Here is a 72,089-nt window from a genome sequence, read left to right as displayed (position 1 = left end):
ATGATGGAGAAGAGTCAGAACCTGTGAGAGTTTTATTTCTGTGTTCCCATTGTGAAGATTTCTCTTCACTTCCTGACCATTGTCATTGGGACAGGAAGTGAGGAACATCCTCTTCAGCAGGAGGTAATAAAACTATGACAGTGTTTTTGAAGACAAACTTTAGAAGGCAAGCCTCCTTTTTATTTATTTTTTTTATTTATTTTTTTAGGCTCACTAGAGCGTGGAAGAGTTAAAGAGTAACTCCACTTTTGTTGAGAAAAAACATTTCCTCTGGGTGATCTATGTACATTGCAGAGATTTTAACAAACATTGTTGCAGTGGCGGCTGGTGCTAAATGTTTTTAGGGGGGCGGAACCCACCCCCAGATCTACACTCACTCCTCCACGGTCGTGGTGCCGTGCAGTGGCGGCTAATGAAGTTTTAGGATGGGGGGTACCAGACCCCCCCTTCCATTTTGACCCCTCTCACTTGGTGAAAATGGTCGTGGATTCAATGAAATAGTGGGCGTGAATCTAAGGTGGTGTGGTTAGCGTCTGAGATGAACGAGTAACGGATGGAGGGAGAGGGAGGGACAGTAGGCCCAGATCCTACACAACAATATAAATATGTGTATTCTAGAAAGTTTAACTATCAGCAGATAAAGATACTCCAAACACTTGGTGTTAGCACTTCAATCATCCCGGCACCATGGTTGTTATGGTGTCAGGATGATTGAAGCGCATTATTTCTATTATTACATTGTAGTATAAAATGAAATCATTCAACTCACCATAATGCAGAATCAGTGGGAGCCCTGAGCATGTCACATGCCATGGCGCCTGCCACCAGATGCCATCCAGTGTCTCCAGCGGAGTAGGTCCTTACATCAGGTGCCCCCAGCGGAGTCCATCCTTACATCAGGTGCCCCCAGCGGAGTCCCTCCTTACATCAGGTGCCCCCAGCGGAGTCCCTCCTTACATCAGGTGCCCCCAGCGGAGTCCCTCCTTACATCAGGTGCCCCCAGCAGAGTCCCTTCTTACATCAGGTGCCCCCAGCGGAGCACCTCCTCACATCTGTGTCCCCAGCGGAGCACCTCCTCAGATCTGTGTCCCCAGGGGAGCCCCTCCATACATCTGTGTCCCCAGCGGAGCAGTAGGGACCTCCTCACATCTGTGTCCCCGGCAGCATAGCACTCCTTCAAGCCGCATCTGTAGCTAGTTCCTGGCTTTCTCCATGTGTTCAGTTCCACTGAACACAAGGGGATTAGTCCTCATGGCGGCCATCTTTTTGTAGCTAGCCGGAAGTGACTTTGTTCACACTGGGAACAAAGCACCTGGCTGGGCACTGGGCGGATTCTGTTTGGCGCAATGGACTGTGCCACAAAGCAGCTCCAAACCCCGTCAATGAAGCGCCATGGTTTTTCTGGTTACTGCTGGGGGGCGGCGCTCGGGTGCCCCCTATGGATGGGCCCCCACTGGTGCCGTGGCTTCCTCTGCTTCTCCTCCTGGCCAACTCAATACGCCTCCTGTCCTGATTGGCCCAGGAGGAGAAGCCTGAAGAAAATAGCGAATATTGATTCGTTGTGTCACAAGTGGGTGGGTTTGGGGTGTAGTGCTCTGTTCCCCACATCCAACCTTTTTTAGTATAGTTACATACTGTAGTAGGTAAGGTTGAAAAAAGACACAAGTCCACCAAGTCCAACCTATTTTTAAGCCAATTAGAGCCTCCAGCTCTAATCATGTGGCTCGGAAAAAAAATCAGTCTGGCTCCCCGCATGAAAAATTGAGGAGTGGCACCCCTGCACCCCTTATGGCCCGGCCGCTCCATGTTATACGGTTGGCAAGTAGTTAAAGATATAATTGTTTGTGGCTTTTGAGTAATTTTCCAGCAAAAAGTGCAGTGTAAGAATGTGGTTTGAGTTCCAGAAAAAAAAAACAATGCGATAAGAAAAAGTTAGATAATTGTTTTTTGATACTGGCTTATAACATTATTGAACAATATGTTCCGTGTAACTCCGTCAGCCTGAGATGAAAGTCTGGATAAGAAACAAAAGCGCTATTTTTCAAAAAACAATTAGGTGCCATATGGCAACTAGGAGGCTGGCATGTGTTTAGTATGGGGGAAAAACTGAGCAGACAAAAGGAAAAGCGCTCAGAGCTGTAAAATTATAACCTCTCCTTTCATATTTGTCGCATTGTGTACACAACCATGCCAAGGTGTCCTGTAATGTAACAAGTTCTAACTAACGAAAGAAGAAAAAAATGGGATTAGAGTTTTATATATATATATACATACACATACAGCGGGTAAAATAAATATTGAGCACTTCACCATTTTTCTAGTTAAATATATTTTTAATGGTGATATTGACATGACATTTTCACCACATGTCGGTAACAACCAATCCACACATACAAAGAAACCAAAACAAATAAGTTCAGATGTTACGTTATGTGTAATAAAATGGAATGACACAGGGATAAAGTATTGAACACATGAAGAAAGGGAGGTGCAAAAAGACATGGCAAGCCAAGACACCAACTGAAATTTATCAGTAATTAGAAAGCAGTCCTGCCCCTTGTCAGTGCAAATTAATATCAGCTGATTCAGTCTCAACTGATTACCAAGGTGTCACACAAGAAACATTTTATGATGGGCAAAAGCAAAGAGCTCTTTCAAGACCTACACAACCTTATTGTTGCAAAACATACTGATGGCATTGGTTACAGAAGAATTTCCAAAACTTCTGAATGTTCCAGTGAGCACTGTTGGGGCCATAATCCAGAAGTACAAAGGACATAATTTCACCATAAACCAGCTCTGACCAGGTGCTTCTCACATGATTTCTGACAGAGGAGTAAAAATAATTATCAGAAGAGTTGTCCAAGAGCCAAGAACCACTTGTGGAGAGCTTCAGAAAGACCTGGAATTAGCAGGTACAATTGTTTCAAAGAAAACAATAAGTAATCCACTCAGCCGCCATGGCCTGTATGCACGCTCACCACGCAACACTCCATTACTGAAAAAAAAAGCTTGTTTAAAGTTTTCTGCACAACATTTAGACATGCCTGTGAAATATGGGGAGAATATAGTCTGGTCAGATGAGACCAAAATAGAACCCTTTGGATGCCATAAGACACATCATATTTGGAGGTCACATGGCACATCACCCCAAAAACACCCCATACCAACAATGAAGTTTTTAGGTGGGAACATCATGGTGGGTGGGGCTGTTTCAGCATATGGTACTGGCAAACTTCATTTCATTGAAGAAAGGATGAATGGAAAAATGTACCAAAACATGATTAATAAACATCTGCTGCCATCTACCAGGATGATGAAGATGAAACGATGGTGGGCATTTCAGTGAGACAATGATCCCAACACACAAAGCCAAGGAAACTTTCAATTCGTTTCAAAGAAAGAAAATAAAGCTACCAAAATGGCCCAGCCAATCCCCTGACTTGAATCCAACAGAAAATCTGTGGAAAGAGCTAAAGATCAGAGTTCCTAGAAGAGGCCCACAGAACATTCAATATTTGTGTGGAAGAATGAGTCAAGATCACAACTGAGCATGTGACTAGTTTCTCCGTACAGGAGGTGTCTTGAAGATGTCATTACTAGGGATGAGCCGAACACCCCCCCGGTTCGGTTCGCAGCAGAACATGCGAACAGGCAAAAACTTTGTTCAAACACACCGTTAAAGTCTATGGGACACGAACTTCAAACACGAAAAATCAAAAGTGCTAATTTTAAGGGTTAATATGCAAGTTATTGTCATAAAATGTGTTTGAAGACCTGGGTCCTGCCCCAGGGGACATGTATCAATGCAAAAAAGAGTTTTAAAAACTGACATTTTTTCAGGAGCAGTGATTTTAATAATGCTTAAAGTGAATCAATAAAAGTGAAATATTCCTTTAAATTTCGTACCTGGGGGGTGTCTATAGTATGCCTGTGTAGCGGATGATATTTGGGACCAAATGTCATACGCATTGTAAATTTAGTTTTGGCCTCAGAACAATAAAGGTTCTGAGGGTTAATTATGTAGGTAGGCCTAACACCAGTCTGACCGGGCTGTGTTTGAAAGTTTTGCCTGGTCATGTGAGCGGTGAGGTGCACATGACAGACCAGAACCAGGTCTGGTTGGATCCTTAGGTATCAGCCTTCTCTGAGCCAATCAGAGGGAGTGCCCGGGGCCCACTAAGGAGTCTGGGAAGGAGTACTTAAGGGGGTGTGGGTCACGTGTTCAGGTTTCTGAGGTGTTTGTGAAACCTGTGTGGTCTGGTCTGTGTTCCAGGACCGGGGTAGCCCCGTGAGGGGTCCCGGTCACGGGTGTTGGACACCCCGCAGCATGTTCCTGTCAGTGGCCCCTGATAGACCCGTCTGGTCTGGGGTAGGGATCCGTCTGTTCCCAAGTCTCGGAACCGGCTGGTCTGAGGCGCAGTAACTGAGGGAAGAAGTGTCCGGGTGTGCTCTCGGCTTGGAGGGACACCGCAGCTCGTGGAAGTGACCGGGGGAGGACTCTTCGGAGGAGGGCCGGCAAGTGACATCCTGAGAAGTGCCTGGTTACTGAGTTGGGAAGGACATTGACGAATTCACACTTTTCCAGTACCATTGAGGAAGCGGGAAACGTTTCAGGTACGCTGGAAAAAGGTTCCTGTTCCCCCTTAGTTGATTGTTCAAGTTTAAGTCAACGTGCTGACTGCCATGATCTCTGGCTAGAGATTTGTTCAGCTTTGAAATGCGCCCAGCTGCGAGTGGCTACTCTCTGGGTGGAAATAGAGACTTTGTTAGACCTGCAGTTCAAGGTGCCTGAGTTCTTCACCCGTGCCCTCTGTTCCCTAAAGAGACTGTGTTATTTGGAAGTTCTACTGCAAAATAAACCTTTTTAAAAGGACTTCATCTGTGTCAGTGTACAAGTCGTTGGGTATCAACCCTGGGAACCCCTAGACGTGGAGGAACAGGCCAAGAGAAGGTAACTGGTAAGCACATCAAGTCAAGGCTGCCCTGCAACGGGTTATGGCCGCTACACCTGTAAAGTGGCGCATTTTTTCCATGTTTAGAACAGTCCCTGCACAAAATGACATTTCTAAAGGAAAAAAAGTAATTTAAAACTACTAGCGGCTATAATGAATTGTCGGGTCCCGGTAATACAGATAAAAGTAATTGAAAAAAACGGCCCTTTGGATTTGGTATGAATATTAAGGGGAACAATTTTTTTTTAGAATGCCGTAGGGGTTACCCTCAAAATCTATACCAATCCATACCAACCATCCACTGGATCCCATCCCTACCAGATTTCCACGATCCCCCGCTGTCAGACACCAAAATACTGCTTCACCGGCCCGGGGATTTTAAATCCCCGCAGCTTACTCTCCTCTCCTTGCAGTGCTGACAGTACAAGCTAAATAGCTCAGCTCAGCTAAATAGGAGCCCAAGCCGCAGCGGCAGATGTCTGCAGTTGGATCGGGAGCTGGTGGAACCCGTCATGCAGGTAGGTTTCTCTCATGGCTCCTGTGAAACCGCATATAATTCAGGCAGGAATCGCATTGCATTTCTGTTCAAATCGCATGCAATTCTTTGCACCCATTCATTTTGTATGGATGTGAAAATACTCAGTATATGTGCATCCCCACTAAAGACTGTTCAAAGAGGTATCACCTAGTGAAATGTGTCCTCCTGTTACACGTGAGATGTGGTGGCTGCATTTGTTTTCTTTTTTTCAGGTGTTTTCCCCTCTGTTTTCACCTGGGGATCTGCCCAGTAATACTCCTCCTGTAGTAAAAGTATCTTCATTCTGGATGAAGTAACACTGTTTTCTGGTAAGCATGCTTGCTTTACTCTTGGTGGTAAATCACTGAATGGAATTGGAATTCACTGAGTGATTGCTTATAGATACTCACCTACTGTCACTTATTTGGGAGAGGTACTATGGTGACCACTATAATATAGATTAAGAAATTAGGTAAATCAGACAACGATAGGTGAAGCAAGGCACCACATCCCAAATAATTAGAAAAAAACTTGGAAAATGGAACAGGGGACTTTAAAGGTGCCTGAAAAGATGAACAACTATTTCATGTATAATATAAAATGACACATTTTATTGGATACATTTGTTAAAAAAGATATAACAATCTTCCTGATAAAATAATGCGATCAGACTAAAAAATAGTAAATATGGTATATCTACTGTACAAAAACATATTTCTTGACATGTTTCGGTAAAAAATAGCTTCTTCAGAAGAATTGGAATTGTCTGTGTACAGCGTATTCACTGCAACATAAAAACAAGGCCGTCTTTAAGGCAGGGCAAAAGGGGCAGCTGCCCTGGGCCCAGTCATTGTTGTGGGGCCCAAAGCATCTGCCTCATACTTGCCAACTATCCCAGTTTACATTCCCTTGTCCCTTGAGGTTTTAGTCCTGTGGTTGTGTACAGACGACTCACCTGCAGACCCTGTGTTTACATGTAAATAACCAGCATTCATATGTAAATAGCAGTGACATGCATATATAAATAGCTGAGGCCAATGGCATTGATATGTAAATAAGGCAGCATTCATATGTATATCATGCCCCCTGCAGTGAGGAGATGATGTGCTGTAACCTACGGCAACCAGTGAGCAGTATTACTGTACAGTAATCTCTAGCAGCCAATCAACAAGCCAAAATCATGTGCTGTAACCTCTAGCAACTAATCAGTGAGCCTTAAGGAGTGCTGTAACCTCTAGCAACCAGTCAGTAAGCAGTAATGATATGTTGTAACCTCTGGCAATCAATCACAATCGCTGCCTGATCTGATACAGTAAACTGATTTTGAGTCTAGCTGCTATTTATTGTATGTCTCAGAGAAGGTGGAGAGTGAAATTGCATGGGGGGGGGGGGGCCCTAAGCAAATTTTTGCCCAGGGCCCAATCAATATTAAAGACGGGCCTGCATAAAAAGATACGTAAGAGAAAATACAATATTACAAAATAATCAATACAAAAGATGTCCTGATTCAATCATCTTAAAACAAGAACAAAATTGTACAGGATCAACTAGAACTGCTCTTACCCAAAATGAATTTCAGGTCAGTAAGCGAACACACCAGAGCCTCCGGACCACCATATATTGAGGACACACTGATATCCTCAATATTTTACAGTTTTATATTATACACAAAATAGTTTTTCATCTTTTCAGGCACCTTTAATGTCCACTGTTCCATTTTCCAAGTTTTTCCCATTATATAGATCTTCAAGTTTCAAGAGTTAAGATTTTTGGACTTTTTTGTCAAAATGTCTTCATTTTGGCACTTTTTATCACTACCTTAAATGATATGACTGTTCTTACCTTTATCTATTTATATAGCAATTTTTACTTTGTTTATTTACTTTGTTTATATATTAAGGTTATAAAGAACAATAGCTAAAGTATAAAGTTGTAAAAAAAACAAAAAAAAAACAATGTTTATACTAAACAACAGGAGCTCGGCAGGGATTATGATTTTCAGTTGAGTAACAAAATGATAAAGATAGATGAAATTTAGCAAACAGGTTATTACGACAAGTATCGGTGCTGGAATAAAAATGATATCTCTTAACAGGTGTTACACTTTCCTTTTTTTATGTGTGTGAGGCTACATTCTTATTTTCCTTTTTATTTCTCCGTGCTCCCCAGCAGGATTAGATTACGGGTCTGTGATCAGGCCATGCAGACAGCTCTTGTCTTTTAGAAAAATCAATTTATTTTTTTTCATACCGGCTGCCAAGCTTGCTGTAGGTTTAATTCTACCAGTCCTGAAAATTACAGTCTACTCTTCTACTGGCAGGTCAAAGCAGAGCTGGAATTCCACATTTTAAGTGAGATGACAGCTGAAGAGCACTTTGGAATCACATTATCTAAAAGTACAGGATTCTTCTGCAATTATTATTCTGTATTAGAAAGGCTGCTTGGCCTTGTTTTTTTTTCTTTTTATAGATTTCCATTGAAGTTTTATACAAGTAGTTACTAAGAAATTCTAAAACGTTGCGTGCCAAGAGGTGATAATGAGACTGCTATCAGTGCTACACTGTATTTACATTTCCAACTGGACAGACGTATGGAACTACACAAATCAATGTGGGAATTCACCAATTTCCAAGTGGAAAGTATCCAATGAAGAAAATTGAGAGAGAAACAGAGTTAAAAAGATTGTAAAGGATTGTTTTTATTTCCTATAAAAATAATAAACATGTTATATTGATGTAGCAATGTGGACTACAATTGTAAAGCATGGCGATTCCCCGTCATTTCTATGTACTGTATTGTCTCTCTAGTGCCCAGCATCACTAACTGACATCATATCTGTGAGCCAACCCAAAGGGATTGTGGGATTAGTAGCTTCTACAGAATGGCAATTACTCTGTATGACTATGCACCCAGCCTTCATATCCCAGGGGTCCTTGCTATTATCAGGGAGAATGCTGGGAAGAGCATAAAAGAAACCATAGACGTACGTTACAGTATCTTCCTCCTGGGCCTGGTGTGTGACAGACCTCTCTGTTCCAAGAGGGTGAGGTTGCGGCCTACCATGCGGTGTACAAGATTCCAACCCGCCCCAGAAGAGCCCCATCCCTGCTTGCTGATCATCAAGCATCTATCCAGCATCACCCTGATAGTCCAACAACCACACTTTGTGCTGTTCATTGGATGATCGTCGTGAGTGGAACCACTACAAGGATGTCTCTCCAGTAATCGCTGTTCAGAAGGCATTCAATTGGCCTGGTCATTGGTGAGAGGGAAATTGCCCACCTTTACAAACTTTCCTTTGTTGCTTCACTGGGACACTGTGCACAGACAGCTTTACCCTGGGGAAACACTTTACTGCATCTCTATTTGAACATTGTGTGTATATATATATATATATATATATATATATATATATATATATATATATATATACACCTGTCACATCAACCTTACCAAGAAATACCATTGCCTTGTTTCTGCACCTTATTGGATATAGTTAACGAGCTCCAACTGCTAGCGAAGACCATCTGGCCTGCAACTGGGACATTACTGTCTTTACTACTTAAACGGTTCTTGTTCAATTGATCTCTCATTAGGATTAAAGTTGTATAGGCCAGCCTGGGTTTCCCCTTTAGAAGTCTTGCCAGAAATAATGCCTTAATTCTTGCTTATCCTTTCAGGTCATGTTCAAGTGTTATGTCATTGTACATACGTGTATATAAGTGTAGAGGAATTCTTCTTCTGATCTATTACCTCCTTGTGCAGCAACATCTTCCTTAAGTTATTCAGTAAAGGTTAATAGAATATAAACCCATTGAGTGGACTGACTTATTACTTTAAGGTGGTGCAAAGATGTCTGAACCCAGAGTGTCAGGTGGGTTGGAACGTTCCCAGGGTCATGAAGGTGCAGATAAGCCGGTAAATCCAAGCAGTCTCCAAGGGGGCAGTGCTACACTTCCTCTGTTGCAGTGGATTTGCGCAGAGCAGCCCGGATCCTCCTCTACTCAAGTCCCTCTTCTGTGCTCCTGACCTCTCCCTCCTGTTCAGTGTCCCCACAGCAAGCAACTTGCTATGGGGAACCCTAGCCGGGTTACAGCTCCCTGTGTCCATGCAGACACGGAGCCCCGGCCAGGCTCCACCCCCTCCCTCTCCTGATTGGCTAGCTGACTTTGACAGCAGGAGCCAATGGCACCGCTGTTGTGTCTTAGCCAATCAGGAAGGAGAATCTCAGACTTCTGAAACATTCATGGACATCGTTGGACAGAGAGGGGCCTTAGGTAAGTGTTGTGGGGAGGTGAGGGGAGCTGCAGCACACAGAAGGCTTTTTATCTTAATGCATAGAATGCATTAAGATAAAAAACCTTCTACCTTTACAACCCCTACTGAGTTTTTAGGTCTCCTAAGGCTGTTCAGGATGGAATTAATTCATTGATGAATTATATGCCACCTTTTTAGCACTAATGATGCATATATATTCCTGTTTAGTAAAAAGGTTATTTTCAAGAGACCTTCTAGATGGTTCTTGGTATCTGAATGCACTAATTATCTATGACATAAAGGTACAAACTTGTCGCCAGAACTTATGGATGGAGTTATAGGAACAAAGAAAGTGGGTCATGTTTGGTCAAAGGGGGAAACGTTTTAGGCAGAGTCAGCCAATTAGGGGTTGGAAATTTTAAAGGATAATTTTGAGTTGGATTTACTTCCATGTTTCTGCTTTCCATAGGCCAAGCCATCCTTTCTTTGTGTGTGGTCCCATATTTCCACATTTTGTTAGGTCCAGAAGTTTGGCCCACCCTTTTAAGGTCCTTAGGCTGTGTAAATGTCCTTGGGATAAATTCTCTTTAAGTAATATACCAATCAGGGTTTTTTTTTTTTTTTGTTTTGTTTTTTAAGGTTCCATCAAGAACCATTGCAAAGAAGGTTGATAGACGAAAAGAGTGTCATAGACGAGCTTTGAGTAGATGAGCTGTTTTATTTGTTTGTAGCGAATAATGTGTATGCCTTGGATACCATTCTGTCCCTATGGCGAAACGCAAAGGAGTAAGTTTCTCTATGTGGTCTGCCAAGTCCTAAATGGAGTCTTGAATGGTAAATGTCATCATGGAGGAGTGGAAGAGGACTCCAGTGGCAACCTGTGAAGCTCTGGTGAACTCAGCTTTGCACATCTAGAGAGTGACATTTTTGCCCATTCTTCTTTGCAAAATAGCTCAAGCTCTGTCAGACTGGATAGAGAGCGACTGTGAACAGCAAATTTCAAGTCTTGCCACAGATTCTTAATTGGATTTAGGTCTGAACTTTGACTGGGCCATTCTAAAGCCTCTAACACATGGTTCAATTGTTGCCAGGGAATTGTCTGTAGACAGACTGTTGTCCTAAAATCTTACCGTTAGTATCTTCCTTTTGACAATTGTTGTCCAATTTTTGGCCAACAAATGTTGGATGACAGGCTAGTAAATTTTTGTCAGACAATGGCTTGATGTCTAATTTTCGTATGGTCAGTACACAAATCCCTCACACAAAAGTTGAAAGTACAAACACGCGTGCTCGGAATCAATGCTCACCAAAAACGATATTAGAAGGGGCCCAAAGGGTGGCTCTAAAGAGCTGAAATTCCTCGTAGTACGTCACTACGTTCGTGTTTGTGGCACGACAATTGTGTACCATTAGTATGCAAGACAAGAGATCCTGACACACACTCCTTTGGCAAAAATCTGATGTTCGGTTGGGCAACAATCATACCATGTATATGAAGCTTAACACATGAAAATGCTTTTATCAAAACCATTCCATTGTAGCTCTGGCTGTATGTTTAGGGTCATTGTCTTCCTGGAAGGTGAACCTCCACCCCAGTCGCAAGTCTTTTGCAGACTCTAATGCCGCCTACACCCGACCGGACTTTCCGGCAGACTAGGTCCGACGGAATCAGTCCGACGGACATTCCGATCGTGTGTGGGATAATCCGATGATTTTTCTTTTAAAAAATCCAATGGACCTAGAAATAGAACATGTTTCAAATCTTTCCGATGGACTCAATTCCTATCAGGAAAACCGTCCGTCTGTATGCTGGTCCGACGGACCAAAAACGACGCAAGGGAAGATATTGGCTACTGGCTATTGAACTTCCTTTTCTAGTCCTGTCTTACATCATCACGTTCAAAACGAACGGACTTTCGGCCGGACTTAGTCCATTCGTGTGTGGGCAAGTCCGTTCATTTGGAAGCCCTTTGGAACTCCACCGAAAGTCCATCGGGAAGACCAACCCTCTGACCTTTTCTGCCGGAAAGGCCAGTCGTGTGTGTGCAGCATAACAGGTTGTCTTCTAAGATTGCCCTGTATTTAGCTCCATCCATCTTCTCATCAACTCTGACCAGCTTTCCTGTCCACGTTGAAGAAAATCATCCCCACAACATGATGATGCCACCATCATGCTTCACGGTGGGGCTGTTGTGCTCAGGATACTGTGCAGTATTAGTTTTCCGCCACACGTAGCGATTTGCTTTTAGGCCAAAAAAGTTCAATTGCGGTCTCATCTGACCAGAGCACCTTCTTTCACGTGTTTGCTGTGTCCCTCACATGGCTTCTCGCAAACTGCAAATGGCTCTTCTTATGGCTTTCTTTCTACATTGGTTTTCTTCTTGCTACTCTTCCATAAAGGTCAGATTTGTGGAGAGCACGACTAATAGTTGTCCTGTGGACAGATTCTCCCACCTGAGCTGTGGATCTCTGCAGCTCCTCCAGAGTTACCATGGACCTCTTGCATGCTTCTCTGTTAAATGCTCTCCTTGCCCGGCCTGTCAGTTTAGGTGGACGGCCATGTCTTGGTAGGTTTGCAGTTGCGCCATACTCTTTCCATTTTCGGATGATGGATTGAACAGAGCTCCATGAGGTGTTCAAAGCTTGGGATTTTTTTTTATTCCCTAACCCTGCTTTAAACTTCTTCACAGGTTTATCCCTGACCTGTCTGGTGTGTTCCTTGGCCTTCATGATGCTGTTTATTTACTAAGGTTCTCTAACAAATCCATGAAGGTTTCCCAGAACAGTTATATTTATACAGAAATTAAATTATACACAGGTGGACTCTATTTACTAATTAGGGAACTTCTGAAGGAAAATTGGTTCCACTAGATTTTAATCAAGGGTATCAGAGTAAAGGGGGCTGAATACAAATGCACGCCATACTTTTCAGATGTTTCTTAAACATTTTGAAGACCATTTATCATTTTTCTTCCACTTCACAATTATGAGCCACTTTTTGTTGGCCTATCACATAAAATCCCAATAAAATACATTTACATTTTTGTTTGTAACATGACAAAAGGTGAAAAAATTCAAGGGCAATGAATACTTTTTCAAGGTGCTGTAGCTGAACAAATACCTAAATGAATGGGGTTGTTGACATGAGAAATACTGCATGTTAATGTAGATGTGGTAACGCAAAACAGAATCTACAAATATATAGAGACCCTTAGGGCCGGTTCACACAGCGAGGCGCGGCGAGGCGTCTCCGACTTGCCTCGCCGCGACCTGCGGGGACCTCAGCGCCGACTTGCAGAGGACTTCTGTATAGAAGTCAATGCAAGTCGCCCCCGAAGTCGCCCAGAAGTAGTACAGGAACCTTTTTTCTGAGTCGGAGCGACTCGAGTCGCTCCTCTCAGAACGGTTCCATTGTACAGAACGGGGGCGACTTGCGGGAGCGAGGCGAGGCGAGCCGTGTCGCCTCGCATCGCCTCGCTGTGTGAACCGGCCCTTAAGGAAAGCTGCATATTTAAACAAAAATTGCAAACAACTTTTGAAATTACATAAACAGATGAACCACTCAACCATTTTCATCAGAAGTGATACCACTAAGATTTCATTTCTTGTTCAATTTAGTGTTTACGCAAAATATTCTCCTCTAAGGTCAACCTTGCAAAATGCAAAAAAAAAAAATTGTTTTTGTGTTCAGATTTCTGAAATGAATTTTTATTCTTTTTTTCTGCTACACAAGTAGAAAGCCTTGAACCCTTTTTCTGAGCTAAAACAAAAAACAAATAAGAACTAGAAGGAGAAGTATGGGTCACTAATGCACTTTTGCTGCAATAGGCTGGGCCATCTGTGTTATACCCAGCCTTGGGTTAAGTGATGAAGCTTTTAAATATTTTACAATAGCAGTAACTCAGGAGTGAACGGTAAATTACATGTCTCCTGATAAAGTGATTTGATCCCGGTATAATGAAAAGGTCTAGGTAAACCTTAGAGTGTATATCATCATTAATGGCTTGTTGGGGAATTGTGTTCAGGATATATAGCTCTGCCATAAGAGCATGTTCAACCCAATAAATTCAGCGCTGATAGGATCTTTGATAACTTCATGCATGCTGGCATGTATAGGAGTACAGGGGAGGGTGTCTTCTTTAACCTCTTGCCGACCGCCTCACGTAATATACGTCGGCAGATGGGCTCGTACAGGCAAACTAATGTACCTGCATGTTGCCCTTTAAGAGGCGGCCTGTGGGCTCGCGCACACTCCATGAGTTGGGTCGCGGGTCCCACGGACTCGATCGCTATAGGGATACCCATGATCGTCTCACGGGGAGGAAGACACTAGCCTCTCCCCATTCTGCCTAGTGACAGTGTCACTGATCTCTGCTCCCTGTGATCGGGAGCAGAGATCAGTGATGTGTTACACGTAGCCACGCCCCCCCAGTTAGAATCACTCCCCAGGACATACTTAACCTTAACTTGACTTAAATACTTAAAGGGGTTGTAAAGGTTTGTTTTTTATTTTCTAAATAGGTTCCTTTAAGCTAGTGCATTGTTGGTTCACTTACCTTTTCCTTCGATTTCCCTTCTAAATGTTTTTTTTCTTTGTCTGAATTTCTCACTTCCTGTTCCTCCTCAGTAAGCTGTTCAGTAAGCTGTTCTGGCTGACTAACCACGGCTCAGATGATGGTGAGAAGTTTACTGAGGAGAAACAGGAAGTGAGATATTCAGACAAAGAAAAAAAACATTTAGAAGGGAAATCGAAGGAAAAGGTAAGTGAACATACAATGCACTAGCTTAGAGGCACCTATGTAGAAAATAAAAAACAAACCTTTACAACCCCTTTAATAATGTCGCAGTCATGATAAAAATCGCTGAGCTCCGTCATTACTAGTAAAAAAAAAAATTATTAATAAAAATGCCATAAAACTATCCCCTATTTTGTAAACGCTCTAACTTTTGCGTAAACCAATCATACGCTTATTGCGCTTTTTTTTTTTTTACCAAAAATATGTAGAAGAGTACGTATCGGCCTAAACTGAGGGGAAAAAAAAGGTATTTTTATATATTTTTGGGGGATATTTATTATAGCAAAATTTTAAAAACTTGTTTTTTTCAAAATTATTCTTTTTAATATTATACATAACTTATATAGTGCCAACAGTTTGTACAGCACTGTGCACAATAAATGGAGACAGAAAAGTAACAATGTATTTTGATACAAGTGGATTAGGAGGGCCCTGCTTATTGAGCTTGCAATCTAATAAGGAGGAGGAAGTAGTACAAAAGGTAATAGCTTTGGGGGATGAACTGTTGGAGATGGTTCAAGTACAATGGTTTAGATGGAGGAAGAGTAGATAAGTAGCATTATCTAAATTGCCAATGGTGGACAGGGAAAGAAATAACCCAACAGATTAGGGTAGAGAATTCCAGAGGATGGGAGAGGCTCTGGAGAAGTCCAGGAGGTCCGCATGGGAGGAGGTGACAAGGGAGCTAGAGAGCAGGAGGTCTTGGGAGGAGCAAAGTGCATGATTTGGGTGATACTTTGAGTATGTTAGTGATGTAGCTGGGGGTAGAGTTAAATTTGCCCCTGTCTACAAAGCTTGCTCTTTGGGGTGGGTTGGGAGCGCTGTATTTAGAGCTCCCAAAATGCCCTGCCCATTGGAATAAAGGGGTATTGCTTTCAAAGCACCTGTTAAACTATTTAAAAGCGCTGAAAAATTTGAGTTTTTAACCCTTTTTTGGGTTAAAAGCACCCAGCTAGTGGCTGAAAAGCAGTGCATAAGCGCCTCTTAAACAGTGCTGCAGTGCCGCTAAAACGCGCTGTAGCACTAACGGTTGGTGCTTTCTGTGTGAAAGCAGTCTTATAGTTGGACTGCGATATTGCGGCTGACAAATAGAACGCCTGACACTTTTGACACTTTTTTTGGGAACCAGTGACATTATTATAGCGATCAGTGCACTGTCACTGTATTAATGACACTGACTAGAAAGAGGTTAACATCAGGCGTGATCAAAGGCTTAACTGTGTGCCTAGCTAGTGTTTTTGTACAGTGTGTGTGTGTGTGTGTGTGTGTGTGTGCCAAACCAATAAATGTGAATGCTAAAAATATTATTCAAATAATTTAAATTGTTACAAAATTGATATATTTTCTTTTTAATAGAAATATAACAGCGTGCTTATATATAACCCCTAAAGAAGGAAATATAGTGCTACACATTTATTCACATATACAGTTGTAAAAAAAAGAATGCAGAAGTACTGTGACTATGGTGCCATACTAAAAACACAGTGATTTACCCCAAAGTGAATTATTCTGGCACCTCTGAACTGCCACCCCAGGGGCACAAGCAGGGCTGGACTTACCATTGGGCTTGACTGGGCTGAAGCCCATGGTCCCAATAGGGGGCCCCGCCGAGATACATAGCCGAGTGTGCTCGGCTCCACTCACAGTCACGCCCAGTCCCGCCCTATGATGGACATAACACAGGGACTGGGTGTGACTGTGAGCCGAGGCGAGTACTCGCGGCTCCGCTCGGGACTGAGAGGACCCGGGAGCCGCCAAGATACACAGGACTCTGTATCTCGGCTGCTCCATTTTTAAACTTCAAGGCTACAAATGACAAGGCTAATGACACTGGACAAGGCTGCAGATGGACACTGATAAGGCTGCATTGATGGGCATTTAAATGTAAGAAGTTTTTTTTAAAACTTCTCTCCTAAAAAAATGTTTCCTTAAAATTCCCTCCTAAACTTGGGGTGCGTGTCATACACCGATAAATACAGTAATATATAGAACGTAGGGCCCGAAAATGACTCAAGCCCAGGGGCCCCCACCACCCTAAGTCCTGCCCTGGGCACAAGCACTACAGTCTTTTCTCTGCTTGGCCAGGCGAATGCAGCGCCATTCCTACCAGAAAGGCATCTGTACTTAGGTAGAGCTCTGCCTTCAACTGGGGACAAGCCTTGTAAACCCCCACCATACCCACATTGTTACATCAGGAACTACCAACCCATGAGCAAGGTACCTTGTGGTGTGGCAGGCAGTAAACACACAAAGGCCAGGTTAGGCAATAAAGTTATTTTGCCCAAAGGTTCAATACATCTTATGTGTTGAACCGGAGCCACTTACAAACTGTGACAGCGGTCTGAAGACTTGAAGATGCAGACAACGTCTGCAGTTAGGAGAGGAGTGTGGCCCAGTCCGTCCACACCCAAAAGGGAGGCTTCCTGAAGTGAGGTAGACGTTGTCCCTACACTGTCTCTACTCTTCTGGAACCTTTCCTATCCTCTAAGCACTGTCCCTGTCAGGCGGGGAACCTGCCCCTACACTAGCAACTTGCATAAGGGGGCGTCAAACCTGGGAGCCTGTGACCGCAGGAACTTATAGGGTGGGGGTCAGCAAGCTGTAGATAATGATCTACCAGTAGATTGCAGACAAGTGACTGGTGGATCTCGGTCTGGACTTGCTGACCCACCATTCCAGAGCATCAGAGTGCAATGCAGAGGGACTGCTTGCAAAGTTGGAGCTGTAGTAGGGAGCGAGAGGCACATAAGCTGATGCCTCCTCCTCGACTCCTGTCCCATACCGAGTGATACCAACTATACTCCATCTCTTATGCCAGCTAGTGATCTCCAGAATGGTGCCAGCAGCAGGAAAGAAGAGATCTTCAGGTCAGTGTAAAGCAATACACTGGGTATAATAGTATAGAACTGCTTTCACACTGATGCACTGCGGTTTACCCACACAGCGGGTGCAGTGCAGTGTACCTGCAGCTTTCCTGTGGGTTTGCTGCTCTTAGCCATAGACTTCTATTATATCCTCATGTTTTTCCACTCCCAACTTTACATATGAATGAGCCCTAAGTGTGCCACTGTTGAATGCAACTAAGGGCTCATTCACAAGTGCAGCAGGCCCTGCTGCTCCTCTATGTGATCCAAGTGTGTGTTGACAGGTGGTAAGGAGAAAAATTATTTTATGATTGCGGACAAATCAACTTCATATTAGCACCACATCCCTTAATTAGTAAGATGCGAGAAAGAGGATTGGGATTTTTAAGGTGCAGAATGATTTGAAATAGTATCAACTATAATGTATAAGACATTTTTTATTATATAGAACAAAAATAAAAAATTGTTAAAACATAACAATTGGCAAGTACAGATCAACAGGCTTTTATGGATACAGCATTATAAGATGGAGTTCCCAACATGTTTCACCCATATATATAGAGGCTTCTTCGGGGGATGCTGTCCAATTAGAAGAACAAGCCTTCTATTGAAGAAACACATATATACCGTATTTATCGGCATATAACACGTGTTGGAGTATAACCTGCACCCCAAGTTTAGGAGGGAATTTTAAGGAAAAAACTTTTAAAAGAGAAGTTTAAGGAAAAAAAAATACATTTAAATGCCCATCAATGCAGCCATATCAGTTTCCAGTGCAGCCTTGTCCCCATGCAGCCTTGCCTCAATGCAACCTTGTCCCAGTGCAACTTTGTCCCAGTGCAGCCTTTCCCCCAGTGTCCATCGTTTGGACGATTTAAAATTGGCGCAGCCGAGACTCGCCGGAGCGGAGCGAACGCCGCCAAGATTGTAGCTCGGCTCCACTCACAGTCACGCCCAGTCTCGCCCTATGATGGACATAACACAGGTCCAATGGTGGAACTGGGCATGACTGTGAGCGGAGCCGAGAAGAGCCGAGTACACTCGGCTATGTGTATCTCTGCGGCGATCGATCCGTTCCACTCACAGTCAGTGGAGATCGGCGGGGGATCATGGGGATCGACGTATAACACACACTCACGATTCTCCCCTGATTTTAAGGGGAGAAAAGTGCGTGTTATACGCCGATAAATACAGTATATATATATATATATATTACATCAACAGTTTTTTATATTTTAATTTCAATATATACATATGCATGTCTGTTAACAGGGCAACGCTACTTACCTAGGTCTCTTGAAAAATAAATCAATTCACTACAAGGTCACAGATGTCTATCTGCGATATGTTGCTTCCTTACCACCTGAATAAAAACCATGGTTGCCATGCAATACACACACTTTTGACATGGTAATGCGGCAATTAGAGGTTTTAAATTGGGTCTGAGGAGGCGACACAGGGCAACACTGTGCCCGGTGATCTTTGACTTCTTCCTTGTTGTTCAGGTAGATCTCCAACTCTTTAAGGTTGCCTACCCTGAACCAAGCTCCTCACGACTTTCTTCCCCTTCTGTATTGCTGCATCTGTCGAGTGCCACCTGCAGTGGAGAGTGCAGACTGCACCTGCCTACAAACCAGTTTGCCAAATTGGCAAAGGGAAATGGTGTTGTGTCCCAAGAAAATATTAGGAACAAATATTGCACCTGATCTTAGCCAACAGACAGAGAAGCTTGGCAGGATGTACAGCCTAAGGGCCGGTTCACACTGCGGGCGACTGCGATCCGACTTCAGGTCGGTCTAGGTCGCCCCAAGTCGCCTCCAGGTCGCGCTGCATTAAAACCAATGATAGTCAATGGAGCTGTCTTAATATACGCTACTGCAGTAGCTCCGACTTTTAAAAAAGGTTCCTGTACTACTTGGAAACGACTTCTAGGCGACTTGTACCCATTCATGTCAATGTAAGTCGCCTCTCCTGTTCATCTGTAGGCTACTTGCAAGCTACTTGACAGGAAGTCACCCAGCCCCCACTGCAGGCAGCCCCTCCTTTCCATACACATTAGTTTCGTTTTCCTCCTTATCTTCAACTCACACAGACCATCTTCAACTCACAAAGACCAAGAGCTCAGTCCTGCAAAATGTCTGCTATGAACAGGAGAGAACCAGTGGACAATGAGTCCCTCATACGCCTTGTTAGGGAGAGAAGGTGTCTGTACGCAAAGACAGACAAAGCGTACCAGCTAATACAAAAAAGAGAGAGTGCCTGGCTGGAAATCTGCAGACTCTCTTTCGAAGACTGGGATGTCTTGACACAGGCCGACTGCTCTGCAAAAAGTAAGTTTATATGTCTTTTCTCCTTCACTATGCATGATTCTTGTAGTTCAATTTAGGTCTTGTAGGTCTTCTTTTGCACAGGGAATCGGTGCATAAATGCCCCCTTTCACAACAGTCCTTGGTTCCTCCCCCTAGATCCCCCTGCCATCAAAAATATCACACCAGAGCAACAAAAGCTCCAATTACATGAACATTAGATGAATTGACTGTTCTAATAGTGTCTGAACTGTATTCCCCACGTTTTTGCTTCAAAAAAGCATTGTTTCAATACCAACTTGATGTGCCACGTGACGTGCCACGGCTGCCACGTGACCTGCCACGGCTGCCACGGGACGTGCCACGGGACCTTCCACGGGAAGTGCCACGGGTGCCACGGGAAGTGCCACGGGACGTGCCACGGGTGCCACGTGACGTGCCACGGGACGTGCCACGGGTGCCACGTGACGTGCCACGGGTGCCACGGGACGTGCCACGGGTGCCACGGAACGTGCCACGGGTGTCACGGGACCTGCCACGGGTGTCACGGGACCTGCCACGGGTGCCACGGGACCTGCCACGGGTGACACGGGACGTGCCACGGGTGCCACGGGACGTGCCACGGGTGACACGGGACCTGCCATGGGTGTCACGGGACCTGCCACGGGTGCCACGGGACGTGCCACGGGTGCCACGGAACGTGCCACTGGTGTCACGGGACCTGCCACGGGTGCCACGGGACCTGCCACGGGTGCCACGGCACGTGCCACGGGTGTCACGGGACCTGCCACGGGTGCCACGGGACCTGCCACGGGTGCCACGGGACGTGCCACGGGACCTGCCACGGGTGCCACGGGACCTGCCACGGGTGCCACGGGACGTGCCACGGGTGCCACGGAACGTGCCACTGGTGTCACGGGACCTGCCACGGGTGCCACGGGACGTGCCACGGGTGCCACGGGTGCCACGGGACCTGCCACGGGTGCCACGGGACCTGCCACGGGTGCCACGGGACGTGCCACGGGTGCCACGGAACGTGCCACTGGTGTCACGGGACCTGCCACGGGTGCCACGGGACGTGCCATGGGTGTCACGGGACCTGCCACGGGTGACACGGGACCTGCCACGGGTGCCACGGTTGACACGGTAAGTGCCACGGTTGACACGGTAAGTGCCACGGGTGCCACGTGACGTGCCACGGGTGACACGTGACGTGCCACGGTGCCACGGGACGTGCCACGGGTGACACGGGACGTGCCATGGGTGTCACGGGACCTGCCACGGGTGCCACGGGACCTGCCACGGGTGCCACGGGTGACACGGGAAGTGCCACGGGTGCCACGGGACGTGCCACGGGTGCCACGTGACGTGCCACGGGTGACACGTGACGTGCCACGGGTGCCACGGGACGTGCCACGGGTGACACGGGACGTGCCACGGGTGTCACGGGACGTGCCACGGGTGCCACGGAACGTGCCACTGGTGTCACGGGACGTGCCACGGGTGCCACGGGACGTGCCACGGGTGCCACGGGACCTGCCACGGGACGTGCCACGGGACCTGCCACATGTAACATTTTACATGGCGCTCATTACAGGTCACATGGCACTTGGGGTTCATAATGGTGCCTATTAACTCTAGGGCAAGATTACGGAGCAACATTGGGAAGTCTATCACTGATGTGTAGCACTATGATAATTTTATTACTATAATGATTGAACAATATAACCACATCAAAAGTAATTTCAACCTAATTTTAACATATTCAATTTATTGAACATATAATAACAAATAACAAAAAACATATCAGACAACTTTAATTACAAAACAATAATCCATATCAGCACATGTTAACAACCGTACTCAAAAATTCCCAAAAAGATACTTGATATGAAATCAAAACATTTGTGTAAAAATATTTATGAATTTGATTAGGAAATGGCGTCCATCTGCCACGGCAATTCACCATCCGGTGAATTGAAATAGGATCTAAATTGATCGCGCACTGTGGCACCATCAGTGGATCCCCTTGTAGCACTGATGCGTGCACTTTCCATGTCGTGTTGTAGAGAATCCTCAAAACAATATCCGTCCCTGACTCTGACAAAATTGTGGAGCACGCATGCTGCTTTTACAGCAGTTATAGCATTTTCAATGTTTAAGCTTATTGTAGTATGTAGAAAGCGCCATTTATTGGCTAGAATTCCAAAACTACACTCAACCACCCTTCTTGCCCTTGTTAACCGGTAGTTGAAAATCCTTTTAGGAGTGGACAGGTTCCTACTAGAGTAAGGCCTCATCATGTGTTCACCCAATGCAAAGGCCTCATCCGCAACAAACACATAGGGTAGCGCAGGTTCAGCTGTGCCAGGAAGGGGGCAATTTTCAGGAATACCAAGGAGATTCTCCCGTAGTCTTTCACCAAAGGATGAATTTCCAAAAATCCTTGCATCACAGCTACCTCCATAGGATCCAATGTCTACATATGTGAAACAGTAGTTGGAATCTGTAATGGCGAGCAGTACAAAGGAGCAATATTTTTTATAGTTAAAGTACATACTCCCGCTACCCACAGGCTTTTGTACACGTATATGCTTCCCATCGATAGCTCCAATGCAATTGGGAAAATTGCACCTACTCCAAAATTTATTTGCTATATCACGCCATGTTTCAGGTGTCGGCCTCTTCATCACCATGGTGTTAAGCACGTCCCATAAAACTTTGCAGGTGTCTCGGATGATATAGCTGATAGTCGACTTGCCAGCCATGAACTCATAATGTAGACTTACAATTGAATGACCTGTTGCAAGGTATCTGAAAAACAAAAGAATTGATTATGTTCCTGTTTATGTTTTGCAGTGACCATCTTACAAACCAGGTGGAAGGGGCTCCGCGATTGCTACAATCGCTATTTAAAAAAAATATTGAACCAACGAAGTGGTTCCGGGGGGAAAAGAGTAGCACCCTATATCCATGCGGAGGAGATGGAGTTCCTGAGGCCGTTCATGGATCTTAGAGCGTAAGATAATATCTTTCATATTAGGACAGTGATACTATACAGTTGGATAAGGTTATAATAATTGTATTCTATCTTTCATGCAGAACACAATCCAGTATGCCGCACCCGGAACAGCCAGGTACATCGGCCCAATGTGCTGCGGCGGCCAATGCTCCCAGCGGAGAGGAAGGGGCACCTTCTCCATCACTAATACAGAGTCCTGCCCAAAACTCTATGGAAACAATTGAGGATTCCCAGGCGGCCAATCTCAGCATGGCTGAGGTCGAGGAACCCGAGGCCAGACAGGAACCAGACCGTCCCGCTCTCCATGGAAGATCGGGAAGACCAATTAGATTGCAAAACAACTTGGAACGTTTTGCGTCACTAATGGAGAGGATGAATACCAAGTTAAGTGACATGGAGAGTGCGGAAAGCGGATTTGGTATTATGGTGGCAGCAATGCTCAAAAAAATCCCGCAGGAGCGCCAGGCATATGTTAAGAAAAACATTATAGATATGCTTGAGGCAAATATAGCCCACCAGCCTGCCACCAGTGCCCCCTCTCCAGTGTTTGCCCCACCACCACCCCCATCAGTACCCTTCCCTAACTATTATAATCCCCCGCCACCCAGAACCCACCCCTACTATTCCCCTCGTTATAGGCCATATGGTGATGAGTATGGCAACAACACACAAAGCACAAATCCCCCCATGCCCTATCCATTTCCTACCCCTGCAATGGCCACCCGTGAAAGTGTCCAACCCACACCTTCCCCCATTCCTTCCACTGAAGGTGACAATTTTGTCCCATCGTACCAGAATTTATAGTTTTTCTAATTGATGTCTTGATTTTTCATACAATATGTGCTGATGTTATTTCTTTAAAAGTTACTGTTTGTTGATGTTTTTTACAAAAATTATGTTAATATTAAAAAAAGTTTATGTTTTGCTAATGTGTGGTATGTTTGAGTATATTACATTTAATTACATGCTATGTTTTTTTAGGTCAAAAATAATTACCTAGGTGGCTGCAGCATTGGAGCAAAGCTTCATCTGCTGCTCCTTCACACAAAAAATAATAATCAAACATCATCAATGGGTCTCTTCTATCCCCTCCAAGATGTGAGAGCTGCTGACACTCAGCAGCTATCCTGCTCTGCTCCTCCACGCTAATTGTAGCGCTGAGCTGTGAGGATGCAAAGTGTATTGCGCACCAGAAAGACAGTTTACCTTAATGTAATAATTAGTCTTTCAATGGATGAGATACTCTTCCTGTATGTTGTGTTCTGTCGCTCAAGATGGATGTCAACCAGACCAAGCAATTCATCAAAACTGCAACAAACCAAAAAAATTTTGTTAATCATCTATGTTAGAAAATAATAAATATAAACCACTGGTATCTACACACACACACACACACACACACATTATCGCATCAACAATATGCCAAATATAAATCATCCGATTGAAGGGATTTAGCTAGGGTGAGGTGACGTAGCAAGTCATGTGTTAAGTAGACAATACACAAAGTGTGGAATGTGTGACACCTGTGACAGGTAATGTCGAAGGGGAAAACTACTCTATTTTACTCTTGAAAAATGCTTTTGCAACATGACTTTAAGGCCACATATTTGTGAACAATTACTGATAGCAAACACACTACTTCTGGTTTGTCATGTCCCATCTGTGCCAAGTCATGTGACACCCGTGGCACTTCCCGTGTCACCCGTGGCACGTCCCGTGGCACCCGTGGCACGTCCCGTGGCACCCGTGGCACTTCCCGTGTCACCCGTGGCACGTCCCGTGGCACCCGTGGCACGTCCCGTGGCACCCGTGGCACTTCCCGTGGCACGTCCCGTGGCACCCGTGGCAGGTCCCGTGGCACCCGTGGCACGTCCCGTGTCACCCGTGGCACGTCCCGTGGCACCCGTGGCACGTCACGTGGCACCCGTGGCACGTCCCGTGGCACCCGTGGCACTTCCCGTGGCACCCGTGGCACGTCCCGTGTCACCCGTGGCACGTCCCGTGGCACCCGTGGCACGTCCCGTGTCACCCGTGGCACGTCACGTGGCACCCGTGGCACTTCCCGTGTCACCCGTGGCACGTCCCGTGTCACCCGTGGCACCCGTGGCAGGTCCTGTGTCACCCGTGGCAGGTCCTGTGTCACCCGTGGCAGGTCCCGTGGCACCCGTGGCACGTCCCGTGGCACCCGTGGCAGGTCCCGTGGCACCCGTGCCACTTCCCGTGGCACCCGTGGCAGGTCTCGTGGCACGTCTTGTGCCAAGCGCGGCACGTCGCGTGGCATGTGACATGGCACATGTGGCAAGGGACGTGGCAGGTCGACAATCCACAACTTGTGGCAAGTGACGTGGAAAGTGGACAATGACATACAGCATATGTACTTGCCTTGTGATCGACATCCGTGTATACTTGAAAAACTTGTCATCAAACCTACGCAAGTTCTCATACATAGCCCAGAACTGCCCTCTGTTATGTCGATTGGCAATGATTGGATGGATCCAGTAGCGACGTCTTCTTCCCATCCTCCTCCTCCGCTTCATTTCTTCTTCTTCCTCTTCCATCAGTACTGCCAAACCAGCTGTTAGGACAGCTGACATAAGGTAACGCACAGAGAGCATTTTGGACACAGAACAACTGTCAAAAACAGGAACAAGGAAGAAGACAGGAACAGGAATGATGTCGCAAGGGGTGAAAGCTCACTTGTACAGTTCCCTGTCCTGGAGGCGACTTGTAAGTCGCCCCAAGTCGCGCTGTTAAGTCGGATACAAGTCGGATCCGACTTGGCTTCCCAAGTAGTGTCGCCTCGTGTCGCCCCCTGTGTGAACCGGCCCTAAGAGTCCATTCACACAGGGGCAACAGGACTTCCAGCGAGACTTTGGGAGGCAACTTGGACACGACTTGAGGATGAATCACAGCACAACTTGAGGACACTTACAAGGCAACTTGAAGTTGCTTCCAGGACAGGGATCTTTGCCAGTGGCCAATCACATAATAATCAGCTCTGTGGGAGGGAGGGGTTTGCCTAGAAAACTATTTTTACTTCCTGGAAAGTTGCTTCAGTTAAGACAGGGGATCCGACTTGGAGGAAACTTCCATTGAAATCAATGAGTACAAGTTGCCTAGAAGTCGGATTGAAGTAGTACAGGAACCTTTTCTGAAGTCGGAGCGACTCCACTAGTGTACATTAAGACGGCTCTCATTCAATTGATTTTATCATGTTGCGCGACTTGAGGCAACTTGGGATGACTTCAAGTCGGATCCAAAGTTGCCCCTGTGTGAATGGACTCTTACTGAATATTAACATATTGTACATCCCAGGGAGGGAAGGTTGTATATTTATAGTAAGTATTATAATGAGATACTAGCAGATGCTCTACCCTGATTGGTTCACTTTAATTGCAATTTGTTTTTAATCTGGTGAGTGACCCCCTTTAATTTTAGTGGAAGGCAAGTACAATGAAAAGTGAAAGAAGTAATAAGTTGACATCCCGGCAGTAAAGTAGCTTTTCAAGAATTACAATGTCATTAGCAAACATGGTTTTGTCGTTGTCTCTGATAGCCTCCAGACGTCTGTTTTCTCATAATGCGAATGGCGCTGAGAAACCGCAGTCGTTTAATTTTAAACGGATTTATTTCTAGACAAGATCATGTCTTCAGGAAATTCTCTGTATTTACTGACAATATCTTTACAAAATCATAGCAGAGCCAAGACTCACATTTACTCTTCTGCGTGTTCCTCAATCAATATATAATGTACAGTACAGGCAACGATTGCCAAATGCCTAACTATGTGACATGTTGAGGGTTTATATAATGAATTGGCCCTGGAGATTGTTAAAAGGGAATTGTTTTGTGAATTCAAATTATGGTACACTGCCAATGCAGGAATGATATGTTCTGTTTAAAGCCACTGTATCTTTGCCGAGTTTGGTGCAGACTCCTGGTAAATGAACCAATGGCATATTTTCGCTTTTGTTTTAAAGCCAAACCCCAGGCAGACATAAAATACATACATTAATGCAGTTCTGTATTCATTAATACACTATTTTACCAAAAATTACCAAAACCCTAATATACACTATATTACCAAATGTACTGGGATGCTGACGTTTACACGCACATGAACTTTAATGGCAGTCCAGTCTTAGTCCGTAGGGTCCAGTATTGAGTTGGCCCACCCTTTGCAGCTATAACAGCTTCAACTCTTCTGTGAAGGCCGTCCACAAGGTTTAGGAGTGTGTCTATGGGAATGTTCGACCATTCTTCCAAAAGCACATTTGTGAGGTCAAGCACTGATGTTGGATAAGAAGGCCTGGCACGCAGTCTCTGCTCTAATTCATCGAAAGGTGTTTTATTGGTTTGAGGTCAGGATTCTGTCTAGGCCAGTCAAGTTCCTCCACCCCAAACACGCTCATCCATGTCTTTATAGACCTTGCTTTGTGCTCTGGTCCAAATCATTTGGTGGAGGGGCGAGGGGTTATGGTGTGGGGTTGTTTTTCAGGGGTTGGGCTGGGCCCCTTAGTCCCAATTAAGGGAGCTCTTAAGGCATCAGCATACCAAGGCATTTTGGACAATTTTGTGTTCCCAACTTTGCGGGAACAGTTTGGGGATGGTCCCTTCCTGTTCCAACATGACTGCACACCAGTGCATAAAGCGAGTTTGGAGTGGAGGAACTTGACTGGCGTGCACTGGCGAGTCCTGACCTCAACCTGACCGGGTGCGAGGAGGGGGACCTGTGTAAATTCACCTTACAGAGTATTCTGTAAAGGTAAACTTACCCTTTAAGAGAATTTTGAAATGTATGAAAAATTTGAATTTAGAAGAAATATGTGGAACATTTGAACATTTTTATTTACTTTATTTACATTTCTTCACCTTTATCCCATGATGTGTTTATTGTATTTGTTCACTGGCCTGTCTTTTTAGTTTACAAAATTTAATCAGTTTGTTTGATAGATGTATGATAAAACACTTTTGGTCAGTGATTTATTTATTTTTTTTACACTTTGGTACAGTTTTCCTTTGATAAAAAAAAGGAGACATCCGTTACCATTTAACACCAAATGAAAGGCCAATTTGTCCTAAAAAAAATAAAATGCATAATCCACCTAGATATACTTGAATATATGGATATATTTGAGATTTAAGTATTTGTACAGTTTTACTAACACATGTAAAAGTTGCAAAATTGTGTCTGGGTGTTAAAGTTTGTTTTACCCTCCACAGTGCACATTTTTTAAATTGTATTTATTTATTTTTGTATAACTTTTTGTTAATATTACTATAGGTTTTATTACATTGTCTAAACTGTAGAGTTTTATACACACACTGTCCACTTTATTAGGTGCACCTTTGCTAGAACCGGGTTGGACACCCTTTGGGTCTGGCATTTTAAGGGGAACTCCACACCAAAATTTCAAAATAAATTGGCGTGGGGTCCCCCCCATAATCCATACAGGACCTTATCCAAGCAAGCAGCCTGGTAGGCCAGAAAAGGGGGAGACGAGCGAGTGCTGCCCCTCCTGAACCATACCAGGCCGCTTGCCCTCAACATGGGGAGGGTGCTTTTGTGGGGCCTCATCCCCAGAACCCTGGCCCTGGGGGTCTGTGGGTGGGGGGCTTATCGGAATCTGGAAACCCCCTTTAACAAAGGGGTCCCCAGATCCCACCCCCCCATGTGAATGGGTAGGGGGTACCCCTACCCATTCACCAAAGAAAGTATCAAAAAGTAAAAATCACAATAGTTTTTGACAATTCCTTTATTTAAAAAAAAGTGTCCCGCAATGTCCATCCATCTTCAATTACACCTCCCGATGGACCTGAAAAATAGAAAAAATGGGGCCTCCCGCCGACTGCTGTCTCTTGGCTGTGACAGTTGTTATATACTGTAGGCAAGGGTGAGGCCACCCAGTGACGTAACCGAGTGACATCACCCCTTTCTGATGTCATGTGACGTCAGAGGGGGGGGGTCATTCTGTTACGTCAGCGGGTGGCCCGCTCTTGGCTGTATAGCAGCTGTCACAGCCAAAAAACAGCAGTCACCGGGAGGCCTCCCATGAAGGTGGAGTTTTTTCAGTTTCTTTTTTCTATTTTTCGAGCCCATCGGGCAGCGTGATTAAAGATGGATGGAATTGTGGGACACTTTTTTTTGTAAATAAAGGAATTGTTATAAACTGTCTATTATTTTCTATTGGTTTTTGCTTTTCTACACTTTTTTTTGGTGAATGGGTAGAGGTAAAATGTACCCTATACTCATTCACAAAGGGGAGGCAGGATCTGGGGGCCCCCTTGTTAAAGGGGGCTTCCAGATTCCCATAAGCCCTCCACCCACAGACCCCCACAACCACCGGCCCAGGGTTGTGGGGATGAGGCACTTGTCCCCATCAACATGGGGACAAGGTGCTTTAGGATGGAATGCACCCTCCCCATATTGAATTGAGGCAAGTGGCCTGGCATGGTTCAGGAGGGACATTCACTCGTTCCCGCTTTCCTGGACTGCCAGGCTGCTTGCTCAGATAAGGGTGTGGTATGGATTTTTGGGGGGGCCCCATGCAAATTTTTATTTTATTTTGGCATGGCGTTCCCCTTAAAATCTATGCCAGACCCACAGGACCTAGTATGAATTTTGGGGGGGAGGGGTCCGTGCTGTTTTTTTGATTATTATTTATTTTTCCTTGATTTTTCATCTATATTGCTGGTAGCCGGCAATACATTACAGCCGCGAGCAAGTTTTAGACCCCTTTTACACTGAGCGCCCCGGGCATCAGCGATAAAGCTGCGCAAAAAATAGCACTGTAGCACCTGAAAAAGTCTGTGTGAACGGGGTCTAAGTGAAATTTCTTCCTTTAGAAATGTCATTATTACTGCGGCACTGTTGAACATATCACACAGTTGTGCCACTTTACAGGCAGACTAAGGAGACCCCCAGGCACGATATTTAAAGTTTTCATTTTTCATTTCATTTTTATTGTTTCACTTTAAAGATTATTAAAATCACTGCTCCTGAAAAAACTTTTGTTTTAAAAACTTTTTTTTTGCATTGATACATGTCCCCTGGGGCAGGACCCAGGTCCCCAAACACTTTTTGTGACAATAGCTTTAAAATTAGCACTTTCAAATTTTTCATGTTCGTGTCCCATAGACTTTAATAGGGTTCACATGTTCGTACAAATTTTGTGCCTGTTCACATGTTTTGGTGCGAACCGAATCGGGGGATGTTCGGCCCATCCCTATTCATGGTATAGATTCAACAAGGTGTTGGAAACATTCCTCATCCGTGACTCTCCCGTTCCACTATATCCCAAAGGTGCTCCATTGGATGAGATGTGGTGACTGTGGAGGCCATTGGAGGACAGTGACCTCATTGTCCAGTGGTGAGATGATTGGAGCTTTGTGACACGGTGCATTATCCTGCTGAAAGGAGCCATCAGAAGATGGGTACACTGTAGTCATAAAGGGATGGACATGGTCAGCAACAATACTTGGGTAGGCGGTGGCATTTAAACGATGCTCAATTGGTACTAAGGGGCCCAAAGTGTGCCAAGAAAATATCCCCCACACTTTTACACCACCACCACAAGCTGGAACCATTCATACAAGGCAGGATGGATCCATTCATGTTGTTTACACCAAATTCTGACCCCACTATCTGATTGTCACAGCCGAAATCGAGACTCATCAGTCCAGGCAATGTTTTTCCAATCTTCTATTGTCCAATTTTGGTGAGCATGTGCGAATTGTAGCCTCAGTTTCTGATTCTTAGCTGACAGGAGTGGCCCCTGAACCAGTCTGCCCATTCTCCTCTGACATCAACAAGTGATTTTCCTCCACACAACTGCCACTCACTGGATATTTTCTCTTTTTCGGACCATTCTCTGTAAATGGTTGTGCGTGAAAATCCCACTAGATCAGCAGTTTTTGCAATACCCAAACCAGCCCGTCTGGCTTCAACAACCATGCCACATTCAAAGTCACTTAAATCCCCTTGCTTCCCCATTCTGATGCTCGGTTTAAACTTCAGCAAGTCAGCTTCACCATGTCTAGATGCCTAAATGCATTGGGCTGCTGCCATGTGATTGGCTGATTAGCGATTTGTGTTACCAAGCAATTAAACATGTGTACCAATAATGTGGTTGGGTGTATATTGACCTGTTGCTAGCTGCCTTCCTGCTGCCCACTGAGCGCTGGCTTACATCGGTTTACATATATTCACCCCCCAACATGAAGGGGTTAAGACCACTCGGGAAACATTATGATTTTGTCTCTTATGCCAGGTTAGTGCCATTTCCTTTGCTTATGTTCCTTGTTCTCTTAAAGTCACCTTTGTGACGTCCGTCTTCCAGTTCTTATGTCACTAATGCTACACACATTAGTTGCATCTTCTTATTTTTCTGTAATATCGCCTTTATGATATTGACCAGACGTCATCCATCAATAAATAGTCATTTAGTTAATCCTTGCAAAACATCCTGAAAAATGTAACTTAACTAATCAACGTGGGCATGTTCTCGATCTGCAGCTAACAGTTTAAGAGCCTTTCTGTTTTATGACCACTATCAAATGAAGATGTCTCAAGCTGTTATTGGCTCTTTCATTTAAAAACAGAATATCGTTTTTCATCAATGGTTACATGACCGCCGGCTGGACAGTGAACAGAAACAAATGCAGGTACATATCAACCGATACAGTGCATGTTTAATTTTTACTAGTCTCTATGGTAACATTCATCTTAAAATTCTATTGTGATAAAAATAGACCCTTGTTTTAAAGTTCCATTTATGTGCAGAGACGACAATGTTCTTATTTGTGCTTTTACTGGAGTCTGATGACTTGAGACAATGTACATATATTCATTTGGTAGAGATGCATCAGTAGGGAAATATCGAAAACCTATGAATGAGTAATGCAATTATTATTTTTTAAATAACTAACATGTACCTTCCTGTTTATCTATTTGTCTAGATATACTTCTACAGTATATTTCATAAACAGTGTTCTATTTTTGCTAAAGCTCCGTTCACATTTAGGCGTCTTTGGGCGATTTTCTGCTTTAAAGGGGTTGTAAAGGTTCATTTTTTATTTTCTACATAGGTTCCTTTAAGCTAGTGCATTGTTGGTTCACTAACCTTTTCCTTCGATTTCCCTTCTAAATGTTTTTTTTCTTTGTCTGAATATCTCACTTCCTGTTTCTCCTCAGTAAACTTCTCACCATCACCCGAGCGGTGGTTAGTCAGCCAGAACAGCTTACTGAACAGCTTACTGAGGAGGAACAGGAAGTGAGAAATTCAGACAAAGAAAACAAAGAAAAAAAACATTTAGAAGGGAAATCGAAGGAAAGGGTAAGTGAACCAACAATGCACTAGCTTAAAGGAACCTATTTAGAAAATAAAAAATGAACCTTTACAACCCCTTTAAGCCTCAGCTCTAAAAATGCCCAACAAGACAAATCCCATTCATTTCAATGGCCCCTGTTCACATCTGAGCGTTCTGTCACCTTAAAGAGGAAGTAAACCCTGATGGGTTTTACTTCCTCTTTTGCTCCCCGCAAGGCCTGCAAATTAAAGCATAATTGGCCTAATGCCCGTCACTCAAAAAACTACACAAGCTTCTTTTTTTTTGGCAGATTACAGGTTACAGATCACTGCTTTTCATTGGTGAATTGTCAACTTCAAAACACTCTGCAAAAACGCCTGAAAAACGCCTGCAAAATAGCAACGCCTAGATGTGAACAGAGCCTAAAGAACCAAATGTACCAGTGTATCTAAAGTGGATATAAAAAGTCTACACACCCCTGGTAAAATGTCAGGTTTTTGTGCTGTAAAAAAATGAGATGAAGATAAATCATTTCAGAACTTTTTCCACCTTTAATGTGACCTATAAACTGTACAACTCAATTAAAAAACAAACTGATATCTTTTAGGATGGAGAAGTAAAAATAAAAAAATAAAATAATGTGGTTGCATAAGTTTGCACACCCTCTTATAGCTGGGGATGTAGCTGTGTTCAGAATTAAGCAATCACATTCAAACTCATGTTAAATAGGAGTCAGTACACACCTGCCATCATTTAAAGTGCCTCTTATTAACCCCAAATAGAGTTCAGCTGTTCTAGTAGGTCTTTCCTGACATTTTTGTAGTCGCATCCTACAGCAAAAGCCAAAGTCTGCAGAGAGCTTTCAAAGTATCAGAGGGACCTCATTGTCAAAAGGTATCACTCAGGAGAAGGGTACAATTTTCCAAGGCATTAGATATACCATGGAATACAGTGAAAACAGTCATCATCAAGTGGAGAAAATATGGCACAACGGTAACATTACCAAGAACTGGATGTCCCTCCAAAATTGATGAAAAGACCAGAAGAAAACTGGTCATGGAGGTTGCCAAGAGGCCTACAGCAACATTAAAGGAGCTGCAGGAATATCTGACAAGTACTAGCTGTACATGTGACAACAATCTCCCGTATTCTTCATATGTCTGGGCTATGGGCAGTGGCGTCTGCATACCCAGCATCTCTCCTCTGTGTATACCCAGCATCTCTCCTCTCTGTATACCCAGTCTCTCCCCTCTCTGTATACTCAGCATCTCTCCTCTGTGTATACCCAGCCTCTCCCCTCTCTGTATACTCGGCATCTCTCCTCTCTGTATACCCAGCATCTCCCCTCTCTGTATACCTAGCATCTCTCCTCTCTATATATCCAGCATCTTTCCTCTCTGTATACCCAGCATCTCCCTTCTCTGTAGGGATGAGCCGAACACCCCCCCGGTTCGGTTTACATCCAGAACATGCGAACGGACGGAAAGTTTGCGCGAACATTCGAACACCGTTAAAGTCTATGGGACTCAAACATGAGAAATCAAGAGTGCGATTTTTTAAAGGCTAATATGCAAGTTATTGTCCTAAAAAGGGTTTGGGGACATGTATCAGTGCAAAAAAAGTTTTAAAAACGTCTGTTTTTTCAGGATCAGTGATTTTAATGATACTTAAAGTGAAAAAATAAAAGTTAAATATTCCTTTAAATATCGTACCTGGGGGTGTCTGTAGTATTCCTGTAAAGTAGCGCGTGTTTCCCATGTTTAGAACAGTCCCTGCACATGAAATGAAATTTCGAAAGGAATAAAATTCACTTAAAACTGCTTGCGGCTGTAATGTAATGTTGGGTCCCGCCAATATGGATGAAAATTATTGAGAAAAACGGCATGGGTAACCCCCTCAGCCCATTACCAGGCCCTTTGGGTCTTGTATGGATATTAAGGGGAACCCCGCACCCAAATTAAAAAAAGAAAAAGGGTGGCCCTTTATACTCTAAACAGCAGTATACAGACGGTCCCTGGTTTACAAACAAGATAGGGACTGTTGTGTATGTTCTTAAGTTGAATCTGTTTGTAATTTGGAACAGGTACATTAATTAAGTGTAGCTCCTGCCAAAAAAATCTATTTTTAAGCTTTTTGGATAACATAGGGAAGGGTTATCATCAACCCTGTAACATTTATTTTGCCCCATTCAGAAGATTTCACCTCACTTTCTGTCCCAATGACAATTGGATTTAGAAAATTTGGTTTTTTTAGGGAAACAAGGATTAGTGATAAAGCATCAGTGGAGACACCTTTTTCCCATATTAACTCTTACAGGAGAGAATTTCCTTTCCAAGGGGTATATTTCCTCTCACTTCCTGTTGTCTCCCCCTGTTTGTAAATAGGAGTTGTTTGTAAGTCAGATGCTTGAAAATAAGGGAGTATATACTATAAGGCCTGCCCTATATACTCTGCAGAAATTTGGGCCTTAGGTGTTGGTGGTACTAGAACACTGTTAGCCCTCACAGTTACTCTCGGTGGGCACAGGAACGGGCCTTGCTGTGAAATATTATATCAAGAATTGTAATTACATGTCCCTGTTGAACAGGGGCCGAAAAATTGGGCCTTTGGTGGTGGTGCCACAACAGTGTAAGCCCTCACAGTTACTCTTGGTGGATGCAGGAATGGGCCCTGCTGTGAAATATTAGATCAAAAATTGTAATTGCTAGCCCCTGTTAAACAGGGGCAGAATAATTGCATCTTAGGCAGTGGTGGTGGTGCCACAACACTGTAACCCCTCACATATTCTGTTGTTGAGCGTAGGAATAAGCCCTGCTGTGAAATATTAGATCAAAAATTGTAATTATGCGCTCCTGTTAAACAGGGGCAGAAAAATTGGGCCTTAGGTGGTGGTGACACAACACTGTAAAGCCTCACAGATACTCTTGTTGAGCCCAGGAAGGGGCCCTGCTGCAAAATATTACAGCAAAAATTGTAATTACACACCCCTGTTAAACAGGGGCAGAGAAATTGGGCCATAGGCACTGGTGCTGGTACCACAACACAAAGCCTCCAGCAGCACTGAATGTGCGTTCAGATAGAACGCTGGATGCAGGACAGGTCAGTAGCTCAATTGCATACCATGCAAGCTCTGGCCAGTGATCCATCCTCAAGACCCAGTAACCCAGTTGATTTTCCGTTGGAAAGGTCTCCAAGTCTGATCTTGCCCCAAGGTATTCTTGCACCATGTAAATCAGACCCTGGCGACGGTTGCTGCAACTTGGGCCTGCAGACTAAAAAATTGTCTGAACGCATCGGTCAGGTGGCCACCTTCTCCACCACTCCTTCTGTGACTGACCAAAGTCTCAGCAACACGTTGTCCAGGAGGACCAGGAAATTGCAACCTCCCAAGCTCTGGAAACGCATTGCACAAACCTTTCTGCAAGGCCTCCCAAAGATGTTTCATCCTCTGCTCCCTCTGAGAAGGCTGATTAAGTTCCACAACCTTACCCTTGTAACGTGGATCAAGAGGGGTTGACAGCCAGTACTGATCCCTCTCCTTGATACCACTAATCCGAGGGTCCTTTCGCAGGTTTTGCAGGATCAGGGAGGCCATGCAGCGTTGGTTAGCTGAGGCATTCGGTCCAGAGTCCTCTGGGTCACTAAGAATGACCTGATCCACAGCCACCTCCTCCCAGCCACGTACAAGTCCATGGGTTTCTGGTGACTGAAAACAATCCCTTGAAGTCTGCTGCTGATGCTGAGTGCCAGGCTCCTCCTCCATGCTGACACAATCCTCCTCCTCCTCTTCCTGTGTGATAGGTGGGCCTGCAGGAATACTGTCTGGATAAAGGGGAGCCTTGAGAGGTAAGGAAGTCCTCCTCTTCCTCCCTCTGTTCTGCCTCAAGTGCCCTGTCGATTATTCCATGCAGCGTGTGCTCCAACAGGAAGACAAGAGGGACAGTATCACTGATGCATGCACTGTCACTGCTCACCATCCTTGTGGCCTCCTCAAATGGTGACAGGACAGTGCATGCATCCTTGATCATTAGCCACTGGCGTGGCGAAAAAAAGCCAAGCTCCTCTGATCCTGTCCTGGTGCCATACTTGCACAGGTACTCATTGATGGCTCTCTGCTGCGTGTGCAGCTGCTGCAGCATTGCCAATGTTGAGTTCCACCTGGTGGGCATGTCACAGATGAGGCGGTTCTTTGGCAGGTTGCATTCCTTTTGAAGATCAGCCAGCCGAGCACTGGCATTATATGACCTGCAGAAATGCCCACAGACTTTCCTGGCCTCCCTCAGGAGATCCTGTATGCCTGGGTACCTGCACAAGAACCACTGCAAACAGTTTGAAGACAAGCAGACTAAGGACATAGATTATTGGAACCATGACCTGTGGTCTGATGAGGCCAAGATAAACGTATTTGGTTTAGATGGTGTTAAGCGTGTGTGGTGGCAACAAGATGAGGAGTACAAAGACAAGTGTGTCTTGCCTACAGCCATGCATGGTGGTGGGAGTGTCTGAGTCTGGAGCTGCATGAGTGCTGCCAGCACTGGGGAGCTACAGTTCATTGAGGGTACCATGAATGACAACATGTACTGTGACATACTGAAGCAGAGCATGATCCCCTCCCTTCAGAGACTGGGCTGCAGGGCAGTATTCCAACATGATAACGACCCCAAACACACCTCCAAGATGACCACTGCCTTACTAAAGAAGCTGAGGGTAATAGTGACAGACTGGCCAAGCCTATCTCCAGACCTAAACACTATTGAGCATCTGTGGGGCATCCTCAAATGGAAGGTAGGGGAGCGCAAGGTCTCTAACATCCACCAGCTCCATGATGTCATCATGGAGGAGTAAAAAAGGACTCCTGTGAAGCTCTGGTGAACTCCATGCTCAAGAGGGTAAAGGCAGTGTTGGAAAAAAATGTTGGCCACACAAAATATTGACACTTTGGGCCCAATTTGAAAATTTTTACTTAGGGGTGTACTCACTTTTGTTGCCAGTGGTTTAGACATTAAAGCGGGATTCCACTGTCTTTAACGTTTTTTTTTTTTTAGGTATACTGACAATCAATATTATTAATAATGATAACACTTACTTTTTGTGTTTCTGCAAACAGCAGCATGCCGTTTTCTCCTCAGAAATGATTTTATAAAACCGTCTCCTGACGGTTTCCATTTTGCCTGTGGGCATGTGAAGCCCACAGGCATCCTCTTCCGGGAGAGTGTGCTGCTAAATGACCAGCATGCACCGCCCGTTGTATAAAAGATCTCGCGCATGCGCAGTCAGCGCAATATCGAGCACCTTCTCTTGCTCGCGCGAGATCTCGAGCCTGGGCACAGCACAGACTCCTGGGAAAAAAAAAAGATCCCAGGAGCCCATGCGGCAGACCGGAAGAAGTGACCTGCAGATGAAGCCCGCCCCTTTCCGCACCGGCTCCTTCCCTTTCCGCAATCCACAGAGGCAGAAAATTTGAAATAGGAAAAAAACTGAGGAAGACAGCTGAAAGGTAAGGGGGTTACCTAGCGTTTAGGGAAGGGGGATCACATAGACCTAGGAGTGTAATTTAGGGTGGACCTCCGCTTTAATGGCTGTGTTGAGTTATTTTGAGGGGAAAACAAATTTACACGGTTATACAAGCTGTACACTCACTACTTTACATTGTAGCAAAGTGTAATTTCTTCAGTGTTGCCACATGAAAATATATAATTAAATATTTACAAAAGGTGAGCGATGTACTCATTTTTGTGAGATACTGTATGTAAAGGAGAGAGGGCCATGATCGTCAGTTCACTCACATTAACTGTATAAAGGAAAAAACGAGCCCCAAACATCAGTCAGCCCACATACAGTGGGTTAAACAAGTATTGAACACGTCCCCATTTTTCTAGGTAAATATTTCTAAAGGTGCTATTGACATAACATTTTCACCACGTCAGTAGCAACCGATGCAATCCATACATATAAAGAAACCAAAACAAATACATTCAGAAATGAAGTTATGTGTAATGTAATGACACTGGCAAAAAATATTGAACATGCTAACTAAAAGTTATTTAATACTTGCTACAAAATCTTTTGTTGGTAATGACAGCTTCAAGATGCCTCCTGTATGGAGCAACTAGTCGCATGAGTTGCTCAGGTGTGATTTTGGCCCATTCCTCCAAACAGTGTTTAAATCTTGTAGGTTCTGTTGGCCTCTTTGAATTCTGATCTTTAGTTCTTTCCATAGATTTTCTATTGGATTCAAGTCAGGTAATTGACTGGGCCATTCATCCTTGTAGCTTTTTTTTTTCTTTGAAACCAATTGAGAGTTTCAATGCCTTTGAGTTTGGGATCATTGTCTTGCTGAAATGTCCACCATTATTTCATCTTCATCATCCTGGTAGATGGCAACAGATTTTTATCAAGAATGTCTTTGTATATTTTTCCATTCATCCTTCCTCCAATGATATGAACAATTCCCAGTACCGTATGCTGAAAAACAGCATGTTGCCACCTCCAAACTTCACTGTTGGTATGGGGGTGTTTTTGGGGTGATGTGCAGTGCCATTTGACCTCAAAATATGGTCTCATCTGACCAGACTATATTATTATTATTATTATTATTATTATTCAGGATTTATATAGAGCCAACAGTTTGCGCAGCGCTTTACAATATGAGGGCAGACAGTACACTCACAATACAAATCAATACAGGAGGGATCGGAGGGCCCTGCTCATTAGAGCTTACAATCTAGAAGGGAGAGTCAAGTTGAAACAAAGGGTAATAACTGTGGGGGATGAGCTGATGGAGAAAATGAAAATACAGTTAGGTGTGGGTAGGGTAGGCTTCTCTGAAGAGAAGTGTTTTCAGGGATCGTCTAAAAGCTAATAAAGTAGGAGATAGGCGGACAGATTGGGGTAGAGCATTCCATAGGATTGGAGAGGCTTTGGAAAAGTCCTGGAGATGAGTATGGGAGGAGGTAATGAGGGAGCTAGAGAGCAGGAGGTCATGAGAGGAACGAAGAAAATGAGTAGGTTGGTATTTAGAGACTAAGCTAGTGATGTAGCTGGGGGCAGAGTTGTGGATGGCTTTGTACGTAGTTGTTAGTATGGAAGTATTAGTATATTCTCCCAGTATTTCACAAGCTTGTCTAAATGTTTTGCAGCAAACGTTTTTCTGCAGCAATAGAGTCTTGCTTGGTGAGCGTGCATACAGGCCATGAGTTGAGTGCTTATTGAGTAGTTATTGTTTTATTTGAAACAATTATACCTGCTAATTCCAGATAATTCTGAAGCTCTCCACAAGTGTTCCTTGGCTCTTGGACAACTCTTCTTATAGTTCTTTTCACTCCAGAAATCTTATGAGGAGCACCTGGTCATGACCTGTTTATGGTGAAATTATGTTCTTTATTTTTCTGAATTATGACCCTGACAGTGCTCACTGAAACATTCAGAAGTTTATAAATCCTTCTGTAACCAATGGCAGAAGTATGTTTTGCAACAGTAAGATTGCGAAGATCTTGAGAGAGCTCTTTGCTTTTACCCATCATGAGATGTTTCTTGTGTGACACCTTGGTAATGAGACACCTTTTTATAGGCTGTCAGTTGAGACTGAATCAGCTTATATTAAATTGCACTGACAAGAGGCAGGATTGCTTTCCATTTACTGATATATTTCAGCTGGTTTCATGGCTTTCCATGCCTTTTGACACCTTGCTAGATTCTTGTTTTTACGGTAATAATATCAATATTTCAATAATTCATATTGATGAAGAAAGTTCCAAGAAAGTCTGTTCAGTTCTCATGTAAAAACTCAAAAATTGATTTAATAATAAAAATAGCCAAATATTATAAGAACAATACCAAAGTATAGAATGTCATTAATAATGTATTATATTCTTAAGTTGAAGATTGAATTAGATGTGTGTGTGTGTGTATGTAGATGTCGCAGCAATGTCTCATGGTGTGTCTGCATAGCTGTCCTCGTGATGTAAGTGTCCTAAATCTCTCTGTTTAACTCCTAAATTCAGCCCCCCACTTTCTGCTAAAATCTGATCCCTTCTTCATAAAAAGGCTTGATTTGTCTTATAGTTCCACAGAAAACCACAGGCTTTCCTGAGACAAAGTTTTCCTCACACAAGGGTGGGAGTTGACATTCCCGAGGAATGGGCCAAGAGGAGTTATATGTAAAACCATTTAATTTATACAATATATGTTTCCTTTAACTTCTAAATCAAATATTACATACATCATTATGTATATTATATTCATTTAAAACACAATGGTCTTATCAATATCCTAATCAAGAAATATTGTAATATATATGACTTATATCTCTTAAATAACGCATTGAACTTTTACATCTTAAAGTATGTGAACCCTTCCTTCTCACAGATGGGGGAAGGTGAAAGGAAACCAACTAATTATTGCCATATGTGAGCTCTCCCAAGAAATTCTTATGAGCTTATAACAGCATATACTTTCACAAGTATAAAAATCTTATATAATTTCACCTTTTTCATACATAGAAGAGATATAAATATATATATATATATTCAACTCAATTATTCTGAAACAATCTCATCCATCCATTCATTTGTTAATATTTGTTAATTGATGAATATTAAATAATTAGATTAAGATTCGATCTTGAGTTTTTTTTCTTCTTATTCTTCTTCCTGCACTCTGTAAAGTTGGAAAAACTTTATTGAACATTAAAAGACAACAATAATTATAACAAATTAATCTCTTCTGTCAACTCTTAACTGATATTCTTAAGCTTCAAGGTTTTGTTTTCATCTGGAAGGTCTAGAAATATTAAATGTATCTTCTTTTGGTGACTTACAAGTCAGATCCTGAAATGGAATGCAGTATCATTATTTTGAATTTAATTCATACAAAATATACCTTAATTTACTTATTTATTTTACCTATCACAATCCTAATATTTTATTATGACATGAAAGACATATTTTAATAATAACATTTCTAATTAGCTTACTTTGCGCTATTTCTCTTAAACTGGCCTATACTCCTTATACTATTATTCTGTGGATTTAACTATAACCGGACGCAATTTCTCCTTTTTGTCATGATTCAAAACCTTGTTTTCACAAAGAAAGGATTCAAATCAACCCCAGAAGACCGAAGCAAACTGTATTCATTCACTTCTCCTCTTTAAGAATTAGAGTAATGTGTGCCATACTGTCATTTTTTGGCATCTTTCAATTCAGCATTTTCTGTAGAATTTATGCTAAATAGCTTAACCATTCTTTGGGTAACTCATAGGAAGACCTGTTGAATGACTCTTTATGTTATTAACAAATACTGGCTCAAAGCCTCTCTCAGCATTTGTTCTAAAAATACCATTTACAGGTTTTTTGAAAACATTTGTACAAACATAATTTTGTGAATATAGCTGAGAATGTTCTGTTACCAAATCTACTTTGGGGTGTCATTTTTGGTATGTACATGCTATGTGTTAGAAATATTGTATAAATGGACAACTTTGTGTTAAAAAAAAAGCATTTTAACCACTTCCCGGCGGCCGGCCGCCATATGACGTCCTTGAATTTGTGCGGTGATTTCTGAATGATGCCTGCAGCTACAGGCATTATTCAGATATCAGCTTTTTCAGCCAGCGATTCCCTACACCATAAGAATGATAATAGTGGCTGTTCTGCTGCTTGATCGTTCTTACGGGAGGTGAGAAGGGACATCCCCCCACCGCCCTCCGGTGCTTCTACTGACTCACCATTACAATCAAAGCCAGAATCGTTTTTTTTATTATTTATTTTGGGCTTCCCAGTCTAGAGGTGAGATGTGGGGTCTTATTGACCCTATATCTCACTGTAAGAGGACCTGTCATGCCATATTCCTCTTACAAGGGATGTTTACATTCCTTATAATAGGAATAAAAGTAACCAAAAAATATATTTTTGGGGAAAAAAGTGTCAAACTAAAATAAAAATGGGGTGGCACAGTGGTGTAGTAGTTAGCACTCTCACCTAGCAGTAAAAAGGGTCGCTGGTTCAAATATCAACCACGACACTACCTGCCTGGAGTTTGCATGTTCTCCCTGTGCTTGCGTGGGTTTCCTCCGGGTACTCCGGTTTCCTCCCGCACTCCAAAGACATGCAGGTAGATTAATTGGCTTCTGTCCAAAATTGGCCCTAGTATAAGAATGGGGATTGTGGATTGTGGACCTTGGATTGTGGGCTCCTTGAGAGTAGAGACCGATGTGAGTGTGCAATGTGCAGGGATAGGGACAATTGTAGACACACACTCAGGTTGGACTGGTGTCTTTATTCAACCTTTCTAACTATGTAACTATGTAACTATGTAAATACATTTACCTAGAAAAACGGTGACATGATTAATACTTATTTACCCGCTGTATATAAAAGGCCTGTAGGAAGCTGGATCTAATAACAAGGTCTGACTACGAAGTTGGATGTGGACCTTGGAATGTAGGCTAAGGCTTTATCCCATACAAAGCTATATAAAGACTCTGAGCTTCAGGACCACATCTTACTTTTTTAACCAGGAAACACCAATATTAGAAAAAGGAATGAATGGACTTCATAGGCATAATTAAAACCAATTTTGTAAATTATTATTTATAGCAAAAAGTAACAAAGACAATTGTAAAATACATGTACATGAGGTCAAGTAATTAAAATTGACATTTAGCCAACAGATGGTCTATTGGTCCTAACCAAGACAGCATATTGAAAATATAAGTGAGTCATTGAACATCCCTAGCACATACCATACCTGACCTGATATTATCTTGACAAGAATATCAGGGGGTCAACAAAAGCCAACTTGGGATGGTTCAATTCTGTTAGATAGTAATGCGATCTATGCTCAACTAGTTTTGCGCTGATGGCGCTTCTTCTGGAGCATAAACGTGTTAACAACAAGTTGCCTTTTTGACAGTGAAACGAAGCACGGCAAACATACGTTGGCACCAATGAGTCAAGCAGGTCAGGGAAGGCAGATATGGGGGCACAATCTAGAAGGGCAGGCTTCAAGGTCTTGAATTGTAAAGGGAGACAAATCGTCTACCCAATGATCTCAAGATTTTTCCAGGTAGTGGTATATTTTCGGTTGGGTCCTCATTATAAACAAGCTGAGGAGAGGCCGGTGAAAGTAACAGACAGTTGACTTCAAAGCAGTATACATGAACTAGATCCAGAATATAAGTGAAGATAACAGGACACAAAACCCTCTAATATATCAGGTATAACTTGTCTAAAATGAGCTGGACTTTGATAACGCAGGTTAGTATGTTCAAAAGTATATGGTATGTTGTATAGGGTTCAAAGAGATGCCGGCCTCTATAGCATTCTTACTTGGTAACCAGATGTCATACTTGAGGGTTAAAAAAGTAGGTGTGGCGCTGTTCTTGTATTCAGGGATCTGAGTGCTCCAAAATCGCACTCTAACCAGTGATTTATATGTACTAGTGTCTAAACAAACTTATGTGCATTAATTATATAAAATGACTAGTGCTATAATTAAACATAAATTCATATGCATACTGTGCAAAAAGCGTAATCATGAGAAAAGTGACTGGTGCTAAAATAAACCAAGTGATGCATACAGTCCTTATATAAATATAAAGTTTTTTTCCAAAAGTGACAGGTGCTCTTCAATCATGTGTCCAGTTTATCCTCTCTGTTCTTACTTACCAGCCAAGAAGAACAGAGAGGATAAGTTGGTACTTTATGTTCAGCCTAAGGCTTTGCCTCTTTTGGCCATTCTTTTTAAGGTAGGTGAACCAAGAAAGTTTGATCCAAAGTTTAAAGGACCCATCGGAAACGGGCATTGTACAGATGTCCTGTACTGTATTATCTTTGTGGTGTTGATCCTGGGAAATATTGCGCTGGTGGGAAACACGGATGAACATTTAGTAAGAGAAGAGTAAAGAGTGGTCTCCAAAGGTGTGGATCTGCATACTGCTGCACAGTGGCAAACACTGTGAACGTGCAATACCCCTCCAAGGGGTGAGTATATCCGGTGAGTGCATTACCTTTAGGGGCACTGTAATGCCGCGTACACATGGACGGACTGTATGGCCTACTTAGTCCGTCGAAACACATTTCAGCGGACAGTCCGCTCGTGTGTGGGCTTCAGCGGACTTTTTCAGCGTGCAATCCGGCGTACTAAGTATTTCGGATTTTTCGAAATACTGTCCGTCGTACTCGCATTTCGGTGGACAATCCGCCCGTGTGTATGCCAGTCCGTCGTACTTTTGAAATGAGCGGACTTTTCCCGCCCGGAGAAAAGTCCGCTCATTTCGAGCGGGTCTCCAGGTAGGCGGGGCCCGCGAAGGAGACGTCGCTGGCCCCGCCGCCTGGTATGGACTTAAAGGGGAACCCCAACGCCGAAAAAAATCGGCGTGGGGGTCCCCCCCAAGTCCACAACAGACCCTTGTCCGAGCACGCTACCCGGCCGGCCAGGAAAGGGGGGCGAGCGAGCGCCCCCCCTCCTGAGCCGTACCAGGCCGCGTGCCCTCAACATGGGGATAAAATACTTTATTGCACAGCTCCGGGGGTCTTCCATCTTCGGGGGTCTTCTCGCCGGACTCCTCCGCTATCTTCTTGTAGCTCTTTTGCTAGCGGAGGAGTCCGGCTTTCTTCCTCGCCGCCGGCCTCTTCTCCCGACTTCGGGGGTCTTGTCCCCCTCTTCGGTTCTTCTGCCGGGCCACCGCGCCTTCTTATAGCTCTTTTACAGGCGGTGGCCCGGTCTTCTGTCGCCGCTGCCGCCGCCTTCCGTTCTTCTTCTTCTTCTTCTTCTCCAGGAGATGTTGCCTCGACGCTCTCTCCGGCCGGAATGCCAGGGACGCACTGCGCGGCCACTTATATAGGGACAAGGGGCGGTGTCACATGGCTTTATGTCACATGGGTTGACCCCGCCCCCTTACGATGTCATAGTCCCCATGTGACATCAACCCATGTGACATAAAGCCATGTGACACCGCCCCTTGTCCCTATATAAGAGGAGGAGGAGGAGGAGGAGGAGGAGAGCGAGAGCCGGACTCCTCCGCTAGCAAAAGAGCTACAAGAAGATAGCGGAGGAGTCCGGCGAGAAGACCCCCGAAGACGGAAGACCCCCGGAGCTGTGCAATAAAGTATTTTATCTCGTGTGTTGTGTTTTTTTTTGTACTTTTATTTTACAGGTGAATGGGTAGGGGTACATTGCACCCCATACTCATTCACATAGGGTGGGGGGCCGGTATCCGGGGGCCCCCTTATTAAAGGGTGCTCCCGGATTCCGATAAGCCCCCCGCCCGCAGACCCCGACAACCAACGGCCAGGGTTGTCGGGAGGAGGCCCTTGTCCTCATCAACATGGGGACAAGGTGCTTTGGGGTGGGGGGGCCGCGCGGCCCCCCCTTCCCCAAGGCACCCCCCCATGTTGAGGGCACGCGCCCTGGTACGGCTCAGGAGGGGGGGGCTCGCTCGCCCCCCTTTCCTGGCCGGCCGGGTAGCGTGCTCGGACAAGGGTCTGTTGTGGACTTGGGGGGGACCCCCACGCCGATTTTCTTCGGCGTTGGGGTTCCCCTTTAAGTCCATACCAGGCGGCGGGGTCAGCGACGTCTCCTTCGCGGGCCCCGCCTACCTGGAGACGCGCTCAAAATGAGCAGACTTTCCTCCGCGTGTGTGGGCGAGTCCGTTCATTTCAAAAGTAGGGCGGATAGTATGGTGGACTTAGTACGCCGTATTAGTCCGCTCAAAAAGTGGTGTGTGTGGTCAAGTCCGTTCATTCGAAAGTATGACGGACTGTCCGTAGGATTGTATGACGGACTAAGTAGGCCATACAGTCCGCCCGTGTGTACGCGGCTTTAGAATTACCAGCACAAATGACACATGAGTGAAGAGCACCTGTCATTTTAGGAAAAAAACTTTATATTTATATAAGGACTGTATACATCAATTGGTTTATTTTAGCACCAGTCATTTTTCTCATGATTGTACTTTTTGCACAGTACGTACATGGATTTATGTTTATTATATTCAAGTCAAGTCAAGCTTTATTGTCATTCTACTACATGTGAGGACATACGGTAGAACGAAATGTCGTATCTCACAGGGCCACAGTGCTACATATAAACTAAACATAATTATAAATAAACATACAAAGAAACACAGCGAGGAACCAAAAAAAATTATAATAATAAAAAATGTATTATAAACTTATACACATCTGGGAACTACGTAACTGTGCATATACTGTATATTTCTAAAAGTCTTTGTAGCAGCAAGTGTTTATAAAAGTGTCTATATGTGTGCATATTCAAGAGTAAAAAGGACGGCAAGTGAGACATTCCTGGTCACAATATATAGGTTGTAGAAGAAGAGGTTTTAAAGAAGGTTGGAGTTGAGGGCTCTCACAGCCTGGGGGAAAAAACTGTTGAGCAGTCTGACAATCCTGGTTTTGATACTCCGGTACCATCTACCTGATGGCAAGAGCTGTAAGAGACTGTGGGAGGAATGGGTAGGATCCTTCACGATACTGGTAGGTTTGCTGGAGCATTGTGTATGGAAAATGTCCAGGATGGAGGGGAGAGAAACACCAATAATCTTTTCAGCCACCTTCACTAGCTGCTGCAGGGTCTTGTGGTCAGCAGAACTGCAGTTAAAGAGGGATTCCACCAAAAAAAAAATATTAAAAGCCAGCAGCTATAAATACTACAGCTGCTGACTTTTAATAAATGGACACTCACCTGTCCCGGGTTCCAGCGATGCCGGCAGCCGAGGCCGATTGATCGCTCGGCCCTCGGCTGCTGCCGCCACCATTCTAGGTGAAGGAATCAGGAAGTGAAGCGAATCGGCTTCACTTCCCGGTTCCTTACTGCGCATGCTGTCGATGGTCAGTGGGGGGTGATCAACAGAATTTCTCCTGAAATCCATCACAACTTCCTTTGTTTTTCTTACATTAAGGAACGGGTTGTTTGTACTACACCATTTAACCAGTTGTGCCACTTCCTCTCTGTAGAGTGTTTCATCATTGTTGCTGATGAGACCTACCACCATTGTGTCAACTGCAAACATGATGATATGGTTGGAGCTGAACTTGGCAGTACAGTCATGGGTAAGCAGTGTGAAGAGCAACGGGCTGAGCATACATCCCTGTGGGGCACCCGTGCTCAGTGTCTTCCGGTTAAAAAGTTCAGGATCTAATAGGGCAGGTTGGGGCCCAGCGTGTTTAATTTAGTGATAAGTTGCTGAGGAATTATTGTATTAAATGCTGAGCTAAAGTCAATGAACAGCATTCTAACATAAGAGTCTTTCTGTTGTAAGTGGGTAAGGGGCAAGTGCAGAGTAGAAGATACTGCATCGTCCGTGGAACAGTTTGGACGGTATGCAAACTGATATGGGCGCAGCGTGTTTGGAAGACTGGACTTAATGTGATGCATGACTAACCTCTCAAAGCACTTCAGCCTTATTGGAGGTAGTGTTATAGGACGATAGTCATTCAAACTGGACACAGGTGTCTTCTTTGGCATTGGAATTATGGTGGTGGATTTAGGACACGTAGGGACAACCGTCTGGCTCAGCGAAATTTTAAAGATATCTGTTATGACATCTGTCAGCTGTACAGCATAGTCTGTCAGCACATGTCCAGGTATGTCATCAGGGCCAGCAGCCTTCTGTCGGTTGATCCTGAACAGGGTCATCCTTATGTCGGCTGGAGAAGAGCAGAGCGCCCAGTCTTTTTCGGGATATGGGTCGTTTTTGTGAAGGTGTTTAGTTCTGCATTTCAAACCGTGCATAAAAGTGGTTGAGTGCATCCGGGAGAGAAGTATCATTATCACTGGCCTGTGGCAGGGGCTAGTAGTTAGTGATAGTCTGGGTGGCTTGCCACAGGGCCCGTGTATCTTTGCTATCACTAAAGTGTTTGTTGATTTTTTGCGCATATTGTTGTTTTGCCTTCTTGATGCCATGAGACAGATTGGCTCTTGCTGTTTTGAGAGCTGCTTTATCTCCTGATCCGAATACCTCATCTCTGGTCTTTAGCAGCCCACGAACCTCTGCTATCATCCATGGCTTCTGGTTGGCACGTGCAGTGATAATCTTGGTGACTGTCACATCATCTATGCACTTTTTGATGTAAGCAGTCAATGTTTCAGTGTGCTTTTGTAAATCTGTATGATTGTTGTAAGTAGCTGCCTCTTTAAACATGTTCCAATCTGTGTGCTGAAAGCAGTCCTGCAGTACTGGGGTAGCATTGTATGGCCATACTGTGAATTGTTTTGAACCGGTTGTATGCAACGGTTTGTATGCTATGGTTTGTATGCTGGAATTAGCATAACAGAGATGTGATCTGAATACCCAAGGTGGGGGCGGGGTTCAGCCTTGTATGCATCTTTCTCTGTTGTATAAACAAAGTCCAGTATGTTGTTTCCCCTTGTTGCAAAATTCACATGTTGGTTGAACTTCGGCAAAACTGTCTTTAATCACTTCAGCCCCGGAAGGATTTACCCCTTCCTGACCAGAGCACTTTTTGCAATTCGGCACTGCGTCACTTTAACTGACAATTGCGCGGTTGTGCGATGTTGTACGCAAACAAAATTGACGTCCTTTTTTTCCTACAAATAGAGATTTCTTTTGGTGGTATTTGATCACCTCTGTGGTTTTTATTTTTTGCGTTATAAACAAAATATATGCTATAATAAATATCCCCCAAAAATATATAAAAAAACATTTTTTTCCTCAGTTTTTTCCCCTCAGTTTAGGCCGATGTGTATTCTTCGACATATTTTTGGTTAAAAAAAAAAAAAATTGCAATAAGCATTTATTGTTTGGCTTGTGCAAAAGTTATAGCGTCAACAAAATAGGGGATAGATTTGTGGCATTTTTATTAATTTTTTTTTTTACTAGTAATGGCAGTGATCTGCGATTTTTATCATGACTGCGACATTATGGCGGACACATCGGACAATTTTGACACATTTTTGGGACCATTGGCATTAATACAGCAATCAATGCTATAAAATTGCATTGATTACTGTAAAAATTTCACTGGCAGTGAAGGGGTTAACCACTATGGGGCGGGGAGGGGTTAAGTGTGTTCTGGGGAGTGTTTCTAACTGTCCAGGGGATGGGCTAGCAGTGACATGACATTGATCGCTGCCCCCGATGACAGGGAGCAGACGATCAGTGTCCTGTCACTAGGCAGGACAGGGAGATGCTGTGTTTACATCAGCATCTCCCCGTTCTTCAGCTCCGTGACACGATCACAGGTATTCCAGCGGACATCAAGTGCACGGGTCCCACGAGCACGGTCACGGAACTTGTGGCAAGCGCGTGCGCGATCACGGTGGGAAATTCAAAGTAACGTATGGGTACGTTACTTTGCCTAGCCGTGCCATTCTGCCAAGTCACCAGCAATAATGAAAAAGCCGTCAGGGTTGATTGTTTGATGTCTTCTGATAGAGCTGTAAAATTTGCGAAGCGCATCCTTAGCGTTTACACACGGGGGATGTAAACAGCGACAATAACAATGACTGTGAACTCCCTTTGGCAGATAGAATGGTTGACACTTCACAAACATAAACTCTATCAGCAATGAGCAGTGTTTTGTCACTACCACAGCATGGTTATACTATTCTTTGTTGATATTCACACACAGACCACCTCCGCGAGTCTTACAGGTGATGAACCTCTATCAGCCCGGTAGCAGGTTAGCCCGTGTAGCTGAATGGCGGAATCCGGGATGTTGTTATTTAGCCATCTTTCAGTGAAGATAAACACACAGCAATCCCTTGTCTCATGCTGTGTAGACCGACTGAGTTGAATTAAGTCCAGTTTATTTTCCAGTGATCAAACATTAGAGAGCATAAGTGTTGGAAGAGCCGGCCTTGTGGGGTTAGCCCTTAGCCTAGCTCATATACCTCCACGCTTACCGCGCTTGCATCGCTGCCTTGTGTGGGTAGCTTCAGTAGGCGAAACTGCAGTCTCAGGGTCAGGTTTCAGCAAACAGAGGTCTCGAAGCTTCTCCACAGTCGCCGGTCAAAGTTGATGTTTGTGCATACTGCCGATATCCAAAAGCCTTTGACAATCGTAGTTATGTTCTAAAGTAGTTTCCAGATGGCTTTGTGGTAAGGTAAGACTATTTGAAGACAAAGAGACAACATTAAAAAACATAAAAGCTCCGTCTTTCGGTCCCGGAGTAGCCGCTGCGTCTAACCGCGCTGCCATCTGTAGCTGGAGGTGATACACACATTGCAGAGACACAGACTGGACTGTAATGCCGCATACACACGACCGGACTTTTCGATGGACTAGGTCCGACAGAATGAATCCATCGGTTATTAGGATCGTGTATGGGCTCCAGCTGACTTTTTTTTCCCCCAAAAGTCCAACGGACCTAGAAATAAAACAATGTTTCAAATCTTTCCGACGGACTCGAGTCCGGTCGAAAAATCTGTTTGCCTGTATGCTAGTCCGATGGACGAAAACGAACACTAGGGCAGCTATTGGCTACTAGCTATGAGCTTCCTTATTCTAGTCCGGTCGTACGTCATCACGTTAGAATCCGTTGGACTTTGGTGTGCTTGTGTGTGGCCAAGTCCGTTCATTCTGAAAGTCTGTTGGAACTCCACCGAAAGTCCATCGAGAAGACAGTCGGACCTAGTACGTCAAAGTCTGGTCATGTGTACGCGGCATTAGGCCTGTAGCTAGAGGTGATGAATACACTAGACATGTGCGCTTATTTTCGTACGAAACGAAAATTTGTCTGAATTTCCAGAAATTCGTACATTCGTACGAATCTGAAATACAAATTTTTATGCCTACGAATTCCATATGAAATTTCGTTTACAAATTCCGGATCCAAATTCATAATGAAAATTCGTAATTGTTACGAAAAGTTAACAAACCTAAAAGTTCAAAACCCAGGAAGTCAGCACAGGGATTGTGGGAACCCCTCATAATGATAAATTCATCATGACAAAAATTTGTAATTGTTACGAAAAGTTAATGAACCTAGATGTTAAAACCCCAGGAACTCAGCACAGGGATGGTGGGAACCCTATGGGAATTTCTATGCTTACGAATTTCATACGAATTTTGGATCCAAATGAACAGAATTGTGACTGGTGTTTTGTTAACCAATCAGAAGTCAGCACAGCACAGGGATGGTGAGAACCCCTCATAATGGGCACAGCGGGTGTACACTCAGACCCGGGAACTCAGCACAGGGATGGTGGGAACCCCTCATAATGATAAATTCATCATAATGAACATTCGTAATTGTTACAAAAAGTTAACAAACTAAAAGTTAAAAACCCAGGAAGTCAGCACAGCACAGGGATGGTGGGGAACCCCTCATAATGATTAATTCAAAATAACAAACTTTCGTTATTTTTAGGAAACGTTAACGAAACGAAAGGTTAAAAACCCAGGAAGTCAGCACAGCACAGGGATGGTGGGAGCCCCTCATAATGATAAATTTATCATAATGAACTTTCGTTATTTTAACTAAAAGTTTACGAATCTAAGGAAAATTCGTATTTCGTACAAATCTGAATTGAATTTCGTACACGAATTACGAAATACGATTTTTATTTCATATGAAATGAAATGGAACGAAACAAAACAATTTTTTTGACGGCGCCCATGTCTAGAATACACTGATTTCCAGGTGAAAATAAAGGAAATAAAAGTCTATAAAAAAAAAAAAAGAAAATTAATGCAGCCACCACATCTAAGGAATCAGGATTGGTATGCTGCAATATATTACATTTTTGTTTTTAGGTTTAGATTCACAGCAATGATGTGCATGGCAAAAGCACAGATTTACCTTAAATAAATACAGCGTACTCTACTCTTCACTGCAGTGAAGTGAATTCCTGTATTGTTTAAATGGCTGTCAAAGAACATTTTCAAGTGAATAAGGTTCATCTATTATTCATGAAAGCTCAATTAGAAACTATTCTTCTTTCAGATGTGAAATTCAAATGGACCTTTCTAATGCTTTTTATTCTATCGGAGGTAGCATTATTATTATGGATAAGCTTCCTATAAGCATTTTGTTTTTGCAATAAAACTGCTAGACTTTGTAATCAAACATTTAACCAGACAAATAATCGTATAGTTTTGCATTTAAATGTTGAATAACTTTTGCCAATAAAATATTAGCATCATTATCTGCCTGAGCTCAGTGGAGACTATTGGGATGGGGAAGAAATGTATGCAGCAGAATAGAAGAGCAGTTTCCTGTTTTCACCAGCCCAGCATATCCCGACAAATGACATTTATCATTAGTAACATTTTTACTTGTTGCTCTTCATTATACGGGACCTGTCATCTTTTGTAGAAAACAACATAGTGCATAAATGCAGGGAGGAAGGATAAGAGGAATTTTTTTTTTTGCATGTCTAAATCATGTGTATTTAAAAAAATGTTGATATAAAAGCCGCACTCATTTTTACTTCTACCACTCCTTTTTTAATTAACTAATTAATTTTTTACATTTAAAGTTTGTTACCCCAGCATTTCATATTTCAAACATGTGCCTGTTGTACCATGTACTTGTATGAGAAAGTATCCTGTTCTCTTTGTATTGCTTTGTGTGAAATCCTTGGTGTTCCTGCCAGTCCCTCTACTTTCCTATTAAAAACTGACCACACTAAGTAGGAGAGCACAGTGTGGTCAGTTCTCTAGCTATGCTTGGAACTCTGTGTACTCTCCTCCAATGACCAGACTTGTCATGCCCCCCCCCCCCCCCCCACACACACACAGCCATTCACTGAGAAGATTAGTATCCTGCTGTTTCTCCTCCCCCAGCTCTTAGGTTGCATTCAAACCTCAGCGTTGTGAATAGTGGGCAGATTTGTTGCAATTCTGCCCACGATTTCAAATCACCGCTGTGAATGACAAATCGCAGAATGTACAGTCAAGGTGCCATTCATTTGAATGCCACCTAAAATCGCGGTGCGGTTCTGCCCGTGACTGATTCGTGATAAATCACGCTGCAATCACGACAACCCATGTCGTGTGAAGCATTTTGCACAAAAATAGCTCCTGAATTATTTTTGGATGGCCAGCTTTATGCGATGCGAGTTGCCACAGTTGCAGCACGATCTCCGCTCTAATTCATCCCAAAAGTGTCCTATCGGGTTGAGGTCAGGGATCTGTGCAGGCCAGTCAAGTTCCTCCACCCCAAACTCACTCATCCATGTCTTTATGGACTTTGCTTTGGGAGGAGGAGCGACGCCCTGACGTCACCGCTGTACACTAAGTCCCGGAAGTATCGGGCGTGTATCGAGACCGGCCGGCTCGATTGATCTATGCTTTGTATTTATCTATTCAAATGTAAGTGCACATTTTACTTTTTACAATCAATGAAAAGGGTTTTACAATATTGCGAGTTTATCGTTTATATTTATGCTGACAGTGCTGGCGCCCGCTGTACCTGATTTGAACATTGGAAGCGATCATTATCATGGTGACTGGGGGAGTTCTGTTTATGTCAACGCATCCTTTCCAGACCCTTGGCTGGGGTGATGAGCCACCTGCATATTGTGGTCCCCTGTAATAAGGAACCACCACTTTCCGGTAAGCGGCAGTGTTTGCTGTGGTGGAGGTGCTTCTCACTCTTGGCACATGTTTGTGGATTTGATTTCACCTCATGTTTTTTCACTTTGGAAGAAATTCATTTCTTTTTGGGACTTTTACATATGGACTTTGTTTATAAAATAGCACTATTGAACTATTTATTATCGGCTTGAATTTAGTAATTTAATTTTATTTGAGGCACTTGTTTGATTTAATTTTGTGGTATTTCACTTCTCTTATTTTTAATACTCACTATTCATTTATGGTTCTTTGAGTGAATAATTGGCACATATTTATTTTTGTATATTTATTCATGTAATTATGTACATTAGTATTAGTTCACATTATTTGGTTTAATATTATCACATATATGAATTAATATTTTAATATTATCACATACATGAATTAATATTATTTATTGTTGATAATAATTAAGCACTCTTGATTTTCACACTTTAAATATTAGTGACAAACATTTTTCACGTCATGTGCTTCTATATATTGGTACTTTTGTATTAATCATTATACAGTAGTCAATCTTTAGCGCAGCCCCTCGTTTTTGGTTTTATTTTATTAATGTTGTATAGCATTTAGGATTTGCGCCTTAAAAATGTTTTTCTTTTATAGGTCAGCGCAGTTTTTCCTTTTTTCCATGTATACAGTATGTACATAGTTACATAGTAGGTGAGGTTGAAAAAAGACACAAGTCCATCAAATCCAACCTATGTGTGTGATTATATGTCAGTATTACATTGTATATCCCTGTATGTTGTGGTCATTCAGGTGCTTATCTAATAGTTTCTTGACCACTGCCTGTGGAAGGGAAGACCACATCCTGGCAGCTCTTACAGTAAAGAACGATCTACATAGTTTAACCAATTAAGGACCGCCTCACGCCGATGTACGTTGACCCGGTCCTGAGCTCCATGACCATGGCCGCGGGACCAGCGAACCACAGAGCTGAAGAACAAGGAGAGGTCTGTGTAAACAAACCTCTCCCCGTGCTTCCTAGTGGGGCTGTCACCGATCGTCTGTTCCCTTTTATAGGGACGGACGATCAGTGATGTCACATGCCAGGCCACGCCCGCTACAATAAAAAAAACACATAACGTCATACATAACACCTACACTGCCCCCTAGTGGTTAACTCCTTCACTGCCAGTGTCATTTACACAGGAATCGGTGCATTTAAATAGCACTGATTGCTGTATAAATGGCAATGGTCCCAAAAATGTGTTAAAAATTCACGATGTGTTTGCTATAATGTCGCAGTCACAATAAAAATCGCTGATCGTCGCCATTACTAGTAAAAAAAATATTAATAAAATATAAAACTATCCTCTATTTTGTAAACGCTATAACTTTTGCGCAAACCAACCAATAATCGCTAATTGCAATTTTTTTACCAAAAATATGTAGAAGAATAGGTATCGGCCTAAACTGAGGAAATAAAATGTTTTTTATATATTTTTTGGGGATATTTATTATAGCAAAATGTAAAAAATATTGCATTTTTTTCAAAATTGTCGCTCTATTTTTGTTTATAGCTCAAAAAATAAAAACCACAGAGGTGATCAAATACCACAAAAAGAAAGCTCTAGTTGTGGGAAAAAAAAGGACACCAATTTTGTTTGGGAGCCACGTCGCACGACCGCGCAATTGTCAGTTAAAGCAACGCAGTGCCGAATCGCAAAAAGGGGCTTGGTCCTTTGGCCGAAAATTGGTCCGGGGCTTAAGTGGTTACGGTTAAACCTCTTTTCTTCTAATTTTAATGAGTGGCCACGAGTCTTGTGCTCCTTTCTGCGAAAAAGTTGTATCTCTATTGTGAAATCATATCCCCTCTCAAGCGTCTCTTCTCCAGAGAGAATAAGTTCAGTGCTCGCAACCTTTCCTCATAACCCCCAGACCCTTTATTAGCTTTGTTGCCCCTTTGTTGCCCTGTACTCTGTAGCTTTGTTCTCTTTGTTCTCTGAAGCTTTGTTGCCCTTCTCTGTACTTGCTCCCTTTCCAGTATATCCTTCCTAAGGACCTTTTTTCTTAGACTCCTTTGGCCAGTCCAATGATGTAATGGGTCATTCCTTTGGTGGTGGAGGACGGTTCTTACTGGTGCGCCGAACAGTACACAGCATTGACTTGGGAATGCCATTTACTGCAGTAATAAAGTGAGCTCAGGCTACCATGTTGATATATCCCCAGGGATCGGTCCATAAAACCCTGGGCTCAGATGAAGTGAGTTGAATGATGGTGGCCATCCTTCAATCTGGAAGACTGTGGATATCTAGTAAAAGAAAGAAATTACTACCAGCATTGCCTCCATACTGAAAAACAGTATTGCAACGAAAGCTGCTTTTTTTTTGTTTTACTTAACCTATTCATTTAAATTTTTGTTATCTCTGGAACCCTGCTTCATGTAAATGTTATAAAATACCAGATGATACACTTCTGTAATCATTCTTTCCTCTAGCTTTCACCATGACGCAGTGAATGCCCAATGTTTACTTATATCAGGGTAATAAAATACCATATGAATTGTTGAAGAAGATCAAGAACCTGATCCATACCTCCGGTCTTTTTTTATGAGTGGATATTTCCAGTTTATGCGAGTAATGCGTTTAAAATCCACAGTCAATACTGAGAAGGATTCAATCTCTGGAATATTATGAGTCTTATAAGTCTTGTAAAATGAAGAATTTACATAATTCCTTTTTTAGTAGCAGCTGTGCCACAGCAGTAAAATGGCCTTAACTTGTTGGCGGGTGAATTAAGTATCCAGCTATGGGATAAACAAATTCTTGCATAGAAGTATTAAGCAGAACACAGATGCTTTATTTATTTTTTTGTATTTTCTTTTGCACAGGAAGCATGAATGAATATGGTATTCAACAACTTCAGTACTGAGTACTTTGACCCCCTCCCTGCCCAGTTTCAGCTTTCAGCGCTGTCACACTTTGAATGAAACTTGCGTGGTCATGCAGCACTGTACCCATATAACATTTTTATAATTTTTTTGATACAGATAGCACATTCTTTTGGTGGTATTTAATTACCAGTGTGTTTTTTTTTTTTTTGCTAAAAACAAAAATGAAAAAAGGCCAAAGAGACTTCTTCTCATAGTGTATCCAGGGGCCATCTCTTCCCCAAGTAAGTGACAAACCCACACTCGGCCATCCACATGATGGAAAAGAAAAAATTTGATTCATCAGACCAGGCCACCTTCTTTCATTGCTCCGTAGTTCTCTTCTGATGCTAATGTGTCCATTGTAGGCACTTTTGGCTGAGGACATGGGTCAGCATAGGCACTTGATAGGTAGCCAACTGAAGGAGCGCACATTGGCTTGGCATTGCAAGAACTGCTGTTACTGGCAGGATCTCCAGGTAATAAACTTTGCAACAGAATCACAAAAGAAGATTTACTTATTAAAACAATATAGTGAGGTATGATGCCAAACAAACTAAAAAATGATTTTTGGTTTGGATATGCTTTAAAGTGGTTGTAAACCCTTACAACACACTTTGACCTACAGGTAAGCCTAGATTAAGGCTTACCTGTAGGTCCAAGAAATATATCCTAAACCTACAAGGTTTAGGAGATATTTGCCGAAAGACAGGCACCGCTGTCTACGGCGCATGCGCCGTAGACAGCGGCGCGCTGGCGCACTGAGCACGGCACCATCAATGGCGAATATGTCGCGCGTGGCGGCTCCCGTTCGCATGCGTAGGAGTGACAGCGGCGGAGCGGCGAGACCCACCGAGAAAATTGATGCGCCGGACTACAGGGGACAGCGGTGACATCGCTGGCTCCTCTGTCAGGTAAGTGACACATAATGGACTATTATGCGATTCATAGTAGTCCATTATGCTTTACCTTTGCAGGGAATGAAAGAGGAAGTAAACTCATCAGGGTTTACTTCCTCTTTAAGGGCCCTGAGGAATTGCAGTATAATAAGCTATAGAATGTTATTGGTGATCACAGACTACTTTTATATGGGCTCACAAAAAAATCATCCCTGTGGCCCCCCATTGAGATGTCAGCCTCACAATGTGATGGATGCAGATTCTGTGGATAACTTGTAAATAGCACTATTTTTAACATAATCCCAGATGAACTATGGGGGATGAAATTTAATTTATGTTTTGTTTTTTTGAGATGTAACATAGAATTACCATATCTTATATGAGGTGTATTAAAAAAAGGAGATGAAGCAGTGCTAACAGTTTGCATTGTAAAATTGAAAATTAATTAGTTTTTTTGTATTATATCAGTAGACTTAAATCAAAATAAAGAATTGAAACTGTTATGCCCCGTACACACGACAACAAAATCCATGTTTTTTTTCCGACGGATGTTGGCTCAAACTTGTCTTGCATATACACGGTCACAAGAAGTTGGTCAAGAACGTGGTGATGTTCAACGCGTACGACGAGCTGAGAAAAATGAAGTTCAATAGCCAGTGCTGCTCTTCTGCTTGATTCCGAGCATGCGTGTGCATCGGAATTTTGTACACACTCTCGGAATTTCCAACAACGGATTCTGTTGTGGGAAAATTTGAGAACCGGATCTCAAATTTTGTGTAACGGAAATTCCAATGAAAAATGTCCAAAGGAGCCTACACACGGTCGGAATTTCCGACAACAAGCTCCTATCAAACATTTTCCGTTGGAAAATCCTATTGTGTGTACAGGGCATTATAGTGTTGATGAAGTACAATATGGATGATCAAATGGTGACCCTAATTGAGTGAATGTTTCTTGGGATTCCATGCTACCATACCAAACATCCAAACTGGCTCCTGAGACATCAAATGCTTAGTTGAGGCGGCCAGTCACAGAGCAGAGACAATAATTAAGACAAAGATAAACATAGAAATGAAAGTATAAAATAAAAAGTATAACTAAATGCATCATGAAATAGCTTAACCAAAATGAAAGTCCATGAATAGTTTTATTTACCAGTAGGGATGAGGCAAAAGCACATGGGTTCAGTTCAGGGCAGGTTGGCAAACATGATTAAAGTTTGGGTGCCAAATCCAAACCCTATCAAAGTCAGTGGGAGCCAAATATAAAAAAACTGCATTTTCTATGATTTCTTGACTGGGTCGATGATGTCACCTGAGAGACCCCGTCCCTTTGGTAACAGCTGTCATCCAGTGGAAGTGAAGTGATGGAAACGTGTGTCGGGGATCAGTAGACTTTTTTCTTCTGGCAGTTGACGGGCATCAAGGCATCATGTATAACATGGATATACATCGCTGGCTGACATGATTGATGATGGATGTTCATCATAGGACTTTTTTGGGTGTCTTTTTTTTTTTTTTATCAAAAGACTTTACACTATTCCAAATCAAATCTGCATTCATGAGAACCAGAGACAAAACTAGGCCTTGTGTTGATGGGCTTGTGGCAATAGCATCAGTTTGACATCAGTCTGAGATGCTTCTTAACCACATGCCAGCCAGCGCATGACGATATACGTCGGAACAATGGCACGGCTGGGCAAATGGGCGTACAGGTATGTCCCCTTTAAATCGCAGAATTGCGGGCGCATGCCTGATGCGTACTTTGTGACCGTGCCCGCAGGTCCCAGGTACTTGATTTCCACCGGGGGCCCGCAATCATCATGTACGCGGTAATCAGTGCATTTTTATAGCACTGATCTCTGTATAAATGACAATGGTCCCAAAATAGTGTCAAAATTGTCCGATGTGTCCGCCATAATGTCGCAGTCACAATAAAAATTGCAGATCACCGCCATTACTAATAAAAATAAATTAATAATAAGAATGCCATAAATCTATCCCCTCTTTTGTAGACACTATAACTTATGTGCAAAACAATCAATATGCACTTATTGCGATTTTTGTTTACCAAAAATATGTGGAAGAATACATATCGGCCTAAACTGAGAAAGAAATGTGTTTTTTATATATTTTTGGGGGATATTTATTAGAGCAAAAAGTTAAAAATATTGCTTTTTTTTTCAAAATTGTCGCTATTTTTTTGTTTATAGCGCAGAAAATAAAAACTGCAGAGTTGATCAAATACCACCAAAAGAAAGCTCTATTTGTGGGAGAAAAAAAAAAGGACGTCAATTTTGTTTGGGTGCAACATCACACGACCGCACAATTGTCAGTTAAATCGACGCAGTGCCATATCGCAAAAAGTGTTCTGGTCGGGAAGGGGGTAAATCCTTCCGGGGCTGAAGTGGTTAAATCATTCAGAATTCACTGACAGGTGCTGTTTACATACTTTTTGACTGCAAAACTGGAAATGCAAAACTGTCTGAAGAGAAAAAAAGCCTATCAACCCAAGCCCTTAGGGTGGTTGGCTTTTTCGTAAGGTAGTTATTTTCCTTGTGTCCTCTGTAGTCCCCAAGAGGACAGTGTGATTCATTTAAATTATGGGAGGAGTTGGTAGCCAAGGTCTCACAAATACAGACTGAATATCCTCTGGCTAAATTACCGGAGGTAGCAGACTCTGTTATGCTTCCTTGGAATGAAATTAAATATAACCTTAAAGTCATACAAGTCAACATATTATTAGAAGGCTAAAAGAAATGACAAATGCAAAGGTAAAAATGTATTAGGTGCTTTTTAACCACTTTGACCTTTAGAAGATTTACCCTACTTCTTGGCCAAGCCATTTTTTGCGATACGGCACTACCTTACTTTAACTGACAATTGCACGGTTGTGCCCAAATAAAATGTATGTCATAAAGCTTTCTTTTACTGGTATTTGATCACCTCTATATTTTTTATATTTTGCGCTATAAACAAAAAAAATACATTTTTGAAAAAAAAAAAAAATATTTTTAACTTTCTGCTATAAAACATATCCAATAATAATAAAAAACAAAAAAACAATTTATTCATATATTTAGGTCAAAATGTATTCAGCTACATATTTTTTGCAAAAAAAAATACCCGATACCTGTATATTGATTGGTTTGTGCAGTGGTTTTCGCAAAAGTTATAGCATCTACAAACTAGGGCTATTTTTATTTTTTTATTTTACAAGTAATGACGGCAATCAGCGACTTATTGCAGGAATGTGATATTGAGGTAGACAATCAGACACAAACTGACACTTTTGACACTTTTTTGGGAAACAGTGACACTAATACAGTGATCACTGTATTAATGACTAGGGATGAGCCAAACACCCCCTGGTTCCGTTCGCAGCAGAACATTCGAACAGTCAAAAAATTAGTTTTGAACACACGAACACCGTTAAAAAGTCTATGGGACACGAACGTGAAAAATCAAACTGGCTAATTTTAAGGGTATGCAAGTTATTGTCATAAAAAGTGTTTGGGGACCCGGGTCCTGCCAGGTTTTTCGGGAGAAGGGATTTTAATAATGCTTAAAGTGAAACAATAAAAGTGAAATATTCCTTTAAATTTCATACCTGCTGGGTGCCTATAGTATGCCTGTAAAATGGTGCATTTTTCTCGTGTTTAGAACAGTCCCTGCACAAAATAACATTTCTAAAGGAAAAAAGGTAATTTAAAACTACTAGTGGCTATAATGAATTGTCAGGTCTCGGCAATACAGATAAAGGTCATTGAAAAAAATGACACAGGGTCCCGCCCCCCCCCAAAAAAATCACAAGGCCATTTGGGTCCAGTATGAATATTAAGGGGAACCCTGAACCAAATTTTTTTTTTAAATTGTGTGGGGGGTCCCCCCAAATTCCATACCAGGCCCTTCAGGTCTGGTATGGATATTAAGGGGAACCCTGTGGCAATTTAAAAAAAAAATGGTGTAGGGGTCCCCCTCAAAATCCATACCAAACCCTTCAGGTCTGGTATTGATTTTAAGGGCAACCTCACACCAAAATAAAAAAAATGGCGCAGGGGTCCTCCCAAAAATCCATACCAGACCCAGACAGGCACACAACCTGGCAGGCTACAGGAAAAGAGGGGGGAATGAGAGAGCGCCCCCCCTCCTGAACCGTACCAGGCCACATACCCTCAACATGGGGAGGGTGCTTTGGGGTAGCCCCCCAAAGCACCTTGTCCCCATGTTGATGTTGTTAATATCCGTAAAGCAATCTGTAGGGAAGGTTCAGCATCATTTAGGAGCAATAGGAGGTCATCCGCATATATGACTACTCTCTCCTCCAGCACACCAACTGGCAACCCCTTGATATTTGGAGAAATGCGAAGAGCCTCCACCACTGGATCCATCGCAATGGCAAAAAGGGCCGGAGATAGAGGGCAGCCCTGGTGAGTGCCCCTATATAAAGAAAAAGGGGATGACAACCCTCCCCCAGTCTTACTGAAGCTGTAGGACATCTATATAAAACCTTTATCCATTTAATGAATGTCAATGGAAAACCCATCCTACGAAGTACCTCCCACAAAAAAACACATAACAGTGTCAAAGGCCTTCTCTATATCCAGGGAGGCCACAACCATAATACCCATGTTAAGATGTGAGGCATGGATGTTAGTATATAGATTACGTAAATTCACATCTGTGGGACTCCCTTCCATGAACCCAGTCTGATCCAAGTCAATAATTGTAGACAGAATGGTTTGTAATCGTTGGGCAATGAGTTTTGTCAATATTTTGAAATCTGTATTCAGAAGAGCAATACAGTGGGGATCGAAAGTTTGGGCACCCCAGGTAAAAATGTGTATTAATGTGCATAACGAAGCCAAGGAAAGATGGAAAAATCTCCAAATGGCATCAAAATACAGATTAGACATTCTTATAATATGTCAAAAAAAGTTAGATTTTATTTCCATCATTTACACTTTCAAAATGACAGAAAACAAAAAAATGGCATCTGCAAAAGTTTGGGCACCCTGCAGAGTTAATATCTTGTACTGCCCCCTTTGGCAAGTATCACAGCTTGTAAACGCTTTTAGTAGCCAGCCAAGAGTCTTTCAATTCTTGTTTGAGGTATCTTTGCCCATTCTTCCTTACAAAAGTGTTCCAGTTCTTTGAGATTTCTGGGCTGTCTGTCACTCACTGCTCTTTTAAGGTCTATCCATAGATTTTCAATAATGTTGAGGTCAGGAGATTGTGAAGGCCATGGCAAAACCTTCAGTTTACGCCTCTTGATGTAATCCCCCGTGGATTTTGAGGTGTGTTTAGGGTCATTATCCATTTGTAGAAGCCACCCTCTCTTTAACTTCAGCTTTTTCACAGATGGCATAAAGTTACCATCCAGAATTTGCTGAAATTTTATTGAATCCATTTTTCCTTCTACTCGTGAAATGTTCCCTGTGTCACTGGCTGCAATACAACCCCAACGCATGATTGATCCACCCCCATGCTTAACAGTTGGACAGAGGTTCTTTTCATTAAATTCTATGCCCTTTCTTCTCCAAACGTACCTTTGCTCATTCCGGCCAAAAAGTTCTATTTTAACCTCATCGGTCCACAGAACTTGTTTACAAAATGCCTCAGGCTTGTCTATATGTTCATTTGCAAAGTTCAAACGCTGATTTTTGTGGTTAGGACGTTAAAGAGGTTTTCTTCTGATGACTCTTCCATGAAGACCATATTTGTACAAGTATCTCTTTATAGTGGAATAGTGTACCACAACGCCAGTGTCTGCCAGATCTTTCTGGAGGGATCGTGCAGTCAAACGTGGGTTTTGAATGGCTTTTCTCACAATCCTGCGAGCTGTTCTGTCTGATATTTTCTTGGTCTTCCAGATCTTGCTTTAACTTCCACTGTTCCGGATGACTTCCATTTCTTAATTACATTCCGAACAGAGGATATTGACATCTGAAAACACTTTTCTATCTTCTTATAGCCTTCTCCAGCTTTGTGAGCGTCGACTATTTTCAGTTTCAGTTTTCTAGACAACTGCTTAGAAGAATCCATGGTGCTGATTGTTGGGACAAGGTCAGATGAGTCTGGCCATTTAAAACCTTTGAGATTGACATCACCTGGTCTTCCCAGACGATGATTGAGAACAATCCATGACACTGGCAGGTCTCAGCTTTGCAAAGGGGCATTTCATGATATAAATTCTGCAGGGTGCCCAAACTTTTGCAGACGCCATTTTTTTGTTTTCTGTCATTTTGAAAGTGTAAATGATGGAAATAAAATCTAACTTTTTTTGACATATTATAAGAATGTCTAATCTGTAATTTGATGACATTTGGAGATTTTTCCATCTTTCCTTGGCTTCGTTATGCCCATTAATATACATTTTTACCTGGGGTGCCCAAACTTTCGATCCCCACTTTAGGTCTATAAGATGCACAAGAGGATGGATCTTTTTGTGGTTTGTGAATCAGAACTTTATGAGCATGGCTCATTGAATCCGGCAACGCCTCATCCTTCTGACAGTGGGAATAGAGAGAAGTAAGAAGAGGAGCAAGAAGGTCTCCATGAGCCTTATAACATTTTTGTAGGGAAACCACCTGGTCTTCTCCATAGGGAAAGAACCAATAATTTGGAGAACAATTATGCTGCCATATCATTAGGCAAAAAATCTGGGGTCAACTGGGATATATATACAATGTCTGGTAGTAATATATACAATGTCTGGTAGTAATGTTGAAAGGCCTCTGAAATATTAGATTGTGAATAAACCGTATCCCCCGATGAGGTACGCATTTCAGAAATCATGGTTGTAGTATGCTCATGTTGAGCCATCCTTGCCAAAAAATGACCATTCTGGTCCCCATGCTCAAAGGACCTCTGTTTATTTTTGTAAAGATCCATCCTTGTGGCATCTGTCATATGAAGATGTAAAGCTTGTTTTGCATGTAATAAACCAATAAAATTGATCTCTGATGGATATTGAGCTATTCGCTCTTCCACCGAAGCCTGCAAGGTATCCGTCTCCACCCGCTGGGCCTTATTGACAGCCTTAATAATAGATATATATTGTCCTCGAGTATATGCCTTAAAGGCATCCCATACATTTGCAGGAAAAGAAAATCCCTCATTAAAATTCCAGTATTCTCTAAGAAGGGGCAGAATTTTATCTATCATATCAGGATGTGACAGCCAGTGGGTTCCCAATCTCCATTGTGCCGCATCTCTAGAATGGGGACGTAATAGTGGAGCATGATCAGATAACCCACTTGGCAAGTACTTAGTATTTATTATATCGGCTAGAATAGCAGGATTAGCAAAAGCCAGATCAATACGAGAAGCAGTCTTATATGAGGTTGAAAAAGGATCTGATTAAAGGATTCTTCCACCGCCAAACCTCTAACAGACCTGCCACCTGAGCCCAAGCAGAGAGGTCCACTGAAAAATGTTTAGGGGGTGTCTAAAGTAGAATCAGGTATTGGCATTAAAATCTCCCATAAATAACAATTTAGCTGGGCAATAGGGGGTAATCCTCTCCAACAAGCTATATAATAAGGCCACAGAGAGGAGGAATATACACATTAATAACTATAAATCTCTGACCCCATAGCAAAAACACGACTAAAACGTATCTTCCCTGAGGGTCAGAGTAAACACATTCTATTGTACAAGGCAAGGACTTACTAATTAATATTGAGACCCCTCTAGAGAACGTAGAATGAGAGACATGAAAGGTCTTCTGAACCCAAGGTTTCTTAAAGAGGAAGTAAACCCTGATGGGTTTACTTCCTCTTTGTCTCCCTGCAAAGGTAAAGCATAATGGACTACTATGCATCGCATAGTAGCCAATTTTGTGTCACTTACCTGTCACTTACCTGTCACCGCTGTCCCCTGTAGTCCGGAGCATCCATCTTCTTCCAGGTATCGCTGCTCCAGCCACTCACATGCCAGAGCAGCGATGACGTCACTCCCGCGCATGCGCATGGGAGCTGCCACTAACGGCATATCGCCGTTAGCAGCGGCATGCTGCTAACGGCGATAGTGCACCTGCGTGCCGCTGTCTACGGTGCATGCGCCGTAGACAGCTGTACCTGTCTTTTAGTAAATATCTCCTAAACCCTGTAGGTTCAGGAGATCTTTCTTGGACCTACAGGTAAGCCTTAATCTAGGCTTACCTGTAGGTCAAAGTGGTTTGTAAGGGTTTACAACCACTTTAAGTGTCAACAGCTTACTGCCCATTTCTTACAGTAACACCATATGTGGAGAGTGGATTTCTAAATAACGGAAAAACAGCACTCTCTTAAATTTAGAGTTAAGGCCATGGACGTTCCATGACAGGATGTAAAAATGTCCTTTATCACGTGACCCCATTGAAACAGTGAAAACAGTGGAAGATATGATACCGAGACATAGAACCACAGTGTGATATAATGCAGAGTGATATAATGCATTTTAAACAAAGAAAACATTTAGGAAAACATATCCAAAAAACACTAAATAAGCTCAATGTGTATGAACATATACCACATACAACATATAACACAAACCCAATGGCCACCCTGCCATTATCTAACACTATCCAAAAAAGGCGGAGAGCATAGATAAGGCCTAAACCCCCAAAAAAGTAGAAAAAAATTAGGCAATTATATAGTATTGGTCCTATATTAGAAAAAATGAATAAAAATGACAAAAGGTTTTTTGAGATTTTAATAATTCAGCAATACAAACTTTTATATATGGAATGTTTGTTTAACCAGTTGCCGACCGCCGCACGCCGATGTACGTCGGTACAATGGCACGGGCAGGCATAAGGACATACATGTACGTCCCTTGCCTCCCGCGGGTCGGGGGCCCGATCGGGCCCCCGCCCGGTGCCTGCGGCAGTCGGTATTCGTACGGGAGCGATCCCGGACGAGGGGACGGCCATTCATTCATGGCCACCCCCTCGCGATCGCTCCCGACGAATAGAAATCCCCGGTGACATCACTTCCTCTCCTGTAATGTAAACACAGGAGAGGAAGTGATGTATTCTCTCCTCCGTGTCGGTATTTTTCGTTCCGACACGGAGGAGAGCGGATCAGTAAGTTGCACCAACACTCTACACACACAGTAGAACATGCCAGGCACACTCACACCCCCCCTTTACCCCCCGATCACCCCCCCAATTACCCCTGCCCCCCAGTCACAGTGACACCAATGTCATTTTTTTTTTTTTTTTTTTTTTTTGCATTGGTGTCATTTGTGACTGTAATAACTGTTAGGGCAGTTAGAGTTAGCCCCCTTTAGTTCTAATGTACCCCCCTAACCCCCCCAATAAAGGTTTAACCCCGTGATCACCCCCCGTCGCCAGTGTCACTAAGGCTGGGTTCACATTGCAGCGGTTTATGAGAACGAATGTGATTCGCACCGCACTGCAGTGCAAATCACATCCGATCTCTGTGCGATTCGAGTTCAGCCATTCGCCGCACCCGCCGCACCCGCCACACCCGCCGCACCCGCCGCAAATTCGCACGGGACCCTTTTTTTGGCCCGCAGCAGAATCGGATCGCATGGGTGTTCACACCATGCGATCCGAGTTTGCAGATCGCACTGCGATATGCGAACTGATCTGGGGGTGTCAGTAACATTTCACTGACACTCCCAGCAGTTCGCATAGGGCAGTGTGAACTGCCGCCGGGAGGCATGCGATGCGGGAACCCGCCGCGCATTCGTGGCGTTCCCGCATCGCTCCAGTGTGAACCCAGCCTAATAAGCGATCGTTTTTCTGATCGCTGTATTAGTGTCACAGGTGACGCTAGTTAGGCAGGTAGGTATTTAGGTTCGCTGCAGCTTTTTATAGCGCCAGGGACCCCCATATACTACCGCATAAAGCCCCCTAATTGCCCCCTAGTTAACCCTTTCACCAGTGATCACCATATAACTGTTACAGGTGACGCTGGTTGGTTAGTTATTTTTTTATAGTTTCAGGGCACCCGCCATTTATTACCTAGTCTGACTAGTGTACCCCTAAATTTAGGGGTGTCTACTTTCCAAAATGGGGTCATTTGGGGGGGGTTTGTGCCATCTTGGCATTTTATGGCCTTCAAAACTGTAACGCCCTTAGAAAGCCTGAAGGCGGTGCTTGGTTTTCGGGGCCCCGTACGCGGCTAGGCTCCCAAAAAGTCCCACATATGTGGTATCCTCGTACTCAGGAGAAGCAGCAGAATTTATTTTGGGGTGTCATTTCACATATGCCCATGGCATGCATGAGCAATATATCATTTAGTGACAACTTTGTTAAAAAAAAAAAAAAAAAAAAAAAGTTTGTAATTTTCCCGCAACTTGTGGCAAAATATAAAATATTCCATGAACTCAACATGCCTCTCAGCAAATAGCTTGGGGTGTCTACTTTCTAAAATGGGGTCATTTGTGGGGGTTTTGTGCCATCTTGGCATTTTATGGCCTTCAAAACTGTAATAGGTAGTGAGAAGTGAACTCAAAAATTTACGCCCTTAGAAAGCCTGAAGGCGGTGCTTGGTTTTCGGGGCCCCGTACGCGGCTAGGCTCCCAAAAAGTCCCACATATGTGGTATCCCCATACTCAGGAGAAGCAGCAGAATTTATTTTGGGGTGTCATTTCACATACGCCCATAGCATGTGTGAGCAATATATCATTTAGTGACAACTTTGTGTAAAAAAAAAAAAAAATTTTTTTTTTTGTCATTATTCAATCGCTTGAGGCAAAAAAATAAAATATTCAATGGGCTCAACATGCCTCTTATCAATTTCCTTAGGGGGTCTACTTTCCAAAATGGGGTCATTTGGGGGGGTTTTGTACTGCCCTGCCATTTTAGCACCTCAAGAAATGAGATAGGCAGTCGTAAACTAAAAGCTGCGTAAATTCCAGAAAACGTACCTTAGTTTGTAGATGTGACAACTTTTGCGCAAACCAATAAATATACAATTATTGACTTTTTTTTTACCAAAGACATGTGGCTGAATACATTTTGGCCTAAATGTATGACTAAAATTGAGTTTATTGGATTTTTCTAATAACAAAAAGTAGAAAATATCATTTTTTTTCAAAATTTGCGGTCTTTTTACGTTTATATCGCAAAAAATAAAAATCGCAGAGGCAATCAAATACCATCAAAAGAAAGCTCTATTTGTGGGAAGAAAAGGACGCAAATTTTGTTTGGGTACAACATTGCATGACCGCGCAATTACCAGTTAAAGCAGCGCAGTGCCAAAGTGTAAAAAGACCTCTGGTCATTTACCAGCGAAATGGTCCGGTCTGAAAGTGGATAAACATAACAGTATACGCCATTAGAGTCTCCTCTGGGGTAATCCTGCAATCTCACCCTATTACAGCAGTATATATTTAGAATGAAAATAATATAATCTAACAAACTTAATGTTGCATAAAAATGTTTTCCCTGTAGCAGAAATTTTATGGAGAAATTTTATGTCAAAAATTTATTTTATGATAAATGACAGGGATGTATCTATCTCCTGACTCTGGCTTTTGTCTGTCCTCTTCTTTCCAAAACATCCATAAATGCTGATTTCAGTTTAGTTAATTTTTTGGACTTCTTAAGTCTACGAGAGTTAAAAAAAGTTCTGTAAACTAATGTCGCGTACACACGAGCGGACTTTTCAACATCCAAAGTCCGACGGACTGAGTCCGTCAGACTATTCGATCGTGTGTGGGCTGCAACGGACTTTTGACTCGCCAAAGTCCGAAGGACTTTAGAATATGGAACATGCTTCAAATTTTCCCGACGGAACTCCGCCGGACCCGGTCCCTTCGAAAACTCCGCTCGTGTGTATGCTATTCCGACGGACTAAAACCGACGCTAGGGCAGCTATTGGCTACTGGCTATGAACTTCCGTATTCGAATCCAGTCGTACGTCATCACGTTCGAATCCGTCGGAGTTTAGTGTGATTGTGTGTGGCCAAGTCCGCTCCGCCGAAAAGTCCGTCAGAACTCCGTCGGAACTCCGGCAGAACTCCGACGGAACTCCTTCGGAAGTCTGTCGGACATAAGTCCTCTCGTGTGTACGGGGCTTTAGAGTTTTTTTTTTTTGCCCCGTTTAGATAAAAACAGAGAGAATTTTACAAAAGCTGAAGCTTTGTTTTCACCATACTAAAGTCCAACTCTGGGTCTAAACCTTCTAAATGTCTCCCCTGGACACTTATGCCAAATATAGCCAAGGATGGATCAGATCCGCAGAGTTCCCTAGCCATATAAAACCATGCCAGCTGTGAAAAAGCTAACAGGGCCTACATTGGAGTTTAAATGCCACTGCTGCAACCTCCAAAACCAGGGGGGTCTCCATTTATTTCTTTAAGCACATCGCTCAGGACCTCAGGTGATGGAACAACTGGTTGACCCAGAAGGGTGCTACCTCTTCCTGAGGGGTGCCTTTCAGGGTACTCCTGTGATTTTAGCTGACCGATACTGCCCTATCTAAACATGCTGCTTTTTTTTTTTAAACCATCAAGCTTAAATTACAAGGTTTGGCATCCAGATTGACCATTTTGTGGGGGGACCTCAACATCCCAATCATGCCACTGTTGGATTCCTCTAATGCCAAATCTTCCCTCCCTTACAAAGCCCTCCAAAGGGTTTAATTGGAGTTTGAGTATTAAGGAGGGTGGACAGCATTACTATTTCCTCTGATCTGCCCAAGGGACCTCTAAAACCCGGATCATGGAAGAGTGGTTGACACCTCTTTGCACCCCCAGAGGGAAGCAAGCAGTTGGGATACCAAAAAGCCCAGTGGCACAGCATCAGGGCTCTGGTGCTTTGGGAGCTCCCCTTGATGGCACTCACTCTTGAACATTGGGATACCAAAAAGCCCAGTGGCACAGCATCAGGGCCCTGGTGCTTTGGGAGAGGGGCTGCTGTTTTTTTGGGGAAATCTATTTCAAAGCACCCCCAATTCTGAAGAACATGTGAGATAGTATCAGTGTGCTCACCGCTCCCTTGCTATAGGGATACCAGCCTGCTTGTTGGTTAGCTCTGGGGGGCACACTTTTATTTTCAGTAATTACTACTGTACTATTAAGACTCACTGTGGCAAAATCTGATCAACAAGATTTTCACAACTAACAATACAATACATAGCTTGAATTTGGCAGAATCCCTTTAAATCTGAATGTTTTCACTGGGTGAATGCTCCCAGCAAATCTTTGGTAAATATACTCCAGTGAGGCTAATAAAGGGTTGTTTTTTTTACACAAGAGCAGGTCCAGAATATCTGAAGAAATTTCTGTATCCCTCAGGATTTATTAAAGCCTATGTCAGGGCAGGGTTCCTTCTACTTAACAAGTAGCTTTTTTCTTTCGGTGCTCAGAAGTTGCTCAGCTATCAGTTAATTACCTGTCACTCATTGTTACATAGTTACATAGTAGGTGAGGTTGAAAAAAGACACAAATCCATCAATTCCAACCCATGTGTGCGATTATATCAGTATTACAACGTATATATCTCTGTATGTTGTGGTCGTTCAGGTGCTTATCTAATAGTTTCTTGAAACTATCGATGCCCGCCGCTGAGACCACCGCCTGTGAAAGGGAATTCCACATCCTTGGCGCTCTTAGGCCGCGTACACACGCGGGGACTGTTCGCTCAACTTTGTCCGTCAAACAGTTTCAGCGAACAGTCCGCTCAAAATTAGCATGGACGGACTTGCCCACACACGACGAACGAACAGTTTGCTGAAACCGTGCCCGATGATGTGAACGGCACGTACGACGGGACGGAAAATACGACGTCCTATACACTGCATTACAACTTTCGGCGTGTAAATCCTTTCTGAGCATGCGCGGAACTTAGTTTGACGAACAAGCCTACACACGAGGGGACTGTTCGCTGAAACCAAGTTTCAGCGGACAGTTTTTCGGAATTTCCGAAAAACTTTGTTCAGCAGACTGTTCGCTGAAACTGTCCGCTGAAAGCCCACACACGGGCGGACTGTCCGCCGAAACACTGTTCAGCGGACAAAGTTGGGCGAACAGTCCCCGCGTGTGTACGCGGCCTTACAGTAAAGAACCCTCTAAACCCTCAGTTTAAGTTCAAACCCCTTTTCTCCTAATTTTAATGAGTGGCCACGTGTCTTTTTGAACTCTCTTTCGCGAAAAAGTTTTATCCTTATTGTGGAATCATCATTACGGTATTTGTAAATTGATATCATATCCTCTCTCAAGCGTCTCTTCTCCAGAGAGAATAAGTTGAGTGCTCGCAAGACATGATCAGCGTGAGTTTATGTTTCATTAATGCTATACTTATAACAGGGCTTTTCCACGCAGATGTGATAGCGATCTAGGAACATAAAGTATAATAAAGTCTGGGTATGATGCGGAAAATTTTCGACTGGCTTGTTTAGTAGGGCGATCCTTGTGTCTTTGGTGATATTTACCATTGTGACCGAGAATATATCTCATCCTTATTTTTAAGGATAATTACATAAACATTTTTCTCTTTCCTCACTGTTGACATTTTATAGTGCTATTTGGTTTCGGTATCTATGATATTATAGCTTACTATGTCCTATTTCCTATCAGTTTGATATATGCTGTACTGATTGTTATACTGATTGTAGTACTATTGCTTTTATGTATATTTATTTTGTTGACTTCTAGTAATAAAAGGATGCACACACACTTTCTGATTTTTACTACTAACAAAACTTCTTTCATGACCTTCTCCACTTTAGTGAGTGCCTCCAATTTGTTGTTTAGATTCATACTT

Source organism: Lithobates pipiens, unplaced genomic scaffold, assembly GCF_037356315.1.
Source record: "Lithobates pipiens isolate NorthernLeopardFrog02 unplaced genomic scaffold, aLitPip1_a1.2 Scaffold_19, whole genome shotgun sequence".
Classification (NCBI taxonomy): domain Eukaryota; kingdom Metazoa; phylum Chordata; class Amphibia; order Anura; family Ranidae; genus Lithobates; species Lithobates pipiens.
Note: the sequence above shows the minus strand (reverse complement) of the source record.